The sequence below is a fragment of the Amphiura filiformis genome, chromosome 10 (genome assembly GCF_039555335.1).
Source record: "Amphiura filiformis chromosome 10, Afil_fr2py, whole genome shotgun sequence".
NCBI classification, from domain to species: domain Eukaryota; kingdom Metazoa; phylum Echinodermata; class Ophiuroidea; order Amphilepidida; family Amphiuridae; genus Amphiura; species Amphiura filiformis.
In genome coordinates this window covers 40,704,367-40,776,455 of record NC_092637.1, presented here as the reverse complement: position 1 = coordinate 40,776,455, position 72,089 = coordinate 40,704,367, and the positions used below count along the sequence as shown (strand labels likewise).

The 72,089-nt window shown below is 38.4% G+C and overlaps 2 protein-coding genes across 2 annotated transcripts; both read right to left on the bottom strand.

Annotated features, from left to right (window-relative positions):
* Window positions 1-11,701: 11,701 nt before the first annotated feature.
* On the bottom strand, window positions 11,702-40,126 carry LOC140161861 (uncharacterized). Its single transcript, XM_072185156.1, has 9 exons — window positions 39,862-40,126; window positions 24,477-24,548; window positions 20,695-21,596; window positions 20,506-20,658; window positions 18,832-19,012; window positions 17,747-17,950; window positions 16,724-16,807; window positions 15,995-16,117; window positions 11,702-15,598 (listed from the first exon to the last, which is right to left on the bottom strand). Exons 3-9 carry the CDS (start codon window positions 21,580-21,582, stop codon window positions 15,504-15,506), a joined length of 1,728 nt encoding a protein of 575 aa, XP_072041257.1. The 5' UTR covers window positions 21,583-21,596; window positions 24,477-24,548; window positions 39,862-40,126; the 3' UTR covers window positions 11,702-15,503.
* Window positions 40,127-51,072: 10,946 nt separating this feature from the next.
* LOC140162859 (uncharacterized) lies at window positions 51,073-71,394 on the bottom strand. Its single transcript, XM_072186165.1, is given in 11 exon segments — window positions 51,073-51,438; window positions 52,662-52,803; window positions 54,389-54,543; window positions 57,493-57,638; window positions 57,983-58,126; window positions 61,517-61,635; window positions 63,542-63,675; window positions 65,805-66,222; window positions 66,224-67,770; window positions 69,275-69,379; window positions 70,396-71,394. Coding segments are annotated over 11 exon segments (4,026 nt in total). The 5' UTR covers window positions 71,264-71,394; the 3' UTR covers window positions 51,073-51,190.
* Between the last annotated feature and the right edge of the window lie 695 nt (window positions 71,395-72,089).

The window sequence follows — 72,089 nt, the reverse complement described above, 5'->3', positions numbered from 1 at the left end:
CCACACTATCTGAGTTTGTAGACCAGGCCCATATGCAGGATTTTTTTTTTTTTTTGGGGGGGGTGCTGATTTTGAAAAAGTGGACCTTGGGGAACGATTTTGTAAAAAGTGGACTTTTCCTCAAAATTTTTTTGACCAAAAAGCATAAAAACCCCATTTTTTTGCTCGCTATGCTCGAAAATTGTCATATTTTGGGACTTTTTGTATACTTTTGCACATGTGCGGCCGCACCCCCCGCACCCCCCTGTGTACGGGCCTGTTGTAGACGGTACTCTGGTAATCGTGTCAACTGTCCACACACTGTTTTAGCAGCTAGCCTGATTTTGTTTCGCTCTGTCAATTTATTATGTCAGTTTCCCAAAGCTTCATGAAAGTAATTTAAATTACATTCCATTTGAAATCCACACTACCCCTGTGGAATATTTTGGACATATCTTCCACAGAGGGAGTATGAATTTCAAATGGAATGAACACGTTAGTAGCTTCATTTGATATTCACTCTCCCACTGTGGAAGATTCAGGTTGAATCTTTCTCAGAGGGTGTATGAAATTTAAATGGAGCTGCCTAATGTGTTCATTCCATTTGAAATTCATACTCCCCCATGGAAGATATTGCCAATATCTTCCACAGGGGTAGTGTGGATTTTAAATGGAATAACCCATTGTTTATTTCCAGTCCTTGCATATATTATTTGTGTCTCACATTGTCTGTAGCCTTGCTAGGGTGAAGCATATATACAGTAAGCTAAAAAATTAAGGTACCAGTTGTGTTCCCCCTGTATATCCTAAATAAAGAAAAATGTGTCAAAATTATAATTGCACTTTTGTGTAAACTTCTAATCAATGAAAGCACTACGCTAATTTTAACGTGTTAATCAATGGAAGCACGGTGCTGGTTCTCTTGTTCGTGAACGTATTGTGTGCAAATCAATGGGGCACACAATGGAGCAAACTGCAACTTTTAAATTGGCATCTTCCTTGGGATTTTGGATCGCCATATCTTTATTTCTTGAACAATTTCAACAAATGAGGTCTTAAATTCAAGCTAAAAGATGCAGCTATTGGCTGCTGGTTCCAATTATAGCATATCTGTCTTTGATTAGGATATACAAGGGTGAACATAACTGGTACCTTAATTTTTTGGCTTACTGTACTTTGATCAGCTCGTAATGGGTGGGAAATGTTAGGCTTTTATCACCACGTTAAGAGTTATATAGTTGACCTGTATGGTCTATATTTTCCATGTTAAATAAAGTAGACAAAGTATAGGTGTACAATTAATAATTTGTGATACTTTTGGTGACATGGCACAAGAGAATTCTCGAAATACAATGTATTGATATTAATCCGCGATGCTATAAGGCCCGCCGATTACGAGCTGATCAAAGTATAGGTTGCCTCATTCTTCTCTTCATTTTTATAATTAATGCTTAATGCATTTTCTAAATGAGCACAACTCAATTTGGACACATGTTATTTTAATGGTTGGCCTCATTGTACGGTAGAAAACAGATCATGAAAAATATCAAAACATGCATCTTGACAAGAGCATGAGTATATCTAAGATAGTCACAAACTGGATTTGTTAAGGTGGCACGCAGGGTCACGTTGGGAAATTTTTGATTTTTGAATTTTTTCTTCGTTTTAAAAATAAACCTTAAAATATCCAAAACAGTGGTCAAAATTGTAAAAAGGCAAATTTTGATCCTTTTTGACCCATTTTTAAAAATGGCATTGAAATTCAATTTTGGCACTTTTCTCAAAAACTGCTAATTTTTGCAGAAATCTGCCATGCTAGTTGAATTCCTTGCATCATTTCCTTTCTGAAAATGTATGCATTTATCATCATTACTTTTAAAGATGCAATACAAAACAATGTCTAAAATTTCCCACTTTGAATGATCCTGCCTGCCCCCGTAAATGGAGAGCATGACCTCAAGGTTTTAGGGTACTTGATTTTTGTGCTTGTGACATGTCCTGGGTTCAATTCCCAGTGGTGACAATGAGCTTCAAACAGAAAATTTGAATTCAATTGACAGCATCTGTTAATTAAATCCAGATTTATGTGAGTACTCCGTCCTTAGGAGGGGACGTTAATCTATTAAGAAGTCGTATATACCACACCACAATAATTGTAAAGAAACAATGTAATACATTGAATTATATATAGTCATGCATATAATAAATTTTTATCTCTTTCTCTATAATCAAACTGTGAAGACTCATTCATCTGAGAATACTGAAACTGAAAAGTACAAGAGTGTGGCCGCCTGCACAGGTATACAGTCTCTTAAGGTACCCGATCGGTACACACACAAGTACCTACAGTACTAATCCTGCAACTGCACAGGACCCCGGGTACAGGACCCACCAGGTGTGGTACTGCACAGGTACCAGCCAACTACCTTGACGATGGTGTTACCTGTGCAAGCGGCCGCAATAGGAATCGGGTAGTGTCCAAAATTTAATCTGGACAATCGAACATACCTGGTTAGAGCAACTGACATTGCAACCAGGGTTGTCGCTAGGATATTTTTAGTGCTGGTTGACATTTGATAAAAATCTTGCATATTTGACACTTTCTTGCCAAAATTGACTGAATTCTTGACTAATTTAACAAAACTTCAATTTTGGCCTCTGAGTGGTGGGATCCAGGGCTATAATTGAAGCTGAGTGGTGGGCTCCAAAACTGAGTGGTGGGCTCTGCCGCCCACTGTAGCTACAACCCTGATTGCAACCATAAGCTAGTGCCTTCAGCAGAGGTCAGAACAAAACTGGGCACAGCTGGGAGGTTTTATTGTCAACTGAATCGGAGCAAATTAAAGTTTGAGCCGTGCACAACCTGAAAACTTAAATCATGGATGTTGTCTATGACAACTCAACCATGTAGATTTTAAATAGGCTATGATTCCAGTTCAAATCCATACACTAGCGTTCTGAGTGTATGAAAGACATGACCTTATTCTCCCACACAGGTGTAGGTTTCAAATGAAGTCACCCATTCAGGTAACCCCATTTGAAACTCACACTCCCTGTGTGGAAGGTTGAGGTATGTCTTCCATAGGGTGTATGAATTCCAACTGGTATAGAGTACTGAAGTGTGACGTCATAAAATTTTCTTTTTTGCATTTCAGCATTTTCATGACCATATTTCAGCAGAACATGATGAAAACGATCTGGTTCATAACCGTTTGGAACCAGGCCAATTTACACTGATTTCAATGGGGCTAATTAGGTATTCATGCGGCCATATCTCGGGCCCTCATGATCCGATTCCCACCAAATTTGGACTGTGGATGTTTTTCATCATGCTCCACCAATACATGGTATTCAAAACGCTGAAATGCAAAAAAATTTCTGTGACGTCATCAGCCCAATGCATGATTTGTATCTAAAGAGGAACCTTGCCCTTACCTTAATGCCCCAGGAGCTTTTTGGCAACGGGAAGGGAAAGAAGGAAGGTATAAGGAAAGAAAACAAAGAAAGTTGTTTGCTCTGGGTGGGATTTGAACCAGAGACCTCTCGCATGCCAAGCACTGGGTCAGCGACACTTTCCCACGGGTCTGATGCTGGCCTGGCCAGCAAAAGCGTGCCTATCACTTAGAGCGATTGCGTTATCGGATCATGTGGGATGCACGCACGAACAGTGCATATATCAAGTAGTATTTTGTAGTACCTGGTAGTATTAGGGTTAATACATTGAATGTGGATACAAACGCAATCAAAGAAATACAAGAAACACATTTTTGATTGTTTAAACATTTCCCATTTATTAAATACATTAAAAGGTGAAAAGGTGGATTTGTTTCAGAAATAACATCATACTTGGAAAAAAATACATATGTATTAATATTAATAAGCATTAACTCTGCTGCATAATTTATAAATATATGCATGAATATAGAATTAATTTGCATTATCATGTGCTTTATGAAGAGATGAAATGTGTGAACAATTCCACTTCTAATAATCAGTATTATTGTGATTTCAATTTATTAAATTATTGAGAGGTTATTGATTGTAAGAAATCCCAATCTGCAATTGCTGCCAGGTGTCCTACAGAAATGTTCAAATAGGGCAGCTATTTCATATAGGGCATTATTGCCCTATGTACCCTCTATTGACAAATACCAGGTAGCTATACACTGTCCCTGTATATCAACAATGTCGCCCTCAACAGTTGGTAAAATACAAATGGGACTGTTTATAGTTGCATGGCGTTCATCAATATGAGAAAAGCAAGAAGTGGTAATTTTTGCGTCGTTCCTCCCCCCCATGAATTTCGCGAATGGTGTTCCAGTCGCGAAATTAACACCTCACAAATATTATGTAATAATGTATTGCAAGTTTTGGGCAGGACTGGGTAATCACAAAAAATAACATCCGTGAAAATGAATCTTGCTAGAAATCGTGAGAATAACCACACGAAAATGACCACTTGCACAGTAAGTCCTTTATAGTTAACTTAATGGTAGGAATCCCTGTTAACTTAATTTTCTAACTAACCTTGTGTTTGGGCTATATTTTGTATACAGCTTTAATTTCTACTGTTTAGAGAGAGAGAAACTAGTACAATAGCTTATTCATGTGTTTAGATCTAGCAATACAAGACCCATATGCAGCAAAACCCCTCTAAAGCTCAATTTATACTTGATTTCTTTTACAAATTGCATTGTGAATTTAGTAGTACACTTGATTGCTGAACTTACTCAATTTTTATTTTATTTTATTTGATAATGAATTGTGACTCATCACCATGAGGCTGTCACATTTTCTGTTGCAATTTTCACATACTGATAAACGCCTCATTTCTAAATCATCCCTATATTTCACAGTTGGCGGATCTGTAAAATCAGCCTATGTCAGCCAATTTCAACCTCTCTGTACCTGGTCAATTGACCATTTTTCATATCCTGGACAGTGGCGCCATGAATTTTTTATGGGGGGCAAAGTGAATTTCAGGGGGAATTTGGCAAATTTTGTGCAAAATTGCCATAAAAAGTGGAAATTTACGTGACTTTGCCTCAAAAGTGGGGGGCAAGAAAATATGGGGGGGGAAATGGCCCTTGACACCCCCCCCGTAGCGCCGCCACTGATCCTGGATCAATCCATGATACCCTGTGATGTCCCTTGTGCCATTCACCAGTTGCAGTCATGGGCATGGCAAAAATGAGCTTAGCACGGCAAAGAAATTCCCTCTACAATCTGACCGTTTAGAGTTATCTGGGTTTTGTCAGTATGTAAAACCGGCAGAGATAAGTTAATTGCCTGGATTGAAATATTTCATCGTCCAAGAAAAGGCACAATTTAATTTAATTCCATCTAATGGAGTTATAATTTATTACATATTTGCAGAATGAAAATTGTAAACAATTCATTTTTTTGAGAAATAATAGGCAACTGGAAGGAGAGATTTGTCTGTAAACTTTGGTACACTCGCTTAATTGAGAACTAAAATTTTAGTTACTTGACCTCAGATGACCTTGTTAAATTTGTGGCAAATAAGGCTGATCATTTCTATTGGGGTTGAAATATTAAATTTTCCAAATTGCAAACTTTTTTTAGTTCATGAAATGAAAATTGTTTCTTGATGGTCTTTTTTCAGCAATGAAGTTACTACCCTCAAAGTATCTACTAGCTTCAAACTCAGCAAAACAAATTGCAAAATAAAACTTTTGCAAAGTGATCAAGTATCAATTGAGCTTTAGACTCATTTTATTTCAAATTTCTTCTGAATTCAACTATGTTTGAAAACAGTCCTGTGCCCTCTGAAGTGTTATTATAACCCCATGAAAAAAAAGAACCAGTAAGGCTCAAAAATAAGTTTGTTTCCTGTTTGTATAGGAGCACCTGTATATGAGCTATTCCAGCTGAAATCCATAACCCCCTATGGAAGACATGACCTTAATTAATCTGACACACAGGGAGTGTGAATTTCAAATGGGTCTACCTGAATGGGTGACAGCATTTCAAATCTATAGAGGCCTTGCATGTGACGTATCATCCCGTAAATATGGCGGACTACTCAAATGCATTCAACAAAAGCATGATTGCAATCTAGCGTGACAGTTCGTCTCACACACATAACCCTGCACTACGATCAAATACGTTGACGACAACATTTGATTGAATGGACTGCACTCCGCCATAACTACGGTGAAGGACACCGGCTCAAATCCTTTGTTTGGAGCCAATCGATAATTTCATGCAGGGCCTCTATACCCCATGTCTTCCATATGGGGTGTTTTAGAATTTAACTGGAAGAGCTAGTCCATTTTTGTTTTTAAGGAGCAATTTTACTGCATTTCATTTTTTAGTTTGAGAAATTCTAAAAAAATTGAAATAATGCGTAAAATGCTCTGGAAAAACATACAATTTGTTAACAAGATGACATCCATAACACTTATCGAAAATGAATCTGTTCTAATTTTTCACACCCACTACGCAATTGATATGACCATGGGATTTAGAAATATTCAGCAAACATCCTGACACACACAATGAAAAAATAAATGTTAATAAAGGCAGCGGAAAAAATGTGGCATATCGTCCTGTTGTTTTTCTTACAAGGAATAAATCGTATACCTAGCTAAACAAGCGAAAAGCTTATGTGACGTCAGGTTTTTCCGCTGCCTTTAAGTTATCATATCGACAGCTCGGTGGGTAAGTGCAATAGCTGCCATGTGTAGCTGTCATATGTAGATGAGTACAATATACTGTGTGTAAATTGCCTAATGTTCACAGGGCAGCTATTGCACTTACTCACTTCTGGCACTGAGCAGTTGATATGAAAAACAGGAAACAAACTGGTTTCTTTTACCCAATAAAAGATTTTGTATAATCACTGTACGCTACACTACACTTTACTCCTCATTGATTTGATACATGTTTAAACATCACAAAATAACAGCCAAGAAAGAATTCTCAACTAAGCCAATACATCAAATAACAATAAAAGTAAATAAAATATGGAAATATTCTTAAATCTTTTATTTTTAGTTTATATATATTTTTTCTATGCAAAATACACATTCTCTGTCTTGATAATTGTAGTATTTACAACATATTGAGTAGTCTGTACATGTACATGTCCATTCCGTTTAGATTTGGCCATGAATTTTGGTAACCATGGTAACGTATACAATATAGAAGTCTTCTTTATTTCTTTACAGGAAGGCATATAGTCTTTGAGTTAATTGCAAATAGGTAAGACTTGAAGAGTACAGACTCTGTGTAACCGCAGACATGGCACTACATGTATCTCCTTATTGAATTGTCATGTTGGAGACTAAAATAGTGTAATTGGGCTATTCTATTTAAAATCCATACTACCCCTGTTAGACATTTTTGGAAATATCTTCCACAGGGGGAGTATGTATTTCAAATGGAATGAACACATTAGGCAGCTCCATTCAAATTCCATACACCCTCAGGAAGAAAGATTCAACCTGAATCTTCCAACAGAGGGAAGATGAGTTTCAAATGGAGCTGCCTAATGTGGTCATTCCATTGGAAATCCGTACTCCCCCTGAAGAAGATGTTTCCAAAATCTTCCACAGGGGTAATGTGGATTTTATTAATTACCAACAGCTCGAAACTGAACGATAAGTGGCATCTTTAAACTTGAAAAGATGCTGCATGCCTCGTTTGCACTGCATTGTGCCCAGGATGCGCTTTAATAATCTGGAGATTCGCTACTTTGTCCTGCACGAGTTACGCACAAATATAGCCATCTAGTCCGAACTCTTCAAGTCTAATCTATTTGATTAATTGTCATTTTTGTTTGCACACACATTCACAGGCATTTGTCTCCTCCAATTCCTGAACACATCTTCACCATCATCATCATTTTTGTATCTATAATAAGGGCTATTCCAGTTTAAATCCATACACCCCCACTCCATAATTTCCACATACGGAGTGTGGTAGATGCTACCTTCATCTTCCGCACAGATGTGACACCCGTATGGAAGACATGTCATTAATCTTCCACACAGGGAGTGTTAATTTCAAATGGAGTTACCTGAATGAGAGACTCCCATTTAAAATCTACACCCCCTGTGTGGGAGATTAAGGTCATGTCTTCCATAGGGTGGTGTATGGATTTTAACTGGAATGGCCAAAATGCAAGAAAATTGTGCATTACTGTTAAAAAGGTAATTTTTGAGGAATTGCTTTTTCGTGCTAAAAATGAAGAGTACAGATAAGTCATTATTAACATTAATTGCTCCCGTGTTGGTGAAAAATTGTGAAGCCAAATTAAACTGGTCTAAAAAAACACTACGATTTTTACCAGATACGTTCGGCACTTGCTGTCGTGTTGCCCCATTAATCCGGTAAAAAAATGAGGTGCCCCCGTTTCATGACGTGAATCAACCAGTCACCAACTTCAGTGTACAACAGCACTAAAGTGCCAATTTTTTCTCTGATAAACAAGCATACATGCAGTTCTGCACCCTATTATAATATCATCAAAAACATTTCATTAAAACAATAACAGCACATTTTTCTTGCATTATCCCTAGTTTGTAAGTAATAATTTATCATGAACTTAGAAAAAAATATCTTGGAAAAAATGAAGTTGAACATCACTTGAAAGCGATCAGTTTGCTTCTTTGCTTTGTTAAGTACAAAATGTTTACCAAAAATACCTGAAAAATAAAAACGATATAGGCCTCATTACTGTGCCATATATACAATATGTTACATTTTCAAACCAACTTCCTCACAATATAATACAGTATTAATTGTACTCCCAACAGCTACACAATGCTTATAACTAGAGTTTTAAACAATTAATATATCATAATCTTGAATATATATAATACAATATTGAATGCATACAATATCAGCCCTGAATAATATAGTAAACTACATTTAACTGTATTAAGAGAAATTCACTCTGAATAGTCAAAAACAACTCGGTTATTATATACACTAATCATAAAATACAGAAAAACAAAAATACCTGGTAACCATAGTAACTAATTACCATATTTTCAGCACTTCATATCTACATGCACCTGTATACATGCATCTCTTTGTTCAATCTGCTATTTTTTTCTTTTATAAGGGCATAATATTTTCACTATATTGCAACATGCTACTGTATTTATAACATTATATACATTGTACAATATGTTGAACTAATTAAATTACTTACATTTTTACCTGTTATGCGATGAACGTTTCATGACTAATAGCAGCAAAAGTACTAAACATTTCAGAATTATGATCAAATCAATCTGGGACAAAACGTGTGAACTATTTATAGTGTTGGATATCAATTGTGTAAATCAAATCAATCATTTCAATGTCAATATTTTAATATTTGCCATTCTTCTCAAATATTTTCATCATCCTACACAAAGGAACCATGACAAACATCCCACAGCCAGTTCCTAACAGTCTTGATCGACTCTGTGGGTTTGGACAATTGACAGTGGATATACTGCATGGCTTCCTATTCCTAAGCTATACTCTGTGAACTTGCCTATAATATCAAAATAAAACATTTGTATAATTTGTGCTCAGGGTGATCAAAATAAAACATTCATGTATCCCACAGCCAGTTCCTAACAGTCTTGATCGACTCTGTGGGTTTGGACAATTGACAGTGGATATACTGGCTTCCTATTCCTAAGCTATACTCTGTGAACTTGCCTATAATATCAAAATAAAACATTTGTATAATTTGTGCTCAGGGTGATCAAAATAAAACATTCATGTATCACATGCTCAGCGTGACCAAACTGAAACCTATTTCTATATAGTGCCCTTTGAGTGTGGATATATGAGGCTATTCCAATTGAAATCCATACACCCCTATGGAAGACATGACCGTAATATTCCACACAGGGAGTGTGAATTTCAAATGGGGTTACCTGAATGGGTGACTCCATTTCATATCTACACCCCCTGTATTAGAAATTGAGGCTATGTCTTCCATAAGGCATATGTATTTCAACTGGAATAGCCCATAGGGCCTAGACTACAGAAAGTGCTCTTTGTTGAGTGTAGATACGGGTCTCATAGTTAACTACAGAAATCCTGCAGATATCGAGACGAACTTTGGCAAAGTTAATCATGCATAAAACTTTGGTTCACTTGAAGTTCTGTAGTGATGTAGGCAGTGTCTTAGCTAGCCATCTGCCCGTTGTTTTAGACCGGAGTTTGCTCCTGGGACTGCGAAAATTGATGCCTTTGACAGATGCTACATTATAATTGTAGGTGTTGAGATTAAAGGCTGTTGACCTTTTCAGTAGACCAGATTTGCAAAACAAGGCCATAGCAACACATACATGTATTTGAACTCTTTGAACTTCCCAATGGGCTGTAGAAGTATGGTAAATGGTTCAAAGGTCAATAAAGAACAGGCAATTTTATTCAAATGATGGGCAAACCTCAATTTCTAGCTAAAGCCCTAGTGTGCACATTTTGCTGTATTTCGTGAAGTCAATCGACTGGGCAGAATGTACAGGTACAAACTTGCATGGTGCAAGTGGTATGTCCGCACACTTGCAGCGCAACCGCAATGACGCCACTACCAAACTTAAGATGAACCAAAGTATAATGACTTATGTAGATTTTTTTGATATTCATTTGTATATGGGACAAGTATGAAAAGCCGGAACCATAACAAATTCTAATACCAATAAGACCCACAAAGTATATATGTTTTAAACAAAGCATTATATATTCATACATATTTACAGAAAATATTACTTATTGAAAGTGGAGTAATGTTAATGAAAAATATATATTTTTAGTTTTACAACCACAATGTATGCAAACATTTTACTGTGGCACTAATTCTAATTTCATTTTGACATTTTGAAGTAATGTAGCTAGATTTTGAGTGCATCATAATATATGTACATAATTTGCACCCTGTTGGAATATTGACAATAATTAGTAATACTTCTTTTCCTAGACGTGTCTGTCTTCTTCTCGTAATAAATAAAGATAATATATTAACTATTTTTTTTGCTTATCATGTAAAACTAGAACAACATACAGTACTGTACAGTATAATATTACATCAAATGTGTACAACATGTTTATTGGAGCATTGAATACTATAGTAGGCAGTTATGGTGAGAGTATGTAACTCGTAATTTTCGTTCTCATTAAAACATAAAAAGTTGCCATTTGTTGTGTAACCATCCTATGGTCAGGCAACTCTCAAATAACATGACACAGAAATCTGGGCTATTCCATTTAAAATCCGCACTACCCCTGTGGAAGATTTTGGAAATATCTTCCACAGGGGAGTATGAATTTAATTTTAATTTAATTTAATTCCATTTGAAATTCATACTCCCCCTGTGGAAGATATTCCAAAATCTTCCACAGGGGTAGTGTGGATTTTAAATAGAAAAGCCCATTATCTACTTGCAATCATGGATGTATAAAAGCAAGGAGGAAATTATTTTACAAGATACATCATTTTTGCATAAAGATATCGTCGCCATTTTGTATACATAATTATGGCTGTTAATCATTACGGCTCTAATATGGTAAAACAGGCGTATCTTCATTTACATCACCAGTAAATTTGCTTCCTTTTGGCATAGTCGAGGATAACTTTTCTATTTGACTCATGCGGAAAAAGGTTGCAACATGCAAAAAGATTCAAGCACTGTTGCTGTCTTTTTGCCATATACCGTATTGTTTGTAATAAACGCTCCCCCTCTAATCCCCCTCCAATTTTTCTGTGAAAAATCGACAAAAATTCCATGGCATGCTATATCGTGTGAGTAAGCTTAAAACTGGCATCAGTCAGTCAGTCTTGTCACTGTCAGGGACGATCGGTAAATTGCATGGACAAAACCTGTTATGACTCACACTTCCATCCATTCCATTGCCTATAATTATGGTAGAATTTCACTAGATTCTTGAGTGATGACATACTTACGGGTGTAATTTTGATGCATTTACCACAAAAATGATATTTTCCATGGGCGTCGCCATTAGTATAGCCGTAAATCCCTCTTTTCTACAGGAAATTTAACCAGATATTTTAGTTTTTTTCACTGACAATTCACCTTTACAATAAACGTCCCCCTTTTGGAAAAATGCAACGCCCCCAGGGCGTTTATTTACAAACAATACGGTAGGTTGGTATGGCACTTACTTCAACATAAGAAAGTATCTTCCTCTTTTTGTCTTTACAAGTTACACCTTTTACCATGTGAGGGTCATTGAAAAAAGTTGATCAAAAGGAAGTATACAACATGTTATTTGAGTAGAAGATGCACCCTTTTACAATATTAGGGCCAAGTATTGTTTTACAACTTCACATCCATAAAACCCGTCCACGTCATATCTGTTACATATAAGCCCTTTAAACCCTTACACCCCAGGCCTATTTTGGGGAGGGGAAAGGAGGGAAGAACAAGGTGCGGTTTTGAACCAAGGACCCCTCGGGTGCCAGACATGCGCACAGCCATACCTTGCCATGGGGGTCTACCTTGGCCAGTCATGTGACCGTATAAAACTGTTTGCACGATAACGCAATCGCATACCAGCGCTTGCAGATGTTTTGTGACTTGAGGTTTTTTGATGTTTGGTTTGGTTAGGGTTAATAAACACTGGTGCCACCTATAAAGTAGAAGTGTCCCACATAACAATACAATTTTAAAATAATAAACTACTGTGATGATTCTGAACTGTCCATACTAATATATTAGTGAGTAGTTATTTTACTTGTGATTGAGTGTCTTGAAAATGGTATAATCGCTAACTGCATGAACAGTAGTTTTAAGTACTGCCCCTTTTTGTTAAAAGTGCAAAATTTACAAACCGTTTGTTTTGATTTCATTGGAATATTTTACAAAGACACAACTAGTAATTTAGTTCTGTGAAGGCACTATGAAAACAAATGTTTTATTGCAATAAAGGAATATTTGGTTAACCCTATGAGAAGTACCTGCCGATTGGCCAAAAAGAAGTTTTCATTTATCAATTGGCCCAATCAGCAACATTGTTAGAATAATTTCACCACACAAAAAAATTGGGGTGAATTATTTGCAAAGCTCCATTCTGATTTGTGATTAAAGTGAAGATATCATGTAACTGACCAGTCAGATTGCTCAGGTAGTGCTCAGGGGGTTAAGTTTCTTTTTAATGCATACCTAACTTTTCTTAAATGAAATTTTCCTGAGACAAAAGTTGAAGGTTGGCGGTGTTGTTTAACCCAGATGAAACTTTGCAATGACTATTTAATTGCTTATGTATTTGATATCGAAATCAGGTGGTTTTGTTTTATATCACAAAATGTTTCCATTGACAATTTGAAGAAAAATATTGTACAACACAGATGTCTGAATGGCTATCCCACTTGAAATCCACACCCCCTGTGGAAGACATGATCTTAATCACCCACAGAAGGAGTGTGAATTTCAAATGGGGTTAATACCCGAATGGGTAACTCGATTTAAAATCTATGAGATTAAGGTCAAGTCTTCCACAGGTGTATTATCGATGGATTTCATCTGGAATAGCATATAATTAGGGTGTGCAGAAACATCACATGCATGCCTGATAGCTGTATTTTCATATTTTGAATGTTTCTGAACTAAAACACAAGAAGATAACACTGGGCTTTTCGTGTTCAAGGCTTTAGCCATGGGGGTGTCCAGGTGTCATTTGGACGCCTTGTTTTCAATTTGGACACCCTAAAATCCTGATTTTTATAATGGAGTGAATAGGAAGTGGACACCCTGATTATGTAGAATAAGGTATTTTTGACCATTTTGGACACCCTAAAGACACCCCTCTGGCTAATGCCTTGAGTGGGAGTAGATTTCAAATGGAGTCACCCATTCAAGTAACCCCATTTAAAATTCACACTCCCTGTGTGGGCGATTATGGTCATGTCTTCCACAGGGGGTGTATGAATTTCAACTGGAATATTAAACCCATTGTGTTGTTATGTGGGAGGGAGGCAGATACCTTAACTCACCTGCTTCCACAGTAAAACACAATATCTGCAAGTATTCAACAAAGCAGATACATTCATCTTACTTGTCAGGAGGGATGCAATAATCAAATGCCACATTACACTCTTATCTTCATTGGTAATGATCTAGCATAGAGCCAGACACCTGCTGTCTAAAATAAGTTGCCATATCAGTTCGTTGCTCTCATTGACAGCTGTACTATGTCTTGTTTTAGTTTGATTTTATACTCCAGATAAACTTCTCCTGGAAGCTTCTAAAATTGATGTCTAACCACACCAACACTAGGACCCACAACATGCTCATCTATCAGGGGCACAGTTCTTAAAACCCCAATACATTTGTACATTCATTGAATGACCTTTGAAAATTTGGGTACAAAAACTAGTACTCTGCAACTTGAGGTCAAATTTTGCAGTATGATTATGTAATTGAGGTTAATGGACTATGCCATTGGGATGAGGCTATTGTGGTCCATAGTGCAAGTCACCAAACACATAGTTCTATGTGTTTTCTGACTCCACCTGAGCATCAAAAGATCATATTGTGCCTAGGAAAGTTATGGATAATTTGCAAATCCCTCAGATTCTTCAAATAATCAGCAAATTTCACATAACTTTTATGCACAACAAGTGAAAACTGATACACAGTGGTATAAAATGCGGATGCAAAATATAGAATCTATCAAAGATCTTGAAGAAAAGTGTTAAACAAGAATGGTCCAATTTGATCACATTTCCACCTTTGTTGACCCCGCTCCTCTCACATGGTTTCATGCCATTATTTTGATCTCTTTTGATATCAACTAAAACATGCATACATTATTTTGAAGGTTCCTCCTTGTGAATAAAATTAATTAGCTGGTTAACTCACTAAGACACTTTTTGGCTTAAAAAATCCAAACAAACATCTTTTAACACTAATATTTCACCAGGTGAATATTAAAAATATGGGCTTTCTACTAATACCCAAGTCTCCATGGAGAAAACAAGGCAATTATATTGTTGATTGGACCATTCTCCTTTTGTGTAAAATGATATGACTAATTGCCTGAAATTAACTTATTCTCAACGACATGTCTTCAAAGTGAATCCTTAATTAATTAATTACCGGTAATTGTGTTTTGTTCTGTGCACTCCTTTCATCTCATTAATGTTGCTATAGAAACAGGGATCTGCAAAAGGCTGACATGATGCACATTTTACATTTTAGATGAAGTGAACAGGAAACGGCAAACTGCAGAAGGTTGACATGACGCACTGTCCGTAATCCTTAGTGAATTTAACTAATTTCCACTGAAGTGAAGGAAATCGTGAACAGAAGAGGTTGCCATGATGTATGCCTACTCTCTGTAATCCTTAAGCAGTCAGCAGAAACGCTTCATATTGAAGTGAACAAACTTACTATGAAAATCATACCACCAGTCTGAGCAGAAGATTAAGGATTGCGGTAGAATTCTCTACACCCATTCTTGTTTATAAGACTGATGAGCAGATATATACTTGTTGGCATGGAAACATGTGATTTGCAAGAGGCTGACATCTAGGATCCTTTTGGTTTGGGGTCAGATTTCTCACGAGCTGTCCTTTCCATGACCAAGTTGACATACTCGTTGGTATGCTCTGCCACCATTTGACCTGCAAATGTATACAAATAAAAGAAACACAAATTCCTTTGATGGTAAAAAAATTAAAAATAAACACAACACCACATAGACAATATGGCAGCACTTGAAAGCTTTGTGGGTGCACTCTGAATCAAATCTATAATAAGGATAGATCAAAGCCAATATTCAAAATGCTGCAACATGTTCCTCCGATCAGTGGGTGGTACAATGGTGACTCTTGGAAAAAAATTCTAGCGATATTGGGACGGGTTAGCTCTCTGATCTCCTTTCCTCAAGTTGAGACAAAGTATTCAATAACCAGCAAGGCTTGTACCTCCTCATGCAGACCTGGTGATGTGCCTGCCACAGATCCTGCTCACAATTTGGTGATTTTCTGAAACTCTTCAATAATCAAGATATTACTTACCCAGATTGGTCTTAATGAGATTATCCAGCTTCTGGTTGAGGGTACAGCTAGACTTTGTATCTTCTTTCTGTACTTGTTGCACCATATCCTTCTTAATAGCAGTCAGTACAAACATCAAACGAGCTTTAGGGAGAAAAGGAGGAGGATAATGAAAATGTTAAATATTTCAAATAACTGTGGAACAAGAAATAGCGAGAACGAAATACAGACAGAACAAAGGACAGCTTAGACTTCACTAGCAGTGGAGTACCGATCTATACAGGGAAGGGGTACAGAATCAACCAAACTGCAATTATTAAAATAAGCAATTTTTGCTTTGTGCACATTCAGTTACTGGTCATGTGAGGGGGGATCAACAGGAAAACTGGACGATTCCCTTTCAAAATTTTGTCCAATAAATTCTACTGACATGGTATTTTTTTTTTGGGGGATGCACTCCCATACCCCCCCCCAAAAAAAAAAAAACCACACCAAAGTCCACCTTGCTGAATGAATTAGTCTATTACATACACAGTACTAAGTATGTTAAAACCCATATTTTGTAAAAATGGTGCATGAAATGGTTTAATTTGTCAATTTATGGGGGAGGGACAACCCTCTACAGACACTCCCCTGTGTCAGGCAGCATGTTGTGCCTAAAGTCCACTTTTCAAATATCCTCATGCCTCAAACAATTTCTCGCTACAAGCCTGGACACTCAAGAAAAAACATATCAAGGAAACAACTTACTGTGTTCATCTTCCAAGCCACTCAGCTTGATTTTATTGGCTTCATGTTGGGCTTTCTTTTTCAGACGACAAGCTCTGTGAGCAAAAACAAAAATACATTATAATCACAATTATAATCACAATTATAATCACAATTATAAATAGATGTAGCATTACTCATCATATCATCATAATACTAATCACGGCGTGTCCGTCCGTCTGCCAAGACTATCACGTTAGCGAAAAGTGCGTCATCGCGTGCTTTCGCATGTGCGCTATATCGCGAGTATCAACGGGTCTTGATCATTGAGATATCGCATTTCATAGTAGTTTAAAAGGTCAGGGCAGGTATATGGGTAACAGGTGTAATTAGAAATAGACCTATCACGAGAACCGCCCAACCCGAGAACCGCAAAATCTAGTTCTATATAATGTTGACTTTGATTTGAGCTATGCAATATAGTTTGTACTAGGATGTTTGTGCAATGATATCACTCTGTCAAATTTGGACAATTTCAAAATTTGACATTGTGCTATATTTTTTTTACCATTCCATCCACGATGACGATCAGGCATTAATTTGTAAAATCAGGCATCAATATGATGCTCACAGTACACACACCCCTGTAAGCTGTGTGTGTCCACCGGAACAAACCATACTAGGCCAACTCGCGACCAAAACACACAGGTCAAGTTGTTACCGCCTAACTACATGAGTGGGTATACTTTTTCCTGATTTTTGATTTACACAGTTTGCAAAATCAGGGACTTCCACTTACCTCCAAAGAGAAATAGGAATATTTTAAATGGGTGGTGGTTTACACTTTGAAAGTTTGACAACTGGGGATGATGCTGATTGACATGAATCACCCTGTTTGGTGTGAAAAAAACAAAAACAATGTCCCCTACAGACAGGAAAAACAAATGCCCTCTCACCCCCACACACCCTCTTGGTCTTTGGTACACAAAGAAACAAAATATTTATGTAGTTAACTAGTTAGCCAAATGATAAAACAAATTATACATGTATTTACCTTGACGCTTAGCTTATTCTTTTCTTTCCTGCATCGATTTCTCGCACTCCCCGTTAACTCGCTCACTGGTGCCATGTCGCTAATGATCTTATTCAGCTTACGTAACTCGTTACCGATGTGTAGTAACTTGCGAGGGTTGGGGGTCATGTCGTCGTATTCACTACGCCTTGATTTATATTTGCCTGCTGGTGCTGGTATGGAACTTGCTGACATACCTATAAGAATGAAAAAAGAAAGTTAAAAAAATCATATCAAATCCGCTCTCCCCATGTGTGGCGTACCTGGAAAAGGCGGAACAGATCATAATCCAAGATAAAGACCTCGTTAGAGTCGGTTCCAATCAGGGTAGTGCCTGATTGTCGGCTACACTTGCCTGTCCTGTAACAATCCCGACCCGATCTCTACGATGACCCCTTAAACCCTAGTAACTTTAACCCTTTAGGCCTAATAATGACCCTCCTTAATTAGTAATGGGTGCTCCCCATTTTAAAGGGGCCCCCCATCCAGCCAGTTGACCACATTAAAGAGGAACAGACTTACACCTCGACAGACAAAACAGAATTTATATGGAAACAATTTCACCTTCGACAAATTCACCAAGGAACCAAAAGTGATATATCTCGATCAGGGTTATTCCTTCTATTGTCTTTGGTATTTAAAGTTGATTTTCCTGATAAGAAATCAAGTGTTTCATCAAGAGGTATTTATTTGATGGCATGTTTTGTGATTTCCCCCATTGAGTGCAACGGTAAGTGTCCCTTTCGTGTCCGAGGGGGCGAGATGGAACAGCCAAATCCCAGCAAAAGCAACCAATCGAAGAAGCAATCTATTGCAAGCTTGTAGTGACGTCATGCCGACTGACAGAATGGCATCCCAATGTCCCCTTCAAAGAATTCAAAATGGAGGATGCAGACTTGAAATTATACACCATTTTGATATGTTGACCAGGGCAGGAAAAATCACCTATGTGCTTTTGGCCCCTGAACATGTTTAAAACAAAACTGCCAACAGGTTACATAGGAGGTTTTGCTTTAAACATGTTCAGGGGCTGATGACACATCAGGAGGTTTTTCTTGCCCAACAACGAATTTCCTACCTGTCTCTTCATCCTCTGCATCTGAAGCATCACTCTCATCTTCCTCCAGAATGGTGCCAATGTCATCTCCTCCTTCGTCATCACTTCCTTCTTCCATATCTTGTTCGCTTCCCAGACCCTCGTCATGGGAATCGAACCCATCATCTGTATGGTGACTTCTACTCAAATCGATTTTCTCATTCTGAAATGATAATACACATATAGCTAAATTGGTTAAGAGTGCTGGCTGGATACCCAGGGCTACCCGGTTCAAATCCAGGTCAATCGTGGAAATTGCTCTTAAACTGACCCTCTTTGTGGGAATCGTACCCATCATCTGTCTGGTGACTTCTACTCAAATCAAGATTTTCTTATTCTGTCTCAGATGATTTACACTTGCTCTCTAAAAATCCAGGGATATCCCCGGTTCAAATCAAGGATGAAAATTTCTGTCAGTTTCCAAGACCCTCAGGAATTGAACCCATTATCTAGTCTGTAGACTTCTCGAGTCATTTGGTTACATTTTTTCTTTCTTGGTCAATTCGAGAGAATTTAAAAAAAAAAAAAATTATATCGTACTTTAAACCTGAATCAAGTACTAAGCAATGATTGATAACATACATGTACCAAGTTGGGTAAATTAAATGAATGTTGCTTCAGTTTACATGACTCTAAGAAGATGAACTTCATGCTTGAGAACATTGATTTAGACTGTACAAATTGCATTTATGGTAATAAAGGTTATCTTCCGGCAGCAGCAGCAACAGAGAGTCATTGGTAGATCACCAGCGCAGTCACCTTCAGAGTCTATTTCATCTTTATTCAGATAAGCACTCCATGTGTCTCGGGAATTAAAGTAATTCTTGAGCTGCATATATCTCCTTGTCTTGAGTAGGCATCAAACAATGAGGGCATTATAAGGGTAGTTTATAATAGCAAACAACCCAAAAGTTTGTTCAAAAGTGCTTTTGTTAAGAGTCGGGGTTAGGTGGCTGATCCCTCCCCCCGAATCCTCCCTTAATTCCTGTAACGTAAGTGTGAAATATTGAAAATCCAACCTCCAAAAGATATTTTAACTAGTTTTTCACCACCAGAGCAGTTCTTCTGGGGTGAACCAAACCTGCCTGGTTATCAAATTAATCAGTGACAAGGTTATCTCTGAACTTGACAGGTACTTATGTTTTAAAATGTTATTGCAACAATTAGCACCTGTCACAGTCAGAGATAACTTTGTCATTGATTAACTTGATAACCAGGCAGGTTTGGTTCACCCCAGAAGAACTACTCTGGTGGAGCTTCTTATTGTTCCCTAACCCTAACCGCCTAGGGGCTTTTTGGCGACGGAAGGGAAAGAAGGAAAGAATAAAGAGAGAAAAGAAGGAAAGAAGTTGTTTGCTCTGGGTGGGATTCGATCCCGAGACCCTCGCATGCCAGGCACTCGGTCGGCGACACTTTGCCATGGGTCTTGGGCTTCGCTGGCCAGTGAAACCGTGCCTATATATCACTTAGGGCGATTGCGTCATCACACCACGTGGCATGCATGCACGAACAGCGCATATATAGAGTAGTATTTTGTAGTATTCAGGAGCGTTAGGGCTAAGAGAGGGACTTTAGGGGGAGGGGAATTTAACAGCTCTGGTCCCAACTGGGGGAGGGCGATGCCCCTCTGGTTATACCAATTTTACGCCCCCTTACCTTAACTGTGTAACCATGTGCATGTCTCTTGAAGGTCAGTTTGGTTGGTGACGACACCGCTTCATCCTCCGATTCCTCCTGCTCCTGCTTTACTTTGATAGCCATCTTCTCCTGATGGATAAAACTTTTGATTTCCTCCCATTTCCTGTCCACGAATCATCGCTATGGTTACACGGTGGCTCGTCTTCACCACAATCTTGTGTTGATCTTTTGGTTGCTTGGCGATGATGTGAATGTTCTCGTTCTTCTCCCCAGCAAATTACTGAAGCTAAGACAGTTTGAAGAGGACGAGGGGAGAGATGACGATTTAGTCGAGTTAGTCTTCCTGGCCGTTGTACACTCCGTCTTGACTAGAGTCTGCAATGAATGTGATTGTGGGCTTAGAGATGATGGTTGGTGTTGCTGGTGTGAGTTTAGCGGTGTTGGGTGCGATTTGGACATGGTGAAGAGACTGGAATACCGGTCATGACTGATGCCACTAGCGTGCACTTTTCTAAGTGAAGACGCTGTGTCGTGTGTTCTGTGTCTGTGGCTGGTTTGCTTTATAAGGACGGGTTTTGTTTTCTGATGATGTAATGGCTGATGCTGTGTGAACGCACTCTGACGAACAGCGCCACCGTGCAGCACGTCATATGTTTGTGTACTATCTTCCATGTTCAACTCGGCTAAAGTCGGGGAATGCAGAAAGTCATCGTCTGGATGTTGCAACGGGCTCGACACGTCGTCGTACGCTGCGAAATCCCACACATCTTTTACACTGTCATTTAATGAGCTCCCGCAGAGGGAGCTTTCACTCATAAAACTGTTGCCGAGACTACATCCCAAATCTGTCATTTCTTCCGACCACGGTGTATCAAACAAAGGGTTACCATGGTTACCGCTTGCCCCCCTCACGTTGATGCTCTCTGTTGATGATTTGGTGAGCGGTATTGGCTCGTTGTCGTGTTCGTACATGAATATGGATTGCGGACTGGCGGCATAGATGCTTAGATCAGGAGAGTGGAGTGAGTGTTCGCTGGTGTAACTGGTTGAATAGAGGTCACCAACTGCATCGCCCAGCTGGGTGAAGACATCCATTGTGTGCTATGGGTCTGAAACATAAATAAAAATAACAGATTATACATGTATAGATAATTTAAACCATCTTCTCAGGTTTTAGAAGTTTACATCTTGACACAGTGGCATGACACATAGGGCCATGTGCCCCCCATCAATTTGAAAATTTAGAAAATCCCATATATGCAAATTGCTGAAAAACAGCCCCCCCATCAGAAGGGTCAGAATTTCGTTTCACAGCGCAAGAATCTTGATTAAATCTTGCCAATAAATTTGTAGTTGATTCTTGGAAATTACTTAGTGTGTGAACTACAAAGTTTGCGAGAATCAACTTTGATTCAGGCTAGTTTACAAGAATCTTAAGTTTGCGAGAATTGATTCTCCGATTCTCAACGAAATTCTGACCCTGCATCAGGGCCTGGTTCCCCCAATCACGGTCTGTGCCCCCCCCCTTCACACTACGGCAATGTTTTGACAAGATAAGCAAGCTAGACCATTAATTTTATGTTCCCCTTGTCAATTTGTTTCCATTGTGATGCAGACTAGACCATTCTAGAACCCCCGAAAAAAAAAAAAAAAGACACACTTTTTTTTTTAAATGTGACTGAGCCTGTGGTTCCATAAACCTATGTGGGATTCCCCAAGCCATGAAGGGATTTCCCCCTAATTTAGTGTGTACACCTGGGAACTGGATATATTGTATCCAAAAGTTATTGGAATTCCCAATATGTCATCTTTGAGTTTTTCTTCTGGTAAAGATGTACATGTAAAGATTCATTATGGCAATGCCATGCTATAATGAAGGGAAACTTGAGTCCTCTCTGGATTGAGGGGAAGTCAAATAAGTATGTTTTAAAGTAATTCTTGATTTTGTCAGTTAATTTATTTTTTCAAACCAGAAGCAACCTACTTTTTCACAACAAACTTTACTAGTCTTGAATGGAACAATGATGTCAAAAAGTATTTTTGTAAGTTTTCTGTTTTTTGTTTGTTACTTTCATTGTCCCCTTTTTAAAACGATTGAATCACCCTACTTTCCTACAACCACCTTTATTCTTGAACTAAATATTTCAAAACTTTTATTTCTTTATTCATCTTTAAAACCACTAAAGCAACCTATTTTTCTATAATACATCTTTTATTCTTAAACTGATATGTCAAATAATTCATTTTGTAAGTTCCAGCTTTTTGGTTGTTATACTTTCATTGTCCCTTTTCAAAAACTTGACCTCAAGTTTTGGAGAGTATGAGTTTTTGTATCAAAAATATCTTAAGGTCAGTGGCGGCAACATGGGGGGCATGGGGAAATGCCCCCCCCCTTCAGAACTCTTGCCCCAGTAAAAAACCCAAAAATTTCCACTTTTTGCAGCATTTTGCCCTGTTGCTTTTGGCCCCCCCCCCCAAAAAAATTCACTTTGCCCCCTCCCCCAAAAAAAAATTCCTGGTGCCGCCACTGCCAAAGGTTGAATATTGTATGAGTGTGGAAGATAGAGAAATAACAAACTGTGTCTGAAAGATTGTCATGTTTGAAATCAAAACTAGAATATATATATATATACAAATTAATTACTAAGGAAAAGAAAAAAAAAGTAACGGTATTTGTCTGACGTGTATTGGTCTGACGTATATAACCTAGCTATTCCCATATGGCTGCCGATACAAGATAACCATCTATTTAAAACACTCTTAAACATTTGCTAGAGTACTCTATGAATAAACTCATTTGTTTGACACCTTTTGGCAAATTGTGGCAGTAAAGTCCATTTTTTGCATGCAAGAGAATTTGGGTTATTCCTTCATGTAATTTTACATGAAATTAGAGTTAGGATTAGTGTTAGGATTAGGGTTAGGATTAGGATTAGGCTTAGGGTTAGGATTAGCTTACACGAAATAATTACATGAAGGATCGACCAGAATTTGGGAGGAAAAGGTCCATAAATTTTCGAAAGGTTGCAAATTAGAACGTTTCAGTGCTGTTTTCCTCAGCCCTTTTATTCAAAAGGTACCCCTTGATGTGTGCCAATAATTTCCCCCTTTTATACTTTCCAAAAATATCTTGCCCTTGCCCCTATCGACCTGCCAAAAATTGCTTAGGTCCCCTGAAACGATAGGATTTACATCTAATTATGTTTCATGTATATGTGGCAAAACGGGAAAATATATATTTTTAATCCAATATCAAAATGGTCCTGTATTTCTGGAATTTGGAGTACCATCTGTGATACTGAAATGTGTTTACTTCAAATGTTAATTAAATTCATTTCTAAGAACAGTTTGGTTTGATACAAAAACAACACCCACTGATGTATTTTACTATCATCTCAGCCCCCTCATAAAATTCAAAAAAAAGACACAGTTCATCATAACTTTGACTTTAATCAATGACACTCTATTACTTGGGAATGAGTTTTATGTTATCCAGAAATACTCAGGCTTGAGTTGATTTTAAAATACAGCGCATGCATAATCGTTAAACTGAACTGTGCCTAACTGCATGTTACTTTCTGTGCCTGTGCCCCTGCATAGTATGTTACTTTATGTAAAATAGGTTAGGTGAAGATTTAATAGAATTTAATTATGTACATTTAATTCACTATTTTTCCAATCTTTTTTTTTCCAAAATAAAAACAAATCCATGCCAAAACATTTATATCAATAAAAATTTGTGCACATTTTTTTTTGACATTTTTGTCACAATTTTTCATTGTTATTTTGAATTTCAAGATGCAATATATCTGCAACTTAAACCAATATTTTTATGATTTTGCAGTCCACTGTCGGCCGATAAAATAATTCCACGATATAACCTATATAGAACGTTCATATAGTTACCCACTACAGTGGGTTAAGGTCTCAGGCCAGGGTGACCATGGTCATTCCATTCATACCCAAACATATCCCTCTAACTTTCTTACCTTGTTTCCTTGATAGGAACCCCAAGTAATTGCAATGCCAAATATTATCAAATGCTGTTCTTTCAGTTTTTTCTGCAAGGGAAAAGAAAAGAAAAACATTTTAAAAATAATTATTATCGGCCCTACAAGTTCACAAGCATTCGCTACATTTTAGTGAGCACTGTGCAGTTTCACTTTTTCTTTTACAAAATAAAAAGTGTAATCTTTCGCAATTTTACAATTTTGTACTTTTCTTTCTTTTTTTTAAATTTGTGATTTTGAGTTGTCTTATAAACCTGTATAGTACTCAAATTGGGTAGTGTGAAAAATTAATCCCATGAAAAATTCCACTTACAGTGCACCTAAATAAATAAATAGGATTTTCCCATGATTTTGCAAATTGGTTTCATAACTTTGTAAATTGCCAATGTACTGTTCCTTTTTTCCCATAGCTCATGCAACTGGGAATTTTTTGAGCAGGTTTTGTAGCTGTGATTTTGTAGAAGGATTGTGAATGTTGAGTTTTAAATATAGGCTTATTAACTTTAAAATTGAAGGAGCCTCAAAAGTGCTGTATTTTAGTAAGTATATTTGGTATCAACACTCTGAAAATCCCTGTAAGAATCCCGGGTAAGAATGTCATGAAATCCAACCAGCCTCTTTCTCATAAAATATGATTGTATTAAAGCTAGAAGTTCATGGCCATATTTCCTAAAGAAGGTCAGGGACCTTTTATTTCCTGGATTCCATCTTGAAAAGGTGAAGTACCAGGCACTGGTATCATTTTGCAAAACACAGAGTCTTGAATATGATTAAATATCCTGTCAATCATTACATCAATCATATATCAACTCCTTTGCACATAATAGCCTTATACAATATATTCATGAATAATGCAGTAGTTCTGATGAATTATTCATGATATGCTAATCTGATTGGGTAGAGTACCAGGAAACAGCTGAGTCAGTGCACCTGTGGGCAAGGGATGGACTGGAAAACTGTCAACAATCCAAAATCATCATAATACAATGGAAATGTCATCACAACATGGTACATGGGATTAGAAACCCACAGGAGTTTCATGATTGGGGGAAAAAACATGAAAATGTCTACACATATTGCTGAGATTGCAGATGCCAAACAAAATGATTTTGTGCATTTTTAAATTAAAACGCCCAGATGTACATAGACCCTCAATATATAGGCCTACATTGTAAAATGCAATTTTGGTCCCGATTTTGGTATAGGCCTATTGGCAGCACCTTTTTAATTGTTCTGGGGAGAACTTAAAGGAGTATTTCGTGATCCTAGCATCCTCTTTTTTATGATATTTTTCAGTACATATCGACGAAAAAAGCCTATTCCCAAAATTTCAGTTGATTCTGATTTTGCGTTTGCGAGTTATGCATGATTATGTGTAATTACACTATTACACTGCTCCATAGACAATGCGTTGTAATTTCGTTCTGGTGCACCAGAGCGAAATTCAAATTTCACGATATCTTTGCAAAGCGAATTAATCTGCAAGAAATATTTTGTACATAAACATTATGTAGCCAGAGGTTTCCAGTGATATAAAAATCTCAACTTTTTTTGAGAAAAGTGGGGGGATGAGGCTGTGGATCACGAAATGCCCCTTTAAGGTTAAATACAACTGATTTTCAAGGCTTGATTCCAGAGGGGCGTAAGTTAATAATGGAAACAGCCATGCAGAAAAGAATGAACTCACGCGTACAATAGTGTATCAATCTGAACTTGGGCCACGGACAAACCGCGGCTCGTGAGTCATCCTATATAGCTCTATATGTTGCAGGGATAGGGAAGGGCGGGGGGAATGGGCGACCATGATAGGACCATATGGGCTGATGGGGGTGTGGGGATTGTGGGCAGCCGTTTTCGGCAATTTTACTTTGGATTTTCTAAATTTTCAATTTTTGAAATTATCCTGGATGATATCTGTCGTGAAATATGTCAATGCTTCTATAGGCTATAATAGGCCTAGTATGCCTATTTATACCCTGATTATGCAATATATAGGCCTACAACAATAACTACAACAACAGTAACAAAACCAACAACCAATATTTTGTTAAGGCCAAATAAAAAAAAATAAACATGTTTCACGTCCCCTCCCGCTTCCTTTTTTGAGGTTTCCTCAAATATATTTTTATTTTTGAAATTCAGTTATAACTTTTCAAAAAATATGTCTAGGAAGTTGGGATGCATTCTATAGCCTTGTTAAGATACAAGAAACACTTTAGGAAGGTTTTGTGATCATTAGAGGGGTGTAACTCTCAGAACAACAAATAAAAAAGGGCCTCCTCCTTTTTCCAGGCATTATTGTATACGCTTAAACAGCTCTAAGTATGGGTATTTACACCAATTTTGCGATAAAAAATAGAAAATAAAAGCCCCTCTTCCTCCTTTTTTTTGAAAACCGGACGTGAAACATGTTTTTTTTTTACTTGGCCTAATATAATTTGTAAAAATATATTCATAGGCGCGCCAATTAGATTAGTATAGCCTAAAATTCCTGAATTATATAATGAAAAAAAACCGGTCAAAAACAATCAATCGCTGCAGTCAGAAAGAAAGAAAGCGAACAAAAAAAAAAAAAAAAGTGAGAGAAAAATAAAATAAAATAGATGGAATGGACCACATAGGGACTCGAACACGCACCAAAGTTTTCCAGCTCAAAACTATAGTATTAAATAGTCGAACGTGAGTCCGACGCGCTAACCGATTGAGCTACTGAGTGACCTGTGAAATCGATTGATCTCAAACTGACTATTATGGAATAGTGCATACCAGGCTCTTATGGTAAACAATCTCATCACCGCTGTAAATGTCGAAGGTATCGATGGCGAAAAACCTCGATTTTTGCAAAAGTAGCTTAAATTTGGAATGAAATTCAAATGGTAAAGGAATCGACATACTTTTGAGAAATAATGTAGGCAGTTAGAAATCAAAATTAACGTTCCACAATCCAGATATCGATAATGTAACATAACAGTGTTTTGTGGTACAAGATTCTCGAAAATTGTTCCCAAAAAACGAGCTAATAAAATTTAATCGGTACTGTATTTGGTTCTTCCCCATGGCAACATTATTTCTTTGGTCGATTTGTAGTACAATACAAAAAGGAGAAAACAGTCACTCGGGCGTGGTTTTATACGGAGCGAATATTTGAAAAAACTGCATGGAACGTGTTTTTGATCTTGTGAACATGGTGCGTAAAAATGATTAAACAAAGGATTTTCAAACGGATTCTAAAAATTTGTATAAACACACAAAAATAATGTTAAGATACATCCATGCACCAACATTTGACTCACTGCGATATTTGATTGCTGAGAAAACGCGGTTTTAGAGAACAACTTTATACGTCTTTTGTACGTTTTTTATACGTTTCTTCGTGTAACCTTAAGGGTTAACATTTTTCAAATGTGCCAAAACTTTTGGCTAAAAAAGTGGGTTAAATTCAGCTGAAAATTTTGACTTCATAATATCGATGGGTCCAAATTTCTTGACAAATTTTCATAGTGAGAGATCCACCCTAAAAAACTAAACTTGAGTACCCCCCCCCCCCCCCGGGTCATGAATATACTGAGGGGTCATAAATTTTTTATACCAAAAATAAGGGGGGGGGGGGGCTCATAATTTTTTACTTCAATAATAAGGGTTATAAAATTATTAAGGGCATACAATTTTAGGGCACACTACACATGTACAAAATGTTTGCACAATCTTACGGTATATGTAGGCCTGCATCAAAATTATAAACGCCTTTCTGTCAAGCGCACAGCCGCACACATTTGACCTTTTCAGACAAATTAGTTTCAGGTATATGTGCACAAGGGGGTCATAAATATTTCCAGCCCGATACACAGGGGGTCATAAAGGATTTCAGCCTGTGACAGGGGGGGTTATAAAAATTTCAGCCTGTGATAGAGGGTCATAAAATTTCAGCCTGTGATAGGGGGTCATAAAAGATTTCAGCCTGTGATAAGGGGTTATAAAACATTTCAGCCTGTGATAGGGGTCAAAAAAATTTCAGCCTGTGATAGGGGGTGATAAAAAATTTCAGCCTGTGATAGGGGGTCATAAAAAATTTCAGCCTGTGATAGGGGTCATAAAAAATTTCAGCCTGTGATAGGGGGTCATAAAAATTGGATCTTGTTACAAACATATTCATGCAGTAATTCATGAGCCCCCTTCTGAAGAAAATGACAGTCCCTTTAATGGAATGCAGGGGCATAGCCAGCTTTCTTAATTGGGGGGGGGGCGTGATTTTAGTATAATAAGTTTCTTGAGGCCTGCCATCCTGAATATCATAGATAGCATTTTAAAAAACACTAAAAAAAACTTTCTGCATGTTGATTGTCATCAAGTATATTTTCTTAATTATATTGAAAAGCTGACACATAATATTAATTACCACATGACACAAGTTGATTGACAGGCACTATTGTTCTTCAGATGACTGCATTTGTATATTGATTGACCCAATGATCTAGCTTGTCTGGTTCATTTGAGGCACCACATTATAATTGGCAACATGTTTAATAAGGGGGCTGGGGTGCAATAATTACTGGCCAAGGGGGAGCTAGAGGCCCAATTATGGGGGTATGATATATGTCAAGGGGGGAACAAGATGATCGACAAGTTCTATTGTTTCTTGGAAATTGAATTTTTTAGCTGCATATATACAGTGATCTTGTGTCTTTCTCAAGTTGGCACTGGTTAAAGGCATAAATTGAACCACCCTAAGGGGCCATTCATAAACACTTGTAACAGGGGGGCTTGATTCAAAAAGAAAAAATTCACATATATTATTATTTTCAGGGCTCCTTTTTTTTTTGGTCGTGAAAAATGAATGTTTTAAACCCCCATAGAAAATAGTGTAGGCTACACTCATGTACTAGGGAAAAAATTGAGGTGACTTTTAAAGGCCCTCCCACCTTCAGAAGGTTCTACAAATGTTCAAGCCCACTTTTTGCATCAGCCCACACCCCCCAATAATACAGGTGTTTGTGAACAGTCCCTAACAGATAAATTATGTTTATATTAAATACTTACATACAATAGGGGCCCTATGACCCATCACTGATTAGGGGAAAATTGCCAAACAAACAACATAAGGGACCGTTCACAAACACTTGTTAGGGGGGCCTGATGCAAAAAGGGGGCCCTGAAAATTTTTGACCCTCCTCAGAGGGCCCTGAAAAAAATGACCACATATTTTCCTGGAAAAATTGAGTTTATATTATATGCTTTCTATGGGGTTGACTTATAATTTTCATGTCAAAAAGGGGTGAAAAGGCGATGACATTTTTTTTGCATCAGGCCCCCTAACAAGTGTTTGTGAACGGTCCCTAAAGACCAAATTCATGAATTTGACAAAATTTACTTCAATTATGGTGACAATAATTGCAGTTCTTTATTGCATTATACTTGTATACCAGCCATTCAAATATACTGTACTACCCTTCTCAAGATTTTCTGGGAAATGCATTCAGACTGCCCTTTTCTATGCCCTCCTCAGCCTAGCAACACGTACTGTAGAGTTCAAAGAAAGGTTGGATGAACTCTCACTACAACCAGTGTCAGGTGGTGGTGGATGCGATATTACCATTTGTGACGTGCCATTGGATTAACACATAAACATGAAATCTTCTAAATGTGTTATGTGGTGTCAAGGCAAAATTATTTTACCCTAAAACCGTTGGGGTACGACAAAGTATGTACCGGGGTATGTTGTTTTTCAATTTATAACTGCTAACCGGCTATTTTGAATGGGGCTGTTAGCCTTGTATGTCACGTGTCCTATACCGCCTGACCAGTGTCAAACAGATCTGACTCCACACAGCTGTATAGCTCCACTCTGGGATAGCTAAATAATTTCTGGTTCTACATGCATGTAGTCCCTTATACTCTCTGCTCACATTTCTTTGGGATTTTGTCCATATTTCTTTTTAAATTTTGGCAGAGGTAATTTATTACTAGGAAGAATTGTTTAATTTTATTATTTTGTGATATTAGCATCCTCTTTTTATGACATTTTCCAGTAGATATCAACGAAAAAAAGCTTATTCCCAAAATTTCAGTTGATTCCAATTTTGCGTTTGCGAGTTATGCATGATTCATGTGTATTACACTGCTCCATATACATGTAGGCCAGTGTTATAATTTTGCTCTGTTGTTTATACCAGAACATATTAAGTACGGTAATTCAAATTTGAGGATATTTTTGCTGAATGAATTAATCTAATTAATTTGATGGTATGTAATAGTTACTGTATAAGTGGTAATTTTTGCGAGGGTTTTATTTTCTCGGATTTCACGAATGGAGTTCCATGCGCGAAATTAACACCTCGCGAATATATGTTATAACTAGAGTACCTGCAGCTGTGAGGGCACTGTAGCTGTATGTGAGAGCACCACCAGCATCAGATAGTGATGCTGTTTGACCCCCAATGACCCCATATGACCTCTGACCCTAGATGACCTTGGCTTGATCCCCTTTGACCTTTGATGACCTCAGTTTTATTTGATACATCCGTTTGAAATCATTTTCATCTTTTTATGCTGGGAAGACATTGCAGTCCTCGCAGGGAGTGGTGAAATCTTCCTGTTCCTGTCATATTGAGAATTCGTTATACCATGTTTAAGCCCTCGTATCAAGGATTCCACCCACCAAGTCTGTGCCCGATCGGACAAAGTTTGAAATTTGACCCGTCCGTAATGACCTTTGACCTCGGTTGACCTCAATGTTATTTTGCGCATATATTCCCCTCGTAGCAAGGAGCTTCCACCCACCAAATTTGAGCCCGATCGGACAAAGTTTGAAATTTAACCCCTCCATAATGACCTTTGGCCTTGGTTGACCTCAATTTCATTTCGGGCATATATTCCCCTCGCATCAAGGATTCCACCCACCAAGTTTGAGCCCGATCGGACAAAGTTTGAAATTTGACCCCTCCGTAATGACCTTTGACCTCGGTGGACCTCGATTTTATTTCGGGCATATAATCCCCTCGTATCAAGGATTCCACCCACCAAGTTTGAGCCCGATCGGACAAAGTTTGAAATTTGACCCCTCCGTAATGACCTTTGACCTCGGTTGACCTCAATTTTATTTCGGGCATATACTCGCCTCGTATCAGGGATTCCACCCACCAAATTTGGGCCCGATTGGACAAAGTTTTAAATTTTGACCTTTGACCTTGACCTCCGATGACCTTTAAAACTACCCCATAAATCGCTTGAGACCTATCTATATCCGCAATATCGGAGTGATGCATCGAAGCGCGGCGAAACGCATAGCCGGACAGACAGAGCTCATTATTTTATTAGTAGGGCCTATAGATGTATTGCAAGTATAGGGCAAGACTAGGCAATCACGAAAATAACAATTGCAAAAATGTCTCTGTAACTCCAAATCGCGAAAATAACTACGCGAAAATTACCAAATACAGTAATTTGAAATATCATAATTTTTACAATTTATGCAAAATGCATGTAATTCAAAAGCTTCCCCGCTTCGTGCGGCAGGGGAACCCTCCCTCCCACCTTCAGTATTCCCCGCTGCTCAGAGAAGGCCTCATATTGCCCCCCCCCCCATATTAATAATCTTCCGGAGCCTCTGATTATCAATATCATGTATATTTTATATGTCTCATCCCAAGGGACAAGAAAACTTGGAAAGGAGAATTCAATAGTCTCTAAACAATCAAACAAATACATGCCAAATGTAGTTTGTCTGATCAAGTATGCGATCATCAAAGTTTCTGAAAAATTGTCAAATCCTTGCCAGGAAACTTAATCCAATATAATCACTGATATGAGTGCAATATTGTTGTGCTGTCATATCAGGAAAGTTGATGATCCTATGTGTACCTGTCATGATGCATGCATGATCTTGCCAAACATTCAGCTGAGTAGTTGGACACTGACCAGCAAATCATATGTTCAGTTGAACAAATAAACCGATCATGTGAGAGTTTATTGTACTGGCGTAGTATACATAATTATGTGACAGTGAATGGTACATGTTTGCATCTTGGCATGAGCCTTATGATAGGCCTACATCAAATATGTAGGCCTACAGGTGGGGCATCTTTTCAATTATGAGAAGGGGGGAGGCGGTGGGGGCATGAGGGGCATCTCACTTTTCAATCATGAGAATTTTTGTATCCCGGTACTCATTCTGTATTCTAAGGGGCACATCCTTTGATTTCCTGGGGAGGCATGCATTTTTTTATTGAACTCCCACACCTCACCCCGCATATTTTAGAGCTCTGCCCACTTTCCACGTCCAAGCTTATAAAAAAACACCAAAAAAACAATGTCTAGTACCTCATTTGCACTTCCCTGCTCATATTGAGAGAGAATCCTCCAATTTGTAAATTTTGGTGACTGATATCAATTGTCTGCAGTGAATAGTGGGTGTGGTCCACTGGGCGTATTCTGTGGCAACATATTGGCTGACTTTTTTTTTTACACAAATGCAAATAATTCCAATAAATTGTCAATAAATTTATAGTGCTGAACCAATACCATACCATAGGGGTTGCACAGTAAGTATGAGCTGGGGGTTGAAATAACGAGCAGGACAATTTGCATTTCTGTAGTGTTTGTAAACCTTTTTAGAGCATTTTATTTTAAAAGTGCCCTGTAGTGTGTGCCAAAAATTGCCCCCCCCACAGCCTGCCCTGGCCTGCCAAGAAACCTTTAACCCACCCCCAATTAGTGGGTCAAGGGGAAAAGCTTCAGAAGAATTGCTTCCCCCAGCCTGCCAAAAATTGCTTGCAACCCTCCTCGGCCTGCAAAGAAACCCACCCAAATTAGTGGGTCAACTGGGGACAAGCTTCAGAAGTCACCTAACTGGGCTACCAATTTGTGGGTTTGGCAACCCTGTCCAGCACCATGACAGCCTTGACATGACCTTCCTGAACCAATACTGGAAATTAGGGCAGTACTGTTTTGACTGAACAATATTTAAAATATATATACAATAGTACTCCACAAACTGTGGCTATTTATAGCATGTGGAAAATTTCATTTAATCAATTCCTGAATTCCAGCAAAGATCATAAAATTGTCAAACTCGGCCTATCCTATACATGTCATTTTGTTGTTTGAACATTTCCTATATGAAACTACCCCCCCCCCCACACACACACACACTGGCATCATCATGGGTACTATGAATAAGCATTTTTGATAGAATGTAATGTTAATTCTCTCCACAATTTGGCTTTAAATGTTGACTGTACCCACCAAGTTTCATGCCCGTACAACAGTTTTTACTAATTTGACCTCAGATGACCCCTGGTGACCTCGAAATGACCTTCCAAAAATTTGGCTTAAATGTTGACTGTACCCACCAAGATTCATGCCCGACCAACAGTTTTTACTAATGTGAGCTCAGATGACCCTGGTGACCTCGAAATGACCTTCCAAAAATTGTGCTTTAAATGTTGACTGTGCCCAGCAAGTTTCATGCCCGTACAACAGTTTGTACTAAATTTGACCTCAGATGACCCCTGGTGACCTTGCAATGACCTTCCAAAAATTGGGCTTTAAATGTTGACTGTACCCACCAAGTTTCATGCCCATATGACAGTTTTACTAATTTGACCTCAGATGACCCCTGGTGACCTTGAAATGACCTTCCAAAAATTTGGCTTTAAATGTTGACTGTACCCACCAAGTTTCATGCCCATATGACAGTTTTTACTAATTTGACCTCAGATGACCCTGGTGACCTTGAAATGACCTTCCAAAAATTTGGCTTTAAATGTTGACTGTACCAACCAAGTTTCATGCCCATACGACAGTTTTTACTAATTTGACCTCAGATGACCCCTACATGACCTCAGTGACCTTGACGCACTAACCAATACAAACCGGTTCTGTCTCGGGTCAAGATGCACCCACCCACCAAGTTTGAGGAACGTGCGACTCATAGTCTCCGAGAAAATAGGCGAAAGGCAAACTTTAACCAAAACTTTAACCAAATTTGTCACATACACACACACACACACCCCTGTCTGTGTTTGCCTCCAAACGTGGACATTGTGTTTTGCTATCTAACCGAGGACGTGTGTATGATGTTTTCATTGCCTAACCGTGGACTAAAATGGCGGATTTTATTTTGTGTATAATACGAAGCGGAATTTTAGCCATCACCCTGCGGACGGTAGTTTTTACACGTGTGGTCCTCGGTTTCAGGCAAATAGCATTTAAAGCATCTAGCATGCATTTGAGGTCTTTTGCAGCAGTTTGAGACCGAGGACAGTCCTCGGTTGGAAGTAGGTCCACAGTTTAGGGTGAAAAATCTTGTGTGTGTCCTCGTTTGTCGGCGAACACGTACGCACCCCCACATACACACATACATACGGAAAAGTGATTATATAGTCTCCTGCCTTATCAGGCGAGACAAAAACTAGAGTGGTTACCGCACCATAGCTGAACTATGTGGCTTTGGCACTATATTGTGGTATACCACTGTCACCTGAGGGTCACACCTTCTTGGCATTTCGAGATAAAGACCCAAAATTTGAATATTTGAGTCTTATGAGGAGTAGCACCCTCGGTGGGAAAATTATTTTTATTATATTCTGTACTGTTTATCTTTTTCATTTGACCCCACTCGAGGGGCATATCTTCTTGACATTTCAAGACATGAAAAGGACCCACATTATGAATATTGACCCAGATCTAACGAGGAGTGTTACTACCGGTAGGAACATTTATTCTATTAATTACTTTTTTTCTTTGACACCACTCGGGTGTCATATCTTCCTGAGATTTCAAGGACCCAAAATAGAAAAAAATTGAGGAGTGTCACTCCGGTGGGGGAAATAATTTTAATACATTCTTTGCTTCTTTCTCTTTCATTTGATACCACTAGGGGATCATACCTTCTTGGCATTTGGAGATTATATGAAAAGGACCCAAAATATAAATATTAACCCAGGTCTAATGAGGAATGTGACCCCTGGCGGGGAAATTATTTTGATTATATTCTTTACTATTCTTTACTTTAATATCTCAAAAGTTAGACATTATATGTTGAATAGCTAGCTTGCAGGGCATTGTACATGTATGTGTTATCTACCTCAGAGGGCAATGAACTGGTAGATTACAACTGATCAACCAGTCATCATGTTTGGGAATCAATTCCTCCTCATTGTTTGATGTTGCCCCCCCCCCAGGATTTCTCAGGTATCTTTGAAAAGCCATGATCCCCTGCCCTTTAAGGTGGTACTACACCCCTGGCCAATTTTGTGCCTATTTTTGCATTTTTCTGATAAGTATGTATATAGGGGCAAGGAGTACAACTACTGCACTGAAAATTTTATTTCAGCACATTGTGGAGTTACAGTCAAAAATGAGGGGAAACCAATATTTGATCAATAAATCAATAACTACATTGTATACTTATCTTGAGTCACTGAAATACCAGTGTAGTAACTGGATTCCTTGCCCCTATAATATACATAACTTTTGTTACTGTACCAGTGTTTTATTAGTTTTTGAGAAAAATGCAAAAATAGGGGTGTAGTACAGCTTGTACCACCTTAAAAACAAAATTGTAAGCATCCTAATTGTGTTCAACTAAATCTCCTCCCCTTTATGGTATTCCCCCCCCCCCCCAATAATATATTCATGTTAATCCCTAATGTGATATCAATCTACATGTAAAATGATGATGCAATTCTGAAGGCAATGAACTCCAATCTATTCCCTGATTATAATTCAACTTATCATACAATCAAATATACATGTATCATCATGTTTGGGAATGCACATGTTAATTTTATATCATGAATCATTGTCGAACAGAGATAGCATAATATTGCTAGGATCCACAACATGCTCATCTATCAGGGCACAGTTCTTTTAAACCCCAATACAGTTGCACATTCATTGAAATTTGGGTACACAAACTCATACTCCACAACATGAGGTCACATTTTGCTAGCTATGATTGTTTTTAAATTGAGGTTACTGAACTATGGCATTGGGATGAGGCCATTGTGGTCCATAGTGTAAGCTCAGCTAGCGTATGGTATGTCTGGCAACCTCTGGTTTGGGTGCTGTCATGTCAAGAATTGTGGCAAATATGGGGGTAGCCTGAAACAGGGCAGGGGGGCACCCGTCACTCAGAACACCCGTTACTCAGAAGGCCCACTATTCAGAAAACCTGTCACCCAGAAGGTCCGCTAAATTCAGAATTCTGAATAGCGGGCTTGTTATTTAAAATCCAGAAGACCCGCTAATCAGAAAACCTGCTACTCTCAAAAGTTTTCTTAGTAGTGGGCATTCTGATTAACGGGCCCTTTGCAGAATCACACCCTCTATTTAGACAACCCCCGGGAGACAACCCGCCACTCAGAAAAAAATATATATATATCTTCAATACGGAAGGTCAAAATTTTCATGATGGACAGCTTTTCATAAGGTTTACTTTGAGGATGTCAAAAATATCAATTTTTAATATGTATAAAATTAGTATTAGGCCAAATAAAACTAGATGGACCGCGGTTCTCTGATGTCTAGGTGTTTGACGCACAGCGGCGACCGCGATGCATCCACCAAAGGGAGCAATGTGGGATAATGTGGCACTCAAAAGTTGATACAAAGTTTCAAGCCTCAAGGGCAGACTGAATTTGACATCAGATGACACCTGGATGACTCGGCTGTCACGATTACCTGGCTGATGGTGACTGTACCCATCAAGTTTTATGCCCATACGACAGTTTTTACTAATTTGACCTCAGATGACCCCTGGTGGCCCCAAAAAGACCTTCCAAAAATTTGGCTCTATATATTGACTGTTCCCACCAAGTTTCCTGCCCATACGACAGTTTGTACTAATTTGACCTCAGCTGATCCGTGGATGACCTATGATGACCCTGAAATGACCTTGAAAATTTGGCTCTATATGTTGACTGTACCCACCAAGTGTAATGCCCATACCACAGTTATTACTAATTTGACCTCAGTTGACCCCTGGTATCCAGAGTTTTTGACCATTACCAACCTATCCTGAAAATCTGAAGTCAATCCGCCCATCCATGCCCGAGATACAGCATCCGGACGGACAGAAGCTCGGAAGCACTGACAGTGCAAAAACAGTATGCCTCGCGGCATTTTTTGAGGTTTCTTCAATTATATTTTTATTTTTTGAAATTCAGAACTTTATAACTTTTCAAAAAATATGTCTAGGAAGTAGAGATGCTTTTTATAGCCTTGCTAATAATTATACAAGAAACAATTTTGGAATGTTTTATGATCATCAGAGGGCAGTGGCGTAGCGTCGTTGGGGCATAGGGGCACATGCCCCCAACCGATCTGAAATTTTTAAAAATGGCCGAAAAATGGCTTGTGCCCCCCAATCATGGCCGGTGCCCCCCAATATGACCCATGTTACGCCACTGTCAGAGGGGACCTACCTCTTAGAATAACAAATAAAAAGATGCCAAGGGGCTGTGCAATAATTATGAGCCCTGGAGGAGGGCAAAATAGGGGGGCAAGAAATTTTTGGCGAGCCGAAAGGGGGGGCAAGCAATTTTTGTCAAGCCGAGGGGGAAGCAATTATTGGCACACATTCATGGGGCACCTTTTAAATAAAACGCTCTAAAAAGGCTTAGGAAAACAGTACGGAAACTTAAATATGTACTCCTGCTCGCTGCGCTCGCAACACGTAATTCATTGCCCCCCCTGTTGCACATGCCAAATTTTTGGGATCCCAAATTATAAACCTTAAATGGTCTAGATCTAGACCAGGTTTGTAATTTGGGATCCCAAAAATTTGGCATAGACGTGCAAGAGGGGGGCAAAGACTTTTGGCAGGCCGTTTTGTTTTGTTTTGTTTTTTCCCGAAGGGCACTTAAAAAAGCAGGAGGGGCTTTTTATTTTCATAATTTTTTATCGCAAAATCGGTGTAAATACCCATTAATGGCTGTGCAATAATTACGAGCCCGGGGGTAAAATCTAGACCAGGTTTGTAATTTGGGATCCCAAAAATTTGGCATAGACGTGCAAGAGGGGGGCAAAGAATTTTTGGCAGGCCCAGAGGGGGGGGCAACCAATTTTTGGCGGGCAGAGAGGGAAGGATTTTTGGCGAGCCGTTTGGAAATTTTACACCCCGGGGCTCATAATTATTGCACAGCCATTAAGGCCCTTCACAATTAATTCTTAGTTTCCTGTTTCATGATTGAAAACGAGGGATGAGGCGACTTTTAATTATTAATTAGCTATTATTTTCTTTATTTTAACACAAGTGGTCGCAACCTACATCAACCCGTTTTGACAAGGAACATGCATTTAATTATTTTAAAACTATGTTTGATTTTATACATAAGTTATGGTACAGTTATGTTCTTTGTTTATTCATCATTATAGTTGATATGATCAAAGTCAGTAAGTAGCAAATGGGAGTCATTTAAAGTTATTTAAAAGAGAAAATCCAAAATATAAATAAAATAATTAAATATTTTGCAATTCTCTACTTTGGATGCGGGCGGGAAACAGGAAACTAAGAATCAATTGTAAAGGGTCTAATGGGTATTTACACCGATTTTGCGATAAAAAAATTATGAAAAATAAAAAGCCCCCTCCTGCTTTTTTTCACAATTTCCGTGAAACGTGTTTTTTTATATTTTACTTGGCCTTATATCGCGATCGCGAATTTCGATAAATCAAAATTATATCAGTTTTTAAGGATATTCTTTGTTATTCCGAATGCAATTTCTGAATTTGATGTGTCTGATGTGCTCTCAGACTCAGGTTCCACAAAATTATAGGCCTACTATGCAAACGTTGAACTAACCCCGTTCCACAAACATAGCGCCTCTCGAATAGCGAGCGAAGTGAACACGAGCACTATTCGAGTGGGGTTGCGGTTGGTGGAACGGAGCTAGTTCCATGCAACCGTTGCTATCCGAGCCCTTAAAATAAATATTTAATTTTATATTGATACACAAATACAATTCACATCAGTACAGAATATAAAATACGTGCCAACTGGCAATACTCCTTATGTTGGCAAACTGGCAAACATTGATATTGGCATAAATATTGGATCAGCCTGCATGCATTCAAAATCAGCTGATTTATTGCACAATACTTGCCCGCACAGAAAAAGGTCTTTAAATAAAGGTCGCATGACTCGGCAATTCCAAAACAACACTGCAGTGTGGTACGGTGGCGGTGACAGGAAATCCCGCGATAATATTTCCACCGTGTATTGGGTTCAATTCAGGCTAAAATAACGTCCATGGTATACCTGGTGATACAATAGAATTCAATGAAGGTATTGAACATAAAACATGACACTTTACGATGCACATAGAGTTTGTTTTGATGGCTCTAAAAACTGCCATTGGCTTACCTTTTTTTCCTGTGACAGGTCCGAACGGGTTCTGAGTTGGCGCAAAATTCCGACGAACTTCCAGAACGTTCCACGCAGCAAACGCTTTAAGTACCCATTGTCACGACAAAATTCGACCTTTAGAAGAATCCTGAAATGTTTCTCAACGGCTTTGTTGCTTTTTAACACCAATAGCACAGCGTAAATAATGCAAAATATAGTATTTTCTGCCGAAGTCGTGTCTGAGAAATCTCCTTTCGCTGGTTTTTGTTTTGGATCTGTCAAATCGACATCTCAAGGATGTGACCAATACGCTGATGACTCGATTGACCAATCACAGTGCGTAATTTGACGAAGGCGCGGTCTAATGGACACACCTCTTCATGAATGTTAATGAATTGATGTTAGGAGAATTATTTCATAATAATTACTTTATGTGTTTCAAAACACAATTTATAACCCATAAAGATGATAAAAGTCTACTTAAATATAAAGAAAATATTAATATCAATATGTATTTAGATCAAATATGGGTGTTTTTGATCAAAATAGACAATTTTGGCCAGTTTGTTTATGTAAGTTTACGTTTATTCTTGTAAAACCCTAGATCTTGCTTTAACAGGTTTTTCCCCGAGCTCATCACATGATTGGTAATGCTATGGTTTTCCACGGAAACAGGACGCAAACATTGCACTGCGAAATTTTCATGAAAATTTTTAAATATTCTATAAAAATACTTCAGTTTCCACAAAAATCATAAAATCTCTGAAGATGTTAAAAGACATGTATCAACAAATCTGAGTATTTATTTAGAAGAATAATAATGATGCAATAATATGATTTTTTTGCTTTGAAAATTCGTGCAATGGGAACGTGATCCCGTACATAGGCGGTGATCCCTGGGAATCCCAAGGCCAACGATTACGTCATCACTGTTTTGATCTGACAAGTCTCTATCCATAATTTTACTGTATAGCTAGGATATGTAATTACACACAACAATAGTGATATTTTAACTGTTAGTTAAAGAGGTTGTTGTTTTCATTTTTACAGCCCAAAAAGTTCACGAGAATTAAAATATAATAATGAAAACTAAAACATACCCTTTTCAGTGATTCTTGTAATTGTTAATTGGATCATACTTGGATGACAAATCTGTTGATGGCTTGAACTATTGTTTAATGTTTGGCTAAGGTGCAATTATTTTCATGTAAAATTTAAAAATGATGAACAGCACTGGCGGCAACCGCCTGGGCGTTGAACTTCATGTGCACATGTTATCGAACTTTCTCTTAATCACAAAGGGCCTTGACATTGGTTAAAATCATGGGAGTGTACAAATTGAAATTGAACATTTTAACATTTTGTGCAAGATGGACTATTTCTGCATCCAAGCATGATATAGGTAAACATTGATGAAGCATTTTTTCCCGCATTTTTTACAGGGATATGATGAGACAATTTTTACCTATAAATCAGTGACTCGGAGACAACTTTTTCTTTTAAATCGTGAAGTTTTCAACAACTTAATGTTTTGGGATTTGTGAAACAATTTTTTTACCATTTAGGCCTAGGCCTATATCTGGTGTAAATTTATTTTTGTTGGTTCTCGAGATCCATTCGCCTAATTCCTGGTAGGCCTAAGCTGGTTTTGTGTGGGGGTTGCTTGATTTGATTTTATTCAGCATGTTAAAATGGATACACATTACAAACATTATATTGCACTTTAATACAGGTAAAATACATATTATAAATTACATACAAATTATTTTACATAAAAAGAACCAGAACTAAAAGACTTGATCCGGGGACTTGATCCGTGGAACTTGAAAATTAAAGTCCCTTCCCCTTCCCAGCAAACATTATAATATTGGCCCAGTAATGGCTAAAACCGGTCTACTTCTGGCAATACCGGACACGGCTGACGGTATAACGCCAGTACAAATCCGATACTGGTCAATGTTTGGCCGCCGTTTTCTTACCAGGATAAGCTGTGCCGTACTTGGTCCATTATTGGGCCAATTGAAGACTACCCGAATATGGCATCAAGCCGGCACATACATACTGGTCCAGTTGCGGCAGACACTTGTAGGCCGGGCTTGTAGGCCCCCGAGTGCCGGCCCTGTATTGGCCCAATGTTGCATTAATGTGGGCGTGGTTTTGAAACCCTGACATTTTCTACTATCAAAATACAATATTTGATCAGTGTATCATCTTCATTTTGAAGGGCCACATGTTATTATTATTATAAAGAAGAGGCAGTGAGTTTGCGCTTGTTCCGAATATTTCATTTACTGCCTTGTAAAAAATCTACGTGAGCAAGGCATAATTTTTATCTGATGACACCATAGAATATATATTTCATTTATCAATGTTTTGTGAGCTTGGTTTGTTATCGACATTTAAAACTTTGCACATCAGTTAACACAAATTCAATTGTGCTGAGTGCAAGTAACCTGTATAGGTCTCCTTTATAAAGAAGGAGATCTGGTTCAACAGGTGAAACTGACCAATAATGCCTGAACCAACCGGATAATCGAGGCATGAATAGAAGAATATTCCACAGCTAGACGTGGAACAAAATGAAATAAAATAAAAAGGACCAAAATTGGACCATTACCGTTTGCTTACGGTTGCATAATGGGAATATATTGGCAATATTATATTGGCCCAGTACAGTATTGAATAAATTGGACCTCTACTGGGCCAATTTCAACCCATTTTGGCCCAGTGCTGGCAATATCTATTGGGCCAGTCGAATGCCCGTGTGCACGACCGTGTCGGACCAATACAGGCTGCCATTCTTGGTCCTTTATAGCAGCTTTTATAGAGCCAGTATCGGGCCGATTGTATAATGTTTGCTGGGTTGTGCTGTAATGATGCACACTTGATAGTCTAGTAAAATTCTCATTCATGTAGTCAGGACAAGTATTGTAAAAAATATTAAAAACATGATTTAAACGGAGCTGCGGCTCTGTTATTTATATTTAAAATGCCAAGATTTTGAAAGTCAGAGTGACTGATGTGATACCGAAAATCCTTATTCAGGATGAAATGAATAATTTTGTTTTGAGCACATTGAAGCCTTTGCGTGTGATATTTGGAGATGCCTGCGTTCCATGAAGAGATTGAATAGTTTTGTTTTTGTTTTGTTTTTTCATAATTAAAAAATAAAAACTATTAGCCTTGCCCCCCCGGCCTTGCCTTAGCACTGCCAGGGCCCGAACCCCCCCCCCCCCCCAAGATCTATTCAGAAAGTCTGAAGCTTCTTATTGGCTAATAGCGACGAACTCTCGGCACCGTGTGTTGGCACTTTGGTGGAGTAACTCCAGTAATGATACAAGATTTGGAAATCGAAACAACTGGTGTTTTTTTGTTTGTTTATGTGTGTCACAGTGTGTGCACAGATATTGTGTTCCAATATGTGGTGGGGGTGTGTGTGTGTGTGGAGGGGGTGTTAAAGGCACATTTAGTGATTTGTCTATAATAGGCCTATCAAAATTCAGGTGTTGGCATATTGATTGTCTTAAAATGTTCTTTCAATTGATTTTTGACTTTCATCGCTTGGAGGGGCGCAAAATCGATGCTGATCAGTGGCGTACCGGGGGGCTGAAGAAAATCCAATTTTGCCGCCCCTTCCTCAACAGCCCGACAAGGTTGCCCCAATTTTTTTACGTTCGTTTGAAAAAGTGAAGAGCAAAAAAAAAAAAAAAAAGTATTTATAGGCGCTACCACCCCAAAAGCAACACATTTTGATGTATAGTACAATTTTTAACATTTTCCGCCTTTTTTCTTTACCAATTCTTTTTGTCGCCTTCTTCCTCCGCCTCCCCTCTTTTTGCCGCCTTATTCTTTCCGCCCTTCGATTTGGCCCCCTGCTTTGACCCTGGGGGCTGGCGGCTGCGCCCCAAAGCCCCCCAAAAAAAAAAAATACGCTCATGCTGATAGGTCAATTTGGCGCCCACTGAATGTTACGCCACTGAATGCGGGGACCGGGAATCGGATTTGTCTCTACCCCAACATGACTACCCTTTTCAGCAAATTCTGGAAGGCGATATTGTAAGCATACAGTGCAAAGGCTGTCATCGCAAAAAATGGGGCAAACAATAATGGGCTAAAAGGTATAAAAAACTTTTTAAAGTTTTTTAAAAAATATCAGGGCGGCAAGCATCCCATAGGATGGGCAGGACTTCTCACACGGGGAGGGGGTTGTCCCCTTGGCTATGCCACTTGGCTCAACTCATCAGTAACATAATACACGGAAGGTGGAGGGGATCTACCGATTACAGCAGTGACCGGGAGGTTCCCCTGCATGGCTGTGGCGCTGTACCTACAAGTTAAAAAGAAATAGGGACGGCAGGCCCAGATACGTCGTTCAAAGAAGCGAGATTTTTTTTTTCATTTTTAGCTTATTTTACAAGTTGATCTCAAATGACCCCTGACCTCAGTAACCAACATATTAAATGCAGCTATGGGATAAGTTTGATTGAACTGTTCATGAGACCTCTGTATATAACACCCCTAATACACGAATGACCCCATAGTGTAGCTCTGGCTATATTTGAACTGTTCATATGAGACAAAATTTTAACCAAAAGCCGTACATATTATTGCTGATGGATACACACTGTAGGTATGCCAGGTGAATTCAAATTTGCCATCAAACTGCATCATTTTATATATCAAATTAAAGCCCTTGAGTAAAGAAAGCCAACACTGAAAACCTTTTGTCATAGCACTTTCCGTAGCAAAGTTACATCTTGTCAAAGATTGACTTTCATCAAAAAGATTCTCCTAGCAAAATTCCCCAAAACAGCATTACGGGGTGTTTCTAGATCTTAAGTCTCATGACGATAGCACCTTTTTTAATGGAACTGCTATCAAAATCTCTCTGAAATTCCATGTGCGAGTCTCTCATCACCAAAAAAAATCATATATTTGGGTCAAGTGAAGTATAGACAACATATTTATGAAGGTTTCCTTCTTAAAAAGCTTCTTTTTAATTTCAATGTAAATTTGTATTGCCGGTTTAGGCCATTTTGACTGACTAACACAACAAATGTGTTAACCGAGGTTTCCCTGTGATACCTACACACTGCGTGTACACTGACTAACGGGCACACACCCCGATACAAGACTTGTGGTGCCTTAGGTATTTTTCCTTCGACCTAAAAAAATGGTGAGGGGATTTAATTAAAAAACAAAAAAATATATATACCCATTCAGGTGTATTTCAATGAGATGATTATTTAGTGGGGTACTCCCTTAACCTGGAATTGGGGAGCAACACAAACCTGATTGGCTAATAGCGACAAACTTTTGGCACTGTGTGTTGACACTGTGATGGCATAACTCCAGTAATGATAACACGATTGTACACAAGATTTGGAATTTCATATCATTATATCATAGTGAAACTTTAATTAGCACAAAGTTATATTATAAACAGGATATAAATCTTATGTAACAAAAAATATAGTGTAAATGTATTAATAATAATAGAACACTTATTGAATCAACAATAATTTGTTTCCCCCACATCGAGTTGGTATTTATACATTATCCTTCTTTTCAGTATGTCTACAATCACGATTTGGCATGTTATTTACTCTCTAAATTTCTAAGATTAAAAAGTTAAACTATTCGATTGCATGTTTTTGGCCCATTTTCTCTCAAATTGCAAAAACATTAATACAACAAATAAGCTAGAAACTGTGTTTTCTTGTCAACCTAGACCAATCTTAATTAGTTTATTTATTTATTTAAATTTTCTTTAGGCAGGGTAGCCTCTTCAATGACATAGCACTGCAAAAAGTTAAAGACCCATTCAGTGATCCAAGCGCAAGTGTAAAAATTTTTTTATAAAATGCTTTAAGGTGAAGGATAAGTCATTCAAATTGTCATTTGGTATTTTTGAAATAAAAAAAATGTGGCAAAAAACAAAGAAAACAACAGTATTGACAAAGTTGAAGCCCCATTCAAATACATGTAGCACATTTTATTTGACAGTATATAAATTACATGTAAATGTCTTATTTTATCTTAAATACACAGCTTTCGGCTGAACCACTAGCAGGCTATGTTAGCACATCTATGAGAAAGACTAAGGTACCAAAAATTTCGATGATTTTTACGATCGTCCGCATGAGCAAATCACTGAATGGGCCTTAAGTATACCAAAAGTGTCAAAAATGGACCTGTGGGCAGAAGCGTAGTTTAGGAATGATGAACTCAGAATATCTGAAAATTGTCTCAAATTGTAAAAACAAATCAAATAAAGAATAGTTTATACCAGCTAAATTTTTTTGTTACACAGTAACATCGTAAAATAGGTCAAGGTCAATAATTAAGTCCAATGGGGATTGATCTCTTTCAACCTGTGATCTAAGTAAAAAAATACCCAAGATATTGCAAACTATTCTTAATTTGGATGGTTTTTAGAAGTAACAAAAATGAGATAATTTTAATGCAAATTTGAGCATTTTTACAATATCGATCCCTGTAGAATCCAAAATATTACATTTGACCTATCACAGATAGGTCAAACTATACTTTTTTATGAATCCTTATGACCAGAAGAATAAATTGTTCAACAAGATTTAAGCAATTTTGAAATTTCAACTTGTATAAATATATATAGGGATTTATAACTAAGTGCATCTGCAGTGAATTTAAATCTATAACACAAGAACCATAAGATGGAAGAGCAATTATAGGACGGTTTAATTTTAGAATGCAGGAGGAAAACTGCAGAACCCAGGGAAAACCTGTGAGGACGGTCAGTACTAATGGTCAGGGACAGGTGATTTGCGCAGAACTTTTTTTCCGCGCAATTGGCTATTTTTTTCCTATGGGCTGGGATACATGATTTGCACTGAAAAAAGAGTTCCGCGCAATTTGCTATTTTTTCCGCGCAAATCGCCTGTCCCTGCTAATGGTCATGGATCGGCAACCATGCTCACTTATGACACTGGGGAATTGAACCCGATCCTCAAGTGCATCGACCATTAGGCCAAAAAAAATGTGTTTGCTTGCCCTCCAGTGGGATTTTTGGGGTGGGTGGGTTGGTCAGTCGAAAAAATATATATATTTGTGACGTGTCATGTCAAAAGCAGACACTTTTGGGCAGGTTATCAATTTTATTAAAATATAGAGATATTTTGCTCCAAAACGCCGTTTTTTCCAATGAAATCGGACATTCCTAAGCGAAGATATTGAAGTTATGGTATTATAAAGTTGGAAATTGAGATATCAGCCTTTTATATTATTATATTATTGACAATGTTGAGTGTAGGAATTATCTTTGAAAAAATGTCTCAAAAAGTTATATTCCAGTCTGAAACTATCAGACAATATTTTTAACATTATATCACAAATTCGCAACAAACCCAAATTGTGAAAAAAATCGCCCCTGGCAGATTTTTGGCTATTTCTCCATTCACGATCCTGCCCAAAAGTGTCTGCTTTTGACATGACACGTCACATTTTTTTAATGACTCACTACTCTATAGGCCTGTAAAAGATGCGCCATAGAAATGGATTCAATTAGAACGACTGCATACCTATGGGCCACCTACTTATATTGGAATGTTTTTAGATTTTTATAAGCTTATTGTTTGGAATTCAAACTTGGGCGATGACAGAATACAATAATTGTGTACATCCATATCAAAACGATGCACTTGTCTGCTGCTACATGTGTCTCATTTCACATAGCTAGGAATAAATACCAGACTCATCTCAAGTGGAGGTCACTTCCAATCATCCCCAAGCCACATAATGGTTTAGGAATGTTCTCTGTATTCCTAAACCATGTGACTTGCTTGGGATAATATGAAGTGACCTCTTGAGATGAATCTGGTATTTATTCCAAGCTATTATGTGAAATGAGACACATGTAGCAGCCGACAAGTGCATTGTTTTGATATGGGAAGTACACATATAAGCATGGCTTGTGCATAAGGCTCATCAACACAATACAGATAACTGTATATGTGACCTGCTCCCACAAAATGATCGCGAAGTTGGGAGTTTTGAGCGAGGCGTTTCAACTGATCATATACTGTACTCTGTATTCAGTTCTGTCCCCATTCACAAATGACATATCACTGCCAATACAGCTAGGTGTCTTCACACAAACATCAACTCAGCAGTCTAAAGACTCCCAACCAGGGTCTTAGCTAGAAATTGAGGGTTGCCCGTCATTTGAATAAAATTGCCTGTCCTAATTTGACCTTTAAAAACATTTACCAGACATCTATAGCCCATTGGGGGTTCAAAGAGTTCAAATATGTGCTGATATGGCCTTGTTCTACAAATTGGGTGGTGCAGCGGCTGTATCGGCGCATTACTGATGAAACGTCTAAAACATGAGTAAATTTCTGGACTTGTACAACAAAATCTGATATTTAACATTACAAGAAGATCAATGATTTCTCTGTTGATATCAACAATAAAACTACAGAATTATAATGACAATGTGTATTAGCCGTTCCCTCCAAAATAATGAATTCAACATGTAAGCGTGTATACGCACACAAGTTCCAGGCATGATAAATTTTATGGGCTTGTGCGTAATGCGTATGCGATCTTCCGTTAACTTTCATTTTATGCTGCTGTAAAAGTGTGGATTCATCACCGATTAACAACGGTTGGCTCTTGTACAAAGTATAGGAGGAGTTGCATGGGTTCTTAATTATACGAGATAAGTTACTAACTAGGCCTACTTATGTACTAACTAACCAACTACAGCTAAGTAAATAAGTGAACAACTAAATAAGTAATAAAAAGTCAAAAAAATGTAGATATAAAACCAAACAAATGAACACACAAACAAAATAAATAATTAAACAAGCAGCATTTCATATTTTGAGGTCTATAAAAATTATGACCAACTATACTAGAAATTTCAATTGAATAAACATAGCTTTCAACAGCTGTATTTGATCCAACCGTAATTGTGTATTTCAAAATACAATGCAAATGCATGGCCTTGGATATAATAATTAAAATACTAACCAATCACAAGTGAGTTAGCATGGTTGAATTCACTTCAGTGTTATGCATGCACAGTCGCACACGCTGGATGTACGCGAAAAATCATCACGCTATGTCAGGTTGTGTTCATTCAATTGAAATTTTTATGATGACAGTTGCAAAATTGGCACATTTTTGTAAAATGTTTACAACTCTAGAACGCAATCAGCAAAATCAAAACCCTACCCTTGTAGCATCCGGAAAAAAACCTGACTTGACAATACGCGGATTTAGGGTTTCTCTACCGGAAGTCAATTTGTGCCGAAATTCCTTCCCACTATGCAATAAGCATTTTGCATAACAATAGATACAGTTCGGAGGTTAATCAATATTCTTTGTTATGCAATACGCATATTGCATTGTGGGAAGGAATTTTGGCACAAATTGACTTCCAGTAGAGAAACCCTAAATACGCGTATTAGGGTCGGTCAGTAGGGATTACAAAATAATAATTCTGGAAGAGGCTAACTGACCCTTGACATTTTGAAAAAGCTGAAATTTTGATGCAAACATTCAATTTTAGATTTTTCATTGCAAAAAATTCTGACAATGGGCTATTCCATTTAAAATCCACACTACCCCTGTGGAAGATTTAGCTAAAGTCTTCCAAAGAGGGAGTATGAGTTTTGAACAGAATAGACAATTGGGTAACTTCCATTTGAAATACTCACTCCAGTTGTGGAAGATTTAGGTAAAGCCATATTCAGAAGGAGTATTGGTCTCAAAATTATTAACCCAGACCAATTACATTTGAAAAACATACTTCCCCTGTGAAACATATTTCCAAAATCTTCCACAGGGGTATTGTGGATTTCAACTGGAAGAGCCCAATATCAATCCACTTCAGGCCAAAAAACATCTGTGTTTATAATTAAAGATAGAGATAAAAAGATTTTATCGCGTCTGACGTCATTTGTCAATCAAATTCAAGCACGGTTTGTTTAAAAGTGTTGTGATGATGACTTCCTGAACGCGGCGGTATAACCGGGCGCCTTATTGTTAATTTTGCACCTTCAAACATGCTAACCATCTCAAAAGTTTATCTCTTTATAGTAGGAAACTACTGACGCGAAGGCACCATGTCAACAATGCCTAAAAAAGCTGCTTTTTTTCCTTGTATAAGTATGTGATTTTTCACCATTTGCTGCTATTCCTTTTCTCTGATCAGCACCAGATAGATCGGTCTTCCTTTTACGCGCTATTAACCTGTGTAAACCAATCAAGGATCGTAATTGACAGTGACATCAGACGCGATAAAATCTTTTTTTATCTCTGTCTTTAATTATGTCATACAGCCACAAATATTATTGAATATTGAAGACCAAATCAAACAGACTAGACATCACCCAGACCAAAAAGGCAGTACTGCGCAGGTCAGTAACCAATCACACCGCGCCGTTGCCCTGACAACAGACGCAAAGTAGTCTTTTTAATTTGGTCTTCAATTATAACACAGCAAGATCTGGGTCTGTCGGTGCCCCAGTGTCCTTTTTTTTACATACATAAACATTGAATATTAAGTGTATCTGAAGTCATAATCACTCTTATCCCAAGCCTGAAGGTTTAGATAGTAATAAGTTTATTTGGACATTTTGAGTATGGTTGTACATGTGCATGATACTGAGATTGTTGTTACTTGAGAGATTCTGTGGGGGCAGTTATTAGGGGTAGAGCCATATATGGTTAACTTCACCTTCATCGGGTAGCCCTACATGTACCACATGGCATTTTTTTACACACTATATACTCCCAGACCATATCTGTGCTATAATCTGAGAAGTGAGTGGTCACTGAGTGTTGGTAGGCCTATCAATGGGGTAGATATACCGTTAAAGTGGACCTAACCAGTACCAGCACTAAAGCTTTGGCTTATAACTGGTGAAAAAAATGAGACTCATAACATTGTGTATTGATATAGATTGGCGTACACGCAATTGGGCGTAGCACTTCACCCTAGATGCGTGACTGGCCCACACTTATGTGTATTTACACGAGCGTAAGTTGGAATTTTATAAATGCGCGCAGTAACAAACACCAAATAATTTTTACTAATTATAAGCTGAACAAATTTTAAGCCTTCAATAATATGACCCAATTAAGGTGAGGCTGGTTGGTGTTACTAGAAAGTAAATTGAGCTACTAATGATAAAATATTCTCCATAAATTATGGAACATTTTCATACCAAAACCATAGGTTATTGTTTTCCATAACATAGTAATTAATACTTAAAATGCGCCATCGCCTATACACACACATACAAGGTGGTTTGCGGTATCACGTAAAGCCACTGACATCTAACTCCAACACCTTCCCCTATTTCTTCACCCACTGCAGTATACTTGTACCAATATTCTCCCCACTCTTTCCCTTGCCCTGTTTCCGTGGCGATGATGTTGATGGTGGACTACTTGTCTGACTGAGCCAAGACTGGAAGAATCCATTCATAGTGCTTCTTGCTTTAGCATTGCCGTTGTTGACGGTTGGGAGAATCTTGTCTGGACGTGTGAACTTGACGAAGCGCTGTAGTTCGGTGAAACTGCTGTGCTCACTGTATGGAATGCCTGAAAAGAAATATATATAGAGGTTGTGCATATGACGTATCATACCGTAAATATGGTGGACTTCTCAAATGCATTCAACAAAAGCATGATTGCAATCTACCGCGACAGTTTGTCTCACACACATAACAAAATTCACTACAACTAGGTTGATGGCAACATTTGATTGAATGGACTGCACTGTGCCGTGATTACGGTGAAGGACACCTGTTCAATCAAATCCTTTGTTTGGAGCCAATCGATATTATTGAACAGTGCTGAATAGTAGACTGCTGCTCCCATTTCATCAACCTTCTTACTTTCTGGGTTGACGACTGAGAAACTTGGCCCCTGAACATGTCTAAATCAAATCCCCTAATGTAACTAGTTGGCAGTTTTGTTTTAAACATGTTCAGGGGCCACAAACACAAAGGAGGTTTTTCCTGCCCCCCAAAAAATGAAACAGGACTCATCAGGTATTTCAACTCTAAAATATTTCAACTCTAAAATATTTCAACTCTAAAATATTTCAACTCTAAAATATTTCAACTCTACCGAAGATGCCGAGCGCACCAAATTTGAGTAGCATTTTTCCATACAGAAGCTTAATTTTGCTTTCTAATTATGTTTACCGCTATGTGTGAATATACATCATTAAATTTCAATCTGTATATAGTATATGCCTCCAACTGAGGGGTTCGATTTTTTTTTTACAAAAGTCAGATACCCTCCACAAAAACATTACAATAATAGATTGGTCTTACAATAATACATATTTGTGCAGCCACCTGTATCAGTAATATCGTTGCCAATAAAGTGGAGGCCCTGGGTGTCTTGTAGATGAAATTCTGCAGTATATTTAGTACCTTTATAAACCTGTTATTTCCCAGGGGTGGGGTGGGATGGTACTCAAGTTTGGTTTTGGTAGGGGTGTGCCGCTGAAAATTTGAAAGTAGACCCATCAATATACCAATTGTTCAAGAAATTTGGACCCATTGATATACCAAAAGTCCAAATTTTCGGCCCAATCGAACCCAAATTGTCTTAGTTTTTACAAAATTTCCAAAAATTTTTCGAAAAAAATTGGGCTATTTTCAAAACAAAATGGAGAACATTTTGAAAAGAGGACCCATCCATATACCAAATCTGGCTTAGAAAAAGTGGTCATTGATATACCAAATGGCCGCAAATGCTACCCATGTTTGTGGCACGTCCCGTTTGTACTGAGCCCCGGGTTATTTTCTTACCATAGATAGTGCTAACTCCATTCTTTGACGGCTTGATATCAGACAAGCTAGTCCGCCTCTCACTGTGCGTCCAGCCAGTTGGTTTGAATGCAACAATGCTGTCATATTTCCCAGAGTATTTCTTGAGGTAGTCTTTCAGTTTCTTGAAATAAAAGTTTTATTATTTGGATTAGTACTGAATGTAGTAATTTTATGTCAACAGATTTGTATTTCTTTTCCAAAAAATGTTAGTTTTCACAGTCAGATATGTCCCCTTTTAATTTTAAAAAGGCGACGAACCCCCTGTTCTATAAGCGGACAGAACTTTCAAGTAGAATTCGGTCGGTCGGGCTTTTTTTTTTTAATGACCAAAAAATCACTAAAATATTCAATTTGGGAAAATACAAAAAAAAAATTGTTCCTGAAATTTGGGTCAGTATTCATTTGTACTACAAAAACATTTTTGCATTGGCTGGGTACCTAGGTGTCATAGATTTACATTTATTTAAAAGCATCTGCTACCTCCACAGCCAGTGTAGCCAGGGTGTGGCAAGTGTGGCAAACCGCATCCCAAGGTGGCCACTGCCACAGCCCTATGATACACAATGACAAAGCAGGAGGGTTAATATTTCGGTCCTACCGGGACTCGAACCCACGATCTCTGGATTAAAAGACGAGCGCGCTAGAAAAAAAAAAAAAAAGGGGCATCCCCGTCAGGTCTATAACACTATAATATTTTGCAGTAAACCTTTTAACGAGCACATACTACCGTGATGTTGCAAAGTCTGAGCTAACAACGCGTATGGCGCAAAGTTCATTCATAAATTTCCACTCTGCAACAGCAGATTGCATCAGCAGCCAATCGGAGACAAGTGCGTTTCAATGCAGTAAATACACAATGTACGCTTAAAATACGCTCTCGTCAAAGGTTTACTGCAAAATATTATTATGTACCTCGTAAGGCGCATCCTTGTGCCTTACTTCCTGGACTCACTGCCAGCCATTATTATCAAGGCCTAACCCTTACCAATGGATGATCCAGCTGGTGTTAAGAAACACCAGGACCACCACTGCCACCATTTCTGTCATAAACCACTCACATAACAGTGAGCCACACAGAAGTATCCAGTGCCTTCTTGACCCACTTCTGTCCTGCCGGGACTCAACCCCACGACCTTGGGATTAAAAGGCGAGCGCGCTAGCGTATAGACCAAAAGAGGACATCCCCGTGAGATCTTATAACACTAACACACTTATACCTCCGTGACAATACAGCCCATTTAAGATATATCTTAGGATATACCTTATGACACTTTCTGGAATCAGATGCTTTTTTGTTTCTTCTTTTTTTAAAAAACAACATAACATGTTAGACCAAACCTTCTCAACTAGTTTATTGGAAGTGCCAACTGGAAAATATTAGTGATCATGAAGTGCCAACATGTCAAGAGAGGACTTTGCGAAGTAGCGCGTGTGCATAGTAGATAAGGTGCAGTGGTGCTTTATTGGGTCCCAGGGGCAGCTCCACCAAAAGCTACTTGATTTTAAGGTTTTTTAAAGGCCCAGATTGGGTATTTTCACCCCTTTTTTGTTCAAGTTTATGTGAAAAATTATTAAAATAACCATGCACCACTTCGTCTGACTCCACACATCACAAGTGGCGCGCGCGCCGCCAGATGAGAGTGCCCTGTGTTAGACAAACAGTTCAACTAACGCATTGTCTACATTTCATGGTACCGTATATATACCTGGTGTGATATTGTTGCCATAGTAACGACATGTAGTCTGCTTTGGTGGGGGTTGAGAGTTATCTTGGCATTGATGTCTTTATCTTCTAAACAATCCAGGATATTCTTCTTATCCCTTAGGACGCATACCATACAGTCTAATGCTTTGGCTATTGCTGAAATTAAAACGAAAATATTGAGGGGTTATAATGAAAGACAGAAAAATAAAAAGACTAGTTCGCGTCTGAAATTCTGACAACTAGATAGAAAATGCCGTACTGCGCAGGTCTGCAACCAATCAGACGTGATTTAGTCTTTTTATCTCTGTCTTTTATTAGCTCAAGAAGGACCTACCATATTGTCTGTAATAAACAGGTTCAATCTCCCGATGGTGCTAGTGTTGAAAGGAGGGATATACGACTATACTACTACTACTACTAATGGCGTCGTGCACAGAATCGTGTGGAAAATGACATTTTCATGGTAAATACAACAAAATTACACCCGTAAGTGCATGGAATTGGTGAAATTCTACCATAATTAGGCAATGAAATGGATGGAAGTTTTAAGTCATATTATAGGTTTTGTCCATGCAAATTCACTTACATGACTGACATGACTGATGTAAGGTTTAAGCATACTCACACAATATATATGGCATAGAAATGTTTGCATTTTTGTCAATTATTGGAGGGGGGCATTTATTAGAGGGGGAGTATTTATTACAGACATTACAGTATCTGCAATAAAATTGTGGGATATGCTTTTACGATGGGTAAAAAAAAGGTAAAGGTAAAGGAGACGATCCTGTATAAACAGTGATTAGAGTGCCCATCTCTCTTTCATTGGCGATTGGGCCAGACTCCTCCATGTAATATTGCTAGTGGGGGTTCGCCATAGATGAACTCCTGGATGGGGCAGCTTTAATTAGCATGAGGCCGCATTGATATGTAAATAGCGTATTGTTATTTAAATTTGTGCCCAGGCGTATTGAGGGCGACAGTCATGTTATCCAGACGGAGAATGGCTGTCAATTTGCTGAGTGAAGGCTGATAATCACCTTTCTGTATAGGTAATAAGCTAGTATATTTCGTGTACCAGTTGGTTATAACAAAAAATTAGTATCATATTAAATGTATAAACTTTGAAATTTACATGAATTTGAAGAGCAGAGCTTCAAATCTAGCTAAGTCAGGTGATGTGAAATTCTGCTGCGTGACCCCCCTCTGCATGGTAGAATTATATTCATAAAACATTGAATTTAACAGATATCATGGGCAGCCAACCACGATTTATCAGCATTTAAAATATATGTTAATTAACAAAGATAAATAATAAAGAGTACAAATGGCAATTAACTAGTAAACAAGCCTGAAATCTTAAAATATTGCCACGTGATTTCCCGAACACATGATATGTCAACATGTGACCACTATTCAGATTTACCGTAAATATTTGGAGTATGCTTGCTTGCACATCATGCACATACACTGTGCATTTCTTTACCTCCGTATAAAATCAATAATTCATGCTGGGAGCCAAGTAACATTGTCTGCTCAGTGCAGATTGGTATTTTATTTTACTTGAGAGCATAATAGAAATACATAAGACGAATAAGGCGCCATGATGGAAGGTCAGGTCGGGTATCAAAGGTTATTATAACTTAAATACTACTTGTATTTCACACCTTGCCTCTGTCACATATTTCCTTCATACTATTGACAGCAAGTCCTAATTTTGACTTTGCTATTGCAAAATGTCATTTCATATCAAATTAGTAGACTTTCTTTGAAAAAACATATCACTGGTGCCTGATGGGAATACCCGTCCGCCATTTCATTAAACTGGATCAAGCCTGGTTTGTGCCCAGATGTATTGGGCGCTATACTCTCATTGAACAGGCAAAGTTCGCAAAACTAACAACGTTGTTATTTGCCAAATTCAATTAACATGATCCAAGGGGTCGAACATGAATTATTCATAACGAGCTATAACGGATCGATAACTGGCCTCACTTTCTAGCTAGTAAACCAGCTGAATTTTTCATAGATTTTGCGTTGCTAATAGAACAACCGTGACTTAAGTGTCACCCCCTTGGGTTCGCTACACCTCCTCCACAGTTAGTCTGTTACCAGCATTTAAGAATGCCAGTACCCATTTATACACCTGGGTGGAGTGGAGTAACAGAGATAAAGTGCCTTACTCAAGGGCACAACACGATGGCATCGCCGGGGCTCGAACCCGCAACCTTCCGATTATGAGTCGGAGCCTGTTCCGCTCGGCCACCCTGCTTTACGATGGGAGTTCATAACAATTAGTAAGTTTTGTTTTAGCGGGTTCGTTGTCGGACAAGTTTAGAACTGTCAAGCTTTGCTAGGTGTAGCTCTAACTTCTTCAGGACAAAGTACCTAAGAATGAGACATGTAGGTGGCCCCTTGCCTACTGAGTACTGACGACTCTGAAAAGAGCCGTTCACTGAAGAGAAAAGTAAGTAGGTGCAATAGGGCCAAAAAAAAAATATTGTTGTGAAAAATGGGAAATTTGGGTAGGACGGTCGGATTATTATTTTTTTTTGCATTTATTTTTTTTTTTTAAACCTCCAGTTTTTAAAAATCCCCTCAAATATTAAATAATGCTTGTTCAATTAGGGGACATTTGTCAATTTTGACTTCTGGATACCTGTTAGACAACAATTAAAGACTAGTCTTACAATAAAATATTAATTTTAAGTGAAAAACATTGAGTTTTTGAACAAATCTGTAAAAATCATCATTCCAAAAAAAAAAAAAAAAAAAAATTGCGACCCTGATTTTTCAGGATTTAGGGTAGGACGGTTGAGGGCAACACAACAATATTTTTTTTTGGCCTAGTTGCCAGGTGACATATTTTTAAATGTGTACAATATAGAATGCAGAAATTGTCTATAGGGCAGCTATTGCAGATAGGACATTCTTGCTCTAGCCACTTGATATGCATTTAAAATGCAAGTGGTGTCGTACATAGCTCCTCTATAAAATGTCTGCCACAGACCAAGGTGAATACAATGAATTGTGAGCTATGGCCAAAAACAAAGATTTGTCTCCCACATTTGTGTGAAAAGCAGTCTCCTACACAAGTTTACTTACCCATAAAGACCTTCTCTTTGCCAATGGTATATGTCCCACACACGATTAACGTCTTAGGGTTACTCTTAACAGCATTCACAGCGACACCAGCAGCATAATCAACAACCTCCCTCTGAGTTGGAAAGTTATACTCTGGGTCACAGTATCTGAAATAATGATATTAAAAACATGTGTACATCTTCTTAGGCAAGGGTAAAGGAGTCATTTTTCACAGGACATCTCTCTTTCGATAGCTATTAAGCCAGACTCCACAGTGAAACTTACGTTCCCAGCATTTACCGGTACCCCCACCACCCCCTAAAAAAGGTTGCTTAAAAATAGTTGGTATACACAGAGAATACCATTCGATCATTTGTTTTCAAGGAAGCAATCCTTCAAACCAGAATATTTGGTGAAATGGAAATTCATACAGTCGTCTCCGAAAGGAGAAAATCATGGCAATTGTTATAAAGATTAAATTACATTGTAGGTTATGAGGGTGACGACTTACGTTGTGTCCAGGTAAAGCTGATGAATTCTGCAACCTTGTAGCTCTGGGTATTTCTCCATAGCAACACTGGCTCTGAAATCTCCTGTATGGAGGTATGTCCTCCCATCTGGTAGTCTGAACAGGAATAACACTGCTCCTGGGCAGCTGTGAAATAAGACAATAAGATATAAATAGTGGACATTATGGCACAAGAGGTGGTGAATTCTGCACCCTTGTAACTATGTGTATTGTAGCACTGGCTCTGAAATTTCCTGTGTGAAGGTATGTCCTCCCATCGGTCAGTTTGAAGATTAATAATACAGCTCGAGGACAACTGAGGTGTATGATAATAAAAAACAACTAGAAATAGAGCGCACACCACTGTATGCCTTCCTCAAGGCAGTAAAGTAAAATCAATTTTTGCGATTCTCAAACACTGCTCATTTTTGCAGGAATCTGTTATGCTAGTTGCATTCCTTGCATCTTTTGCTTTCTGAAAATCTATACTTTTAAATAAATATCATCAGGTTTAGAGTAAAAAATAATATCCAAATTACTGCCTCAAGGAAGGCAAACAGAATATATGAGAGAATTTATTGGCCTTCTATATTCTTTGGTTCACCTCAACTTTCGAAGTGACATCAGTGCTTTTTCGTGATTGCGCTGTATGCGTGCTGACAAGCCACCCTTGTACATGTGTGTGTATGATTTAGGGGTTCATTCATAGGATTGAGGGCATAAATCAACGATCATGCCCGAAATCCTATGAATGAACCCCGTTCATACATACCCAACATTCTGAACATTGTTAGCAATCCAAAACAAATGAAAATAATAAGGTTTACAAGTTTAAATAACATTTTCATACCGTTTTCCTTCAAAAATTGGGAGAAAATGAGTAGGCCTACTTGCAGGAAGCAGCTCGGCCGGGAGTCAACGCGTTCATCTTTTGCGCTCCGCGTGTGATGGGCGCGGTGACATGCGCTGCGTATCGCAACACTAGCAAATCGTGTATCGCGTTAATTGGGTTCCAACGCTGCGTGGCGCAGCTTGTTTATGCCCTGTGTACTGGTCATAAACGGTATTTATGACCAGCAAAAAAGGGCGCAAATCCAATCAGAAACGTCGTTATTTCGTGAGTATGTATGAATATCTTTATACACATCATACAATACTGCGATCAGCGAAACTATCCTTAGGTAGGTAAAACCTAAGGATAGTTTGTGGTATTAACCTAATTCATTATTCATGTCATAAAAGTTGTATAAAATTAAGTGTTAAATTTGGCCAAACATTTTGAATTTTGGAGTATCGATGGATCCAATTTTCTGGAAAAATTGGTACATTGATGTGGGTCCACTATCAAATTTTCCACGGCTCACCCCAACCCAAATCAAACTTGAGTACCCCCCTAGGTGTTGTATATGTACTGTGTAAATACAGCAGTCTGGATTGGGTACATGAAGTGGGAACAGTCCATCTAGTCTGAACAGTCGTTAGTATGAAAAGGGTTAAAGTTAGGGTTAAGGATATGTTAGGTTAGGATTAGGGATAAGATTAGGGTAAGCATTAGGGTGAGTAATTTATAGTACAGGTTCACATTTGAATACTTATTTTGCTGTCTGTAATTTAATGTTGTCACTTTTTGGTTTTTTCAACTCATTTTGCTGCCAGGTTTTTGAATATTATCTTGTTTTTGAATATTATTTTTGTCTGTGATAGCTATTTCATTTTCATTTTTATCTATTTTTTTTCCCCAAATATTTAAATCCAATTTTCTTGCAAGCAGCTGGTCTGCTCATTATGTATCCCCCTTCCAAATTTAGCCCCTTTCAAAACAGCTGGTCTGTTCTGTGTAATCCCCCATGGTCTTAATCAGGGTTTTCTTTAAGCATTTTGCTGAAGGGGTATTTTCAAATTTTTTTGACCCTTTCAATTGTGAATTTTTCCTCTGAAGGAGTCAAAAACATTGTCCAAGGGGTATTTTTATAATATTATTATCTTCCCCAATATTTTGCCAGGGGATGGTCCATATAATCATCCCCCAATGTTGACGACTGTATGTGGAGCTATGTTAGTTTCTGACCCAATTAACCTCATATTTGGCCCTTTCAGCCCCCCCCCTCCCCCCAAAGTGCAAATTGCGCGCCTCGCGCGAATTTATTCAACTTTTGCACCATATTTCAACAGTTTAGCTTCAAAATGACAAATTTTTTTGTACCATAAACTTATTCTTTCTCCAAAAGGTGCTGGATTCAATATACTTCAAGACATTTTTTTCAACCCCCCGAGTCAAAAAGAAATCTACGCCACTGTTTGGACCAGTGGCGGATCTAGAGCAGTCAGAAGGGGTGGGGGAAATTTTAGAAGAAAATAATAATATTTAAAATGCCCCCCTGAGAAGTAAGAAACTTTTGCAAAATGAAGACCTAATTGAAGCACTATACGTTTGAACAGTTGAAATGACGGTCCATAAAGCCTTTCGTTGTCACGTTTTCCCCATTAGACCTATAAATTGTGTTAAACATATGGCCTAAATTGGCAAATATCGAAAGCAGAAGCGAAAATGGTCGCTTGTTTATCCACTACGCATGGGAGAAAATGAGGGGGAAAATTTTGTAAAATTAAAGTCCAATTGAAGACATATTTGGTGCATCATTTTGCAAGATTTCAAACTGACACTATACAATTTTAGAGACTCGCAATCACTAAAACATACATGGATTGATGCTGACAAAATGTGACGGGCCCTAAATATCGGGAGTATGTCCTAAATGCCAAAAGCTTAGAATAAATGCACAATATCGGGTGTTTCTCTATTCAAATCTTGCAATATTTGAACACGTACGTTTTCAAGATTTTATACGCATTGGACTTTGGGACTATGGATTTGAAGGAGTCAGAAAAGTGTCTGAACGCGTAAATACGCGTGTTTTGTGCGTTAAAGAAAACCCTGGTCTTAATTTTTGTTTGGTATTATTAATTACATGTATTTCTAATGTGCAATATTTTATGTTTTTTTTATATATATTTAAATGTTTCTCGTGTGCAATTATTCTAAATGTAATTTGATGTTTTTACAATTTCTAAATGTGTCTTCAAATGTTATTGATGTTTTTATACTATTTAAATCAAATTGTAAAATCCATGTAATTCAGCCATTTGGCTGCAATGTGTTTTAAAGAGGAATAAACGTTGACCAGGTCAACTTTAAGAAAATCAGGAATGTCTGTGGTAAAGTTGTAGCAATATACATGTACCTACCACATAGCAAGAAATCTCAAACTCAGATAATATCCCATCATGCATGCACTAGGACTTTACACATATTCTGCATAAATATAAGTTTACACCACCTGCTCTTGAAGGTCACCTCAGAATCAATTTGCGTTGTGGGATATGGTGCAATAAAATCTGTGTCTTGTGGGTGAATGTCACTAATCTCTCCTCATAAAAATAATGTTACTGGATTAAATGGACTTAAACATGCTACATTTCCAGATGTGTTGGTTCCTCTTTAATAAATATACTATACTATACTATACTATAACTTACTGGTTAGCTTCTAGTAATGTCACTTGTATACCCTCCACCATACATGGTGTGTTCATGGCAAGTTGATTCACATATTTGGCAGCAACTTTCAGCCGGGATTTCACCAAGTTACCTGTTACCTAAAACAGAATATACATACTGCCGATCTAACATTCTCTCCGATTGGTCAATAACATGATATCTTCATTTTAATCACCAGTTAGAATGGAGCTTTGAAAATAATTCACCCCAATTTTTTTGGGTGGTGAAGTTATTTTAACAATGTTGCTGATTGGGCCAATTGATAAATGAAAACTTCTTTTTGACCAATCGGCAGGTAGTTCTCATGGGGTTAAAGAACCAATCATAACACACTTTTTGAAAGATGAATTTCTCTGCTATTCTGTTTAATTTGCACAGCAGGCATCAACAACCTCACAGTGCCATTATTTTTGACTTAAGGCTCGTATTTGGGATGTTATGAATCATGATATGGTTTGATTTGAAATGTAGTGCTACGAGCATGGTATCACCAAAGTGAATTACATGTACACAATGACCGCAAATGAACATACACATTATTGACAGTTGCTGGGTACAAGGCAAAATAATTTAGACCCAGCAAACACACTGTTTTAGAAAACATTTAAATATCGGGTTATGTCAAGGGTATAAAACATTTTAGTAAAATTCAAAAAACATTTTTGAAAACTTGATACAAAACATTCTAATATGTGACACGATCTGGTCCATGGGGTGCCAAAGGCGGCAAATTTGAAATTGAGATGAAGGCAAACATATGGAGTAAAAAAACAATAAAATACATAAAAAATACACATCACAAAACCTCATAACTTTAGAACCAAGTACGCTAGACCTGTGGTGTTTTCAATATATGATAGCCTAATGTTACTACAAGGTAATCATTATAGTAATTCAATTTTCACAAATACCTCCTTTGGCCCCCATGGAGCAGATTGTGTCACATATATAATGTTATTTAAGTGTTGACAAAATAACATTTTGGTAACATTTTGAAAATGTTGTTGTGGTGCTTTTTCATAACCTTTATAACCCAACATTTAAATGTTATTAAGACATTCTGAATACAGTCAAAACCCATTTATAATCAATCAATCAATCAATCAATCTATAACGTTTTAAGAACCTTTTTTTTGTTTGCTGGGGAGGTACCGTATTCATTCCAATAAGCGCCCAGGGCGCTTAACAAAGTCATATTGGGTGGGCGCTTATTTTTTTACCTGGTTTACCTAATTTTTTTATAAGGGGCGTTTATTAGAGAGGAATATTATACGTATGCTATAAAAGGGTCCCGAGACGTTCTTGTAGCTTTTCTGATGCAGAAAATGTATTGAAAGTTTACACAGCCGGCCGTGTAGTCCTCCAGTTATTTCACTGTATCAACATCTGTCTGTCACTTCAACATTAATGGTACCCTTTAGCAAATTGAAAATACCCTGGGTGGGCGCTTATTAGGGCATGGGCGCGCGCTTATTGGAACGAATACGGTACTCTTATTTTCAACCTTATGAGTGACATTAACGTAAACAAGTCAGAGTAATGGGCCATTCAAATTGAAATCCATACACACCCTATGGAAGACATGAACGAGTAGATTTCAAATGGAGTCACCCATAATAGGTAGCCCCATTTGAAATTTACATTCCCTGTAAGGGAGATTAAGATCAAATCTTCCATAGGGGGTCTAATTTGTCTATAGATTTCAACTGGAATAGCCCAATTTTCTCATTATAGCATCTTTGCACACAAATATGTGACACGATCTGGTCAATGGGGGCCAAAGGCGGCAAATTTGAAATTGAGATAAAGGCAAAAATATGGGGTCAAAAAAAAAAAATACATAAGAAAGTAGACATCACAAAATTTCATAACTTTAGAACCAAGTGTGCTAGACCTTTGGTGTTTTAAGTATATGATATAGCTTAATTTTTGTAAGGCAATAATTATAGTAGCTCAATTTTCAAAAATGCCTCCTTTGGACCAGATCGTGTCACATATGCCTACCTTACTACAGAATATTGGGTTTGTAAAGTGCTTTGTCAGGCCCCCATAGTGATCGTAGTGAAAATGGCTCAGGAAATAGGCCTTGCAGTCTGGTATATTACCATAGCGAAAGGCATCTACTGTGAACGGTGTACCTATATGGGAGGATTATAATAGGCAAGGCTTTACTATGGGGACATAGCATTGATCAAGTGTCTTGACAGTGTTACCATAGAGTGAAACTAGCCCTGGAAATAGGCACTGCAGTCTGGGCGAGTGTAAGCTGAATGTGCATTTGCGACCATTAAATACAAAATAATGCGGAAGTATCACATAATTATTTAGCTCTGATTGCGTGCTTTCAACACCAGAACGTGCTGGTGTGGCAACAAATTTCCGCCAGGATTGTAGATTTGACCAAAAAATTCACAATTACGAAATACTTTAATTTGGTATGGGTCACCAGGTCACAGCCATTACAAATTGCCAGCAAGCCTTTAAAATAACTGCAAGGAAGATCCCTACTTGTGTGGCATATTCTAGTTGAAATCTATACACCCCATATGCAGGGACAGGCTTAGGTTTCAGTTTTCTACTGGCCCTCCGGGCCAGTGAAACGGCAAATCTACTGGCCCTGCAATAAATTTACTGGCCCAACTTTTTCAATATGTTCTACTGCAAAAAGTGCAAATAAAGAAGCATGTTCCCATGCCCGTAACCAGGGGGCAGGTGGTGAACACCCCCTCGCCAAATGCCAAAAAAAAAGTCCCCTATTTTGACCCAAAAAGTCCCATTCACGAGCGTAGCAAGCGAAAAATAGAGGTTTTCAGTCCTTGTCGGTCAAAAAAGGTCCAAATTTTGAACAAAAGTCCGCTTTAAAAAAAATCCTGGTTACGGGCCTGCACGTTCCAATGCGACTTTTAAAGTTAGAGACTACCAATTACCAAACTTGACACATGTTACTTGTGTGTTAACATTATTTTATTCTTTGCCACCATGGACCCTAAAAATCTTTTTTCCAGGATGGTGCCACTTTAATTCAAGCAAACCTGAACATTTTAATTGTTTTATACTGAGCGTACTCAATATAGAGAGACTATAGTCACTAACCAAGTTCAGTCAGTAGTCCTTCCTTAATCTATAGTTCCAAAAGTTCACAAAAGAAAAGGTTCAAGTATGCGGTATTTGCGATATCGCTATCGTCATCAGATAGAGCATAAAAGAGCTAGGAAATAGTATGTAGGCCTATCGCCGTAAAAAGCGGCCGTATATTTCCAACTTGCTTGCAATGCAAGGATAAGAATAAATAGACAAAAAATCATTAAATAAAAATATAAATTACATACAAGTGACAAGTGGAGCAGAAACTGTGTCCAATTGTGTCCATCACTAATTATATCTTGCCTCATATGAGTTATATCAGGATCAAAAATCTAGTGGCCCGCCGGGCCAGCATTGTTGGAAGTTTACTGGCCCGAGGCAAAATCAACTGGCCCCGGGCCACCGGGCCACTGCTTAAATCCGTCCCTGCCCATATGGAAGACATGACCTTAATCACCCCACATAGGGAGTGTAGATTTTTAATGGGGTTACCTGAAATCTACACCCCCTGTGTGGGAGATTAAGGTCATGTCTTCCATAGGGATGCATGGATTTCAATTGGAATAGCCCTTGAGTGGTCATTATTTTGAGCAGTTAATTAAAAGCAATAAAATTGATATGCACTTATGGAGAATCATCTGCAGCTTGGTACCACAATCGTGTAAATATCAATTATTGTGCATATTTTAGTTTAAGTTAAGTAGTGGGATGGGAACTTTTTTTAATGTGTCTATAGATGAGTTGACCTCAATGTTTATCAACAAAGGCAAAGGACTCCTATATCAATATGCTTGAGCGAACTGCATACATGTATCCACTACACTGTTCAATAGCCTTATTGTGAGTTTTAAAAGCACAGGCTCTGATGCACGCACATACTGCCAGGCAAAAAACAATGGAAATTGCGATGATGTGCGCGCATACTGCCAGGCAATGACGTCACAAGTCAACTCATCTACATGTATAAACATGGACAATGCGATATTCAGTTGAAATCCATACATCCCTATGGATGACATGACCTGAAAGCTCCCACACAGGAGTGTGAATTTCAAATGGGGTTACCTGAATGGTGACTCCATTTAAAACTGACACTCCCTGTGTGGAAGATTAAGGTCATGTCTTCCATAGGGGTGTATGGATTCAAACTGGAATAGCTCAGATCCTGTCACATGACACTTACCTGGCATTTTCTTATAAAATGGACAGGGTCTCTTTGGTCTACTGTATCCCTTTGATCTTGAATCACTCCCACTTCCTGTTGAAGACACGTTTCCATCACCTCTGCCCCTGTTACCATGGTTATGGCTGCTCCCACTGCCTCTGAACACACTCTTCCATCCTGAGCCTGATGAACTTTGAGATGTACCGCCAGCCTCAGTTTTGATGGTACTAATTACCGGTTGAGTAGAACTATTTGATGTGCTAGCACTCCATCGAGTGAAGAAAGAGCCAATAGACGTCTGGGTCTTTGCTTTAATAGTTTTGCTTAAAGTATCCTTAACAGGAGCTAGGAATTTTGCAAAAGTTGACACCTGAGAATTGCTCGTCTCAGATTTCACACCGTCTTCGCAAAGATCTATTTCTACTTCAGTTTTGACCACTACTGCTTCTCTGTAGCTTGGTCTTGAAAGCGCGGTCTTTGAATCGGAGTGTCAAGAAGATCATCCCGAGTTCAACTATTTCAGATTTTACATTAGATTCACTTCTGGTTTCATGTCTCTGAGTTGGTAAATTAGCAACATCTGTTTGAGATCCAGATGCTTCCCTGGCCATAGATGCTAATAAAGCGGCTTCTTCCGGCCAATCATCGTCATCATCAAAGGCTTCTTCGTTGAATTCCCTTGTCCTACTATCCCCATCATCAGCTTCATCTTCGCTTCGATTTCCACACCTTTCATCCGCTTCCGTTTCTGATACAGAAACATACTCTAGATCCATTTCGTCTTGTTCTCCATCAATTGGATCCACTATCACATCTTGAGAAGTCCAAGCTGCTCCTTCTGTTGCACCTATATTTACACGATCCACCATCACATCTTGAGATGTCCGAGCTTGTCTTTCCATCGCATCTGTTTCTTCTTGTACCCCATCTACAGGATCCATTATCACATTCTGAGAAGTCCGAGCTGCACCCTCTGTTGCACCTATATTTACACGATGCACCATCACATTTTGAGATGTCCGAGCTTGTCTTTCCATTGTATTTGTTTCTTCTTGTACTCCATCTACAGGATCCATTATCACATTCTGAGATGTTTGAGCAGCTCCCTCCATTGCATCTATATTTACATGATGCACCATTACATCTTGAGATGTACCAGTTGGTCTTTGCGTTGCATCAGCTGGCATCACACCTTGAGATGAGGGCGCTTGTTTTTCCATTGCATCTACTTGACCACAATTCCTATCATCATGATGAGCACACTTTGATTGGCACGGCGTAAGCTGAATATTAATCTGTATTTGACTACACTGATTCACACACATGCTTACATTTCTCTGAATAGTCGTCTTTGACTTGACTCGACCGCAGTTGTCACAAGTGGATATCGGACTTGTCGCTCTACTTCCTGTAGCACGGCTTTCAGTTGCACAACCAGAATCTCTCGGCAGATCCTCATCAATTACCTCCACCGTTTCTTCCACTTGCTCCGTCTCTTCATCCCTGTTGACGACTGCAGAAGGAATTGTCACAGGATTTGCACCGGGGACATCTTCCTGTAGCAGTGATTGACTTGGTGGGAGGGAATAGTCTGAATCTTCCTCCATCTCAGTATCTTCTTCTTTATTCTCATCATCTTCCGGATACGCAAAGATATCATCATCACTTTGCAATTCTTCCTGTTCTTTGTCATCTTGCGTCTGTGGTGGCGCTTTATCTTGGGACAATGGCCATGCATCTCTGGATTCCTCTCCTAACTTTTTACAACCAGGTAACTTTCCTCTGACATCATGGTTACTAGCTGGCTCATCACCATCAAAGTTTAATCCATGAGGTAGTCTTGGTACGGCTGAGGTATGTCTTTGATCATTTGTTCTACTCATAGATCTTGTACATGGACTTGTAGGAATGGTCACACTTTCCTGAGGTGATAGTGTTGATTGGTCTGTAGTTGTGGATGTCGTTTCCTTAGATCCATTATTTACTAGATTAAAATGATGAAAATAATGGTAAAAAAATGAAAATTAAATTGGCTGGCTACAAGAAATAAGGGGTTATGAATTTTTTTTTTTTTTTTTGGGGGGGGTTGGAAAAAACATTTATGGCAGGGCAAAATGTGACAGGGGGGAGGGGACATGACTTTTTTGGTATACAATTTAGGGCAGGCATGATATTGATACTTTGTCAAAAAATAGGAAAATAAGGAAAAAATAGGGAAACCAGTGTAAAACTGAGCTAAAAAGCCCAAAATTAGGCTTTTAAGAAATGAAAACATGTAAATATCCAAGTAGGGATTCCTATAAAATAGGGGAAACATCATGCCTGTTAGGGGCACCTTTGAGAAATTATGCAATAGAGAAGGGTGGTTATAAATAATAATAAATAAATTTTGGATTTATAAAGCACCTTTCTCCAGATCTTAGAGGACTCAAAGCGCTGTAATTTCGCTGCAATGGTGAATCATCACAATCAGATCGCATCAACTAGGTTGCTGCCGAACGGCGCACACCTATCCGAATTTAGATTGTAACATCCACCAATTATCTGTGCAGCTCCCCAAATTCCATTGGGTGAAGGAAGTTTTGATAACCAAACAACTAATCACCGATTTTTGCGATACAGGAGGAAACCGGAGATCCCGGAGAAAACCTGCGAGAGCGAGCATGGAATCGGGATAAACCAAGTGCACATGAGTCTGGGCCGCGCCGGGCTTGAACCCGGGACCTCAGTGGTGCAAAGCGAGGGAATTACCGCTGCGCTAACTCGCCTTGGTTATGACTAATTCTTTAAAATTTTGCAAAATTATCAACTCACATGAAACTTGAAAGGCCAATTATGATTTGAAATGCAACCAAACCATTTTAAGATCATTTGGAATATCACCAAAATTGGGTAATTGGGTGGGGGGGGATCGGGCCAAGGATTTTGAACATGTCAGGGGGGCACAACAGGGGGTGCGATCAAGCAATTTTTGGTTAAACCAAGGGTAGCCAACCTTTTAACTCAGCAGGACAGAAAATAAGATTCAGGGTATTACGTTGAAATATAAGCTTGAAATGTGTGATGTGATCAAGCAAAATCAGTGGCAACTTGGAAATATTGATTTTGAGATAGCCATACAAAGGAAATATTTTCTTTTGTTAGTAACAAATCTTACAAAAATTTACAAGATCAAGGTATGAATACTAGTAACTTGTGAGGGCACAATCACTAAGCCCAGGGTGTAGGATAATTGATATAGCATTGGTTGAATATTAAAGGCCCCAAGCCTTGACCAAGGCCAGTGACGGCACCAGGGGAGGGGGCGCAATTTCCCCCCCAGTCAGAACTCTTGCCCCCCAGAAAAACCCAAAATGACAACAAATTCCACTTTTTGCGGTAATTTTGAGCAAAATTTGTTAATTTTGCCCCCTGAAATTCACTTTTGCCCCCTAATGCCGTCCCCTGAAAAATTCCTGGCATCGCCACTGACCAAGGCTATTTTATACCTTGGTTGACTTTGATGCCTGCTCTAGCTGAAGCTAGTAGTAGATGAGTAAATTTCTTGTAGTGACTTGCTATAACAGCTTTGCAGTTCAGCCCATGACGACACTCTGGAGAGAGAAAACAAAATTGATATTTAAATAATTATTATTCTTACTAGATGAAAGTTGCAATTTTTATACTGAGTTATGTCCAGATTTGTATTCTTTGGATCATACATGTATTAAAAAGCTTTAAAATGACACTTAAAAACTTGTTAGGGTTGCTCCCTCACAGTGCGTACCCCCCACTCATCACAGGCATGAGACTGCACTTTCCTAAAAAAAACTGAAAAAACTGAAAATGCGCGTGAAATTGGGCAAAAAGTACCAAAAAACAGGCTGAAATTAAATAAAGTTGCGGAAATTTTGACTATAAAAAAAACTGAATTCAGTTTTTAAACTGAAAATTCTCATGCCTGTCATCAGTGCCGACGGTTCATCTCAGGCCGTCGGTAGACGACAGGCCTTGGCTAAATAAATTTGGGGGTCAAAAATAGACAATTTTGTGTGTACATGTTGAAGAAATAAAGAACATGTCACTCAAATCTTGGATGACTCTTCCTTTTTAGTTGTTAACGTTAGCACATTGAAGGATGTTGTTATATAAACGTAAAAACACTGCGAAAATTTTTGGAAAATTGTGCCCTAACTTAGTTACCCCCCTCTCCCTTGCCCACCCCCCAAAATTGGGGTCTGGTCAACAATTCACAACTTCCGTCGGCAAAAAAAATTTTCGTCAGTACATTTACAAGTTGTGCCCCCCTAGTTCCGAAAACCTGGCTACACCACTGCTCCCTCACTTGGGCTTCAAAAGTCAATATTTCAAAGAAGTTCTATTTTTTCTGACAAATTTGTCCCAGTCTCACTGTGTACAAAACCATTATGAACAGATGGACTTTTAACAGTGCTTTAATCTCTGACACATGACCTCTGAACTCACACCCTCTGTATGGTGCATGTACTTTTTAAAACAATGATGTATATTCATACGTAGCGTTAACCGTAAATAGAAAGCAAAATTATACTTCTACGGCGCTACTCAAATTTCATCAGTGTGGAGCAAATCACATTGATAAAACACCTACCTTCTTCTGATGTAAAAGGCACTTCCATACACTCATACACATGCTGGCTAGGGCTCCCACTAAGTGCTGGAGAATTGAAAGGCATCTGACAGTTGGGACAATTCCCATCGTACATCTTCCGTGGAGTTGTTGTCGTGGCAGTCACAGTAAAGTGAGTAATTGGACTTTGTCTGGATCCCGAAGTAGTTTGTGACTTTTTGCGAGAAGATGATGGAGACTGGCTTTTTCTTTTCAGCGTTTTGTTTTTCAGCTTCGGAGTTTCTAACATGACGGAGGACTGTGTTAGTGAAATTTCAGGGAGATCACTGCCACTAGATACTTCACTGCTGCATGGACTACATGTAGGGCACAATCGATTGGCTGCTCTGGATGTCACAGGGTTTGGCATGTTTGGTTTTTGAAAGTTAGTCTCAGCCGGCAAAGAGACATGCCCACGACTTGGCTGTGTGCAGGTCTGTAAATCTAAATCGCTCTCACTGTCTTCACAAAGTGACGCAAATATTGTCTTTTTTAGTGCAGTTGTGGCACTATTGGAAGTGACTTTCTTATCATGTTTATTTTGACTGGATTTCTCGGCAGCTTTGCCTTTAGTACTCGCTTTAGTTGATGTTTTGGCTTTAGACTTAGAGTTAGTTTTTGACCTCTGACTACCAGATTGAGAGCGCATACGAAGGGACTTTCTCTTGGGTGATTTTTTAGCAACTTGTTGAGATAAGAATGAGCGCTGATTTTGAGTTTTGGTTTTAAGCTTACTTGCCATGCTTGAGCTTGCTTGACTACTCGACCCAGCTGAACTTTTTCCATGTTTACGAAATCGTTTTAGGGACTTGTAGTCCCAGATATCGTCATCGCTGTCGTCCGATTGCATCTTCACACATGTATTTTGAATGGGATGCGTTTAAAACTTCAGCAGAAGCGGAATATTACAAAGTGCGCACTGAAGAAAAGTAACCCTTCCAAATTCGGCACTGGTTTAGATTTTTGTGAACTTGCGCCTCTTTCTAGATGTTTTTAGTTATAAAATTGTAAGTCTTGGTTGATTTAGGATAATTTTTAATAATAAAAGATGTCATGCATTGTTTTATTTGTCTTAGCTTATTTTCTTTTAAAAATAGGACATTTAGTGGTTAAAATAATACTTTTAATGTTGTGTAATTGCCATATTTTTAAACACCGATATGGCGCCATCGAATGTCAACATTGGTGCTGGCGCCGCGAATGGTGATCAGTGGGTGGGGTGTCGCTTGAACAGAGTAGCACTTTACAGGGGCTGTGCAATAATTATGAGCCCCCCAAAATTTCCAAATGACTCGCCAAATATCACTTGCCCCCCCCCTCGGCCTGCCAAAATCACTTGCCCCCCCCCTCGGACCGCCAAAAATCTTTGCCCCTCCCCGCACATGCCAAATTTTTGGGATCCCAATTTGCAAGCCTTAACAGTCCTCGAAGTAAATTATATAACTCTAATGATATATTCTTAAAGTGTAGGGGAGAGCGGGGAGTGTTCGCCCTAGGGGCAGGTTCGCCCACCCCTTGTTTCTCAGCACTACGGCTATCGGGGGATTTGGTGATGGCAAAATTAGGTGACATAGGTCATTATAAACTTCTCATATTAACTACGCGATACATAGGGACGTGTTCATCGAACTGCAGCCAAAACAAAAAAATTACACCAAAACGTAATTTTTTTTTGC

What these genes read in the sequence shown, in the direction of transcription:
- LOC140161861 (XM_072185156.1), bottom strand. Translation starts at nt 21,582, where the DNA reads ATGGATGTCTTCACCCAGCTGGGCGATGCAGTTGGTGACCTCTATTCA. An exon ending in TGCAGAGGATGAAGAGACAG is followed by an intron (nt 17,951 to 18,831) that starts GTAGGAAATTCG and finishes TCATTCTTATAG; the next exon opens with GTATGTCAGCAAGTTCCATA. An exon ending in TGGCTTGGAAGATGAACACA is followed by an intron (nt 16,118 to 16,723) that starts GTAAGTTGTTTC and finishes TTCTCCCTAAAG; the next exon opens with CTCGTTTGATGTTTGTACTG.